Source organism: Podarcis filfolensis (assembly GCF_964270895.1).
Source record: "Podarcis filfolensis genome assembly, chromosome: 5".
Classification (NCBI taxonomy): Eukaryota; Metazoa; Chordata; class Lepidosauria; order Squamata; family Lacertidae; genus Podarcis; species Podarcis filfolensis.
In genome coordinates this window covers 9,348,782-9,420,870 of record NC_139608.1, presented here as the reverse complement: position 1 = coordinate 9,420,870, position 72,089 = coordinate 9,348,782, and the positions used below count along the sequence as shown (strand labels likewise).

The window sequence follows — 72,089 nt, the reverse complement described above, 5'->3', positions numbered from 1 at the left end:
TCAAAGTGCAAGTAGATAAATAGGTACCGCTCCGGCGGGAAGGTAAACGGTGTTTCCATGCACTGCTCTGGTTCGCCAGAAGCGGCTTAGTCATGCTGGCCACATGACCCGGAAGCTGTACGCTGGCTCCCTCGGCCAATAAAAGCGAGATGAGCACCGCAACCCCAGAGTCGGTCACGACTGGACCTAATGATCAGGGGTCCCTTTACCTTTACCTTTAAGGTGTTGCACTTTGCTCCATTGACCATTGCCGATGTAGCAGGAGACCATTACCGATGTAGCATATTTTGCAGCAGTGGCACAACTTCTCTTCTTGGTGCAGTTTATCATAGTACTGCACTTTATCATAAACTCTTAGGTTGCAACCCCCAGTGGTCAGACTGTGAGCTCAGAAGTCTCCAACTGGCATCATCCATCACAAAAGGACCAAGCATTCCTTAGGCTGCAATGCCAAACATAGCTACTTGGAAGTAAATTCCATTGGAATCAATAGAGCTTAGAAGGAAATTTGTTTAGCAGCTGGAATGCTGTTTGCTGGTGTGCTCACTCACCGGCTAAAAAACACCCTGCATATCTTTTAAATCTTCACCGCATCTCAAAAGGCATGGAGCCTAATTAAAAATACCTACAAGGAGCAGCTTTTATTTGTAAGAAACCAAATTTGTTCATGGTGAAATGGGTCAATTTTCTAATCAGTCAGGATGAAACTCACCCTCCATCAATTAAAATTTACTTGTAAAGCAGGGAGGGAGAAATGGGGTAGTGTCCTCCCTGGACGACTAGTCTTAATTTGTTGAGAGTTTAAAATTACAGTAATTGTCCTGAAATCACTGACATTATTTGACACTGTAACAACAGAGAAGTGGGAATGAGTGACAAATGCACAAAAGACTTTTGTTACCTTTGTTTGTCTGAATAAATCTCAACAAGCAGTGTGGAGATTCAAATTTTATAGCATATTTAAATTGTCATTAGATGGTCAAACCTATTGACTTTAAGCGACGTTTTGCTGACAATGGAAAACGGTGATATCAGATTCTAAGTGGCATGACTCATCAGCAATCCATATGTGAAATTATAACCTCCAGATATGAAATTGGAGTAAACAGATGGGATTAGCCTGAGTGATAAAGCAGGTTTTTTCCCTGTAAACATCGTGGCCTTTCCTGATCTTTCTTTTTATTTTATTTTATCTTTCTGAGATGATATGTGTATAATATTTCAAATGCTGCAGCCTCACCTAGCAATGTTAGGTTGCAACAATGGAATTAAACAAAATAATGTTGAAGATGTCGTTACATGAAGACTGGAATATTTGCAGCCAAGTTCGTGACTGTCAAGTGTGAGATGATTCGAGCAGTTTGCTCAGTTTGTTCACAGAGCAGAACGTAACATAAGGCTTGAAGGCCCCTCTGTGCATAGGCATCTGTCTTCGTGCAGGTACGCCAAGCGCAGAACTAAGCTCTCTGCTGCTTCATCTGCTTAGGAATGTGAGCATGCTTTATACCTGGGTCAGACTACTGAGGTGCAACCCTAATTGGCAGCCATTCTCTGAGAGCCTTTGCCAGACTTGCAGCCTACAACCTGTGGTTGAATCTGGACAGTTGAGCAGGTGTGGAGACCTTTGGCCCCTCCAGATGCAGAGACAGGCTTAGGGCAGCACAACCAGTTCCGTCACACTGAGCGCTGAGCCTAGGGGGTGCTGCAGCTATGACGTAGTGAATTGAGCGTAATGCAAGGCAAGAGGCGAAAGAGTGCCGCTGAAATCTGAAAGACCAAAGTCCACCTGTGCCAGGTTTGGCTGAGCTACAAAACTCCCAGCAACCCCAGTAAGCATGGCTAGAAGCCAGGGTGATGGAAGTTGTAGTTCAACAATATCTGGACGCATAAAGGTTCCCCACATGTTTCTCCTGAATCAGTTCCCACCACCCTTACATGATGTGGTCAGATTACCACTCAAAAAGGTAATGATAAATATTCCCATCTCGATATGCCTTTTGTACACTCTCCTCGCCTAAAAAAATACGTTTTATGCATTTTGCACTTCTTCTTTTTATGAAGCAAAAAAATAAATGCAAATAATGATGATTATAATGATGATGATAATAGCAAGTGATATATATACATGCCTCTTTTTGGTAAGTATTTTTGGAATGCATTTCTGTGCATGCTCTCTTTAACTGAAACTGCTTTGCAAAATTTGGAGAAGTGCAGAATCTGATGGATAGGTGCATTCTGACCCACCTACACATCTGGGACTGCTTGAAGAGGTGGTCCAAAAAAAAGTCTCTCCAACCTTGTCTGCATCACAACAATTCTTCCTTGATGATATAAAAAAAGAAACAATGTTGCCCAAGACAGGGAAGACATGTGTGTTACTTTTTAAATATCTTGTTGGACTTTTAAAAAGGTTTTTAAAAAACTTGTGTGTGTGTGTGCTGCAGGACACATTTCAGTGCTGGATGTATCCACTATAAGGAAGGACAGAAGATTCAAGCATAAGGGGCCTTTTCTTTTGAACGTAACTGTGTGCAGATCATTCTGATAGGATCAGTAAACTTCCGAAAGCCTACAGGGCAAATTGAGGTAATTCAAAGACTTGTTTGGTAAAACAAGGGCAGGAAAAGCTCACAGCCTTTCATGCAAGAGGGGAAAGAAAGGGGTGGGGGGTGGGGGGGCAGGCATCTCCAAAGGGATTATTCCCTTGTTGACTCCATTCAAAGGGAAGAAGAGAAACTGTGTCCTGACAATGTTTTTCCTTGTCTGCTCTTTATACCTATGTTTGCTCTACTCCGCTTCAGCCTGCGGAGAAAGCAAAGTTCACTGTGGCCAAAGGATACACTCAAGGCAGTCTGAAAAGTTTGCCAGGGATCTCTTTGAGCGAGAGCCAGTTCACACATGGCATCGAATGATGAGTTTTGCAGATACAGGAGAGTCACAAAGAGGAGGACATCCAAGGGAGCTTTAGCACACGGTCTTTCCTTCTGCCCAGTCCCAGTCACTGCCAGCTTTATGGATCATAGCAGTGATGTGTCTCCACTCCAGACATACACAATGCTTTGAAAAATGATGAGTAACAAAGTCCTGAAGATGACTGTAGATTCTGGCAGCTGGTACCCAGAAGAAGTACCGTACATAGCTAGTAGCCATTTGTAGCATTCTCCTCCATGAGTTGTCTAATCCTGTTCTTCCAACCTTGTGGCCATCACAGTGCCTTGTGGTAGCAAATCCCATAGCTCAAGTCTGCACAGTGAGAAGAAATACGTCCCTTTGTCCGTCCTGAATCTCCCAGCAGTTAGCTGAGCGACAGGAAAACGCACTGAGAAGTGTGGAATGAACAAGTGATTAATGGGGAGATGTATCAACACCTGGCAAGCAAAACGGGATCAATGCAGGATGAATAATCTCCCTGCCAACAAATCGGAACAGGTGCACAATAAAGACATGATATAATCTAACCTCCGCAAAAGCATTGTGCAAGCAAATCAGGATGAATGCTCACTAAATAGGTCATATTGGGGGTTGGGATCTTACTGTCATTATTGTATAAATGGAATATTATGTTTGTGAGTACAATCTAACACCATTTTATATGCACTGGGGTCTTGTGTTTAAGTTTGGTGTTGATCTGGTGTGAGCACTTTTGGAAGGAGAGTCAAAAGTGGTTTTAAATAAACAACACAGAGGTATTCAGATGCATCCATCCACAGAGTAAAGGTGTAAGCTACACTGTTTTACGTTAAGTTGACGGTAGATTTGAACTCTCTTCTTCCAGGTCCCAGTCCAACAACAGCACACTGGCCCTCATGTCTACAGTACCTGGTGTTCCTGAGAGGTCTCCCATCCAAACACTAACCACGCCTGACCCGGCTTAGCTTCCAAGAGCAGATGAAATCAGGCGTGTTCAGGGCACTGCTTGTCTCTGTTTAGCACAATGTAATGGAAGCAGCTCCAACATGGAGAATTATGTATCAAAATAATTGATGCTATTAGCTGGGCTTCCTCTGAATCTGCTGGATCATGCATGCAGGAAGAGCAGCTGGATTTCAAGCTATTATACTTGGAATACATTAATGGGGGGGGCTGAGAGGGGGACACCTTGCAACTTCTGCAATCTCTGCAGTATGTTAAACTGCAGGCCCTGTTTGTCAACATCCTATTTGGAGCTGCTTAGTAACTACCTCAAGGAACCCCAATCAATGCGCATAATGCTGATTCTGTATGGGACGACCTGCTGTTTGTTGAATCTCAAGTGTCCCATTTACATTTCTCAAGGATAACTGGGAAATTTGATGTTTGCCAAATATGACACTGAAGGACACTTGACTGGCATGGATTAGTTCACCGATATGTTTTCACCAAATGTTCGGATTGTCACTTGATCAAGTTCTGCATTTTGCAGACTTGCATAGTTTTCCTTTACATGCCTAGGAATGGACAAATTTGTCAATATCAGTTCTCTATGTTTCTCATTTCCCCCACACTTAAATTCAGTTCACCCCGTAACTGCAGGAATTTGCCATCACCCCCACTAACATATACTGTACATTGTTTTGCATATTTCCCCCCAATATATGCAATTTTGCACATATGGCCTGCTTTGCAATAATCAGAGTAGTGCATATTCCAAAAGATAGCTGCTGTCTTTTGCTTTGCATACTGATTCATAGAATCATAGAATTGTGGAGATGGAAGGGACCCTGAGGATCATCTAGTCCAACCCCCTGTGATGCAGGAACATGCAGCTGTTCCATATTGGGCTCGAACTTGCAACCCTGGCATTATCAGACCATGCTCTAACCATGCTCTAACCAGATGAGCTGTCCAGGCACATGAGTTGAATTTCTCCTCCATCCCAATCTGTGCCAGCCTAAATGCACAGATCTTCCTCTTTCTTTCTTTCTTTCTTTCTTTCTTTCTTTCTTTCTGTATCGGGTTTTATTACCTTACAAAAAAGGTAATAAAGAACAAATGTCAGCAGCAAATGATTCATAAATCAGATGGAACCAAGACAGGGCAAGAAGAGCGCTTAATTAGAACTGCGTCGTGCTATCTTGCAACAGTCACCACACAGAATGTTTTTGGGAGTTGTGTGGCAAGTGAAAAGTTGGCCAACCTGCCAATAATTATGTTAAGTTCAAAAGAGGTTTGTTAGAAAGCCATTAGCTGGTGGTCATCATTTACTGAACTGCTGCTCAAGGCCAGACTATTCGTATACATAATTCACTAAAGATCCTTAAAATCACATAATAAAGTCGGAGCAATTCACATTCAGCTAAGCACTCGATCTATTCAGCAAGCACTCCCCATCTAGCTGGTTCCATTAGGATAGCATGATAAGTAGGCATTGCGCTGCTGTTTAGATGGGATGGGAAAGGGAGGGAGAATCAAAAGCCCCCAATGTAAAACAAAATATGAGGTGGTCAGTAGCAGCAAGAACCGGCACAACTGGCGACACTTTAATTAATTCTAAATGGTGCTTTTCAGGGTGTTAAAAGCTCAGGCTACTGAAGTGGAAAAGGGGGGTTAGTTTGTGTCTTGATATACTGGTAACCTTACTAATCTGAACAAACTCATCTCAGAGGCTTACATCAGTGACTTGGAATGTGGAGGCAGAGTTTCCCTAGGAATGGGAGCACACTCAAACCATTTTACAGCCCAGCTTGCTGTGGGAGGGAGCACCTTGACCAAGGAGGTGGGAAGATTTTAAAATATCTGGGCTTGGATCCACATTACAGCCCTTTGCGTTTGTGAGGAAGTGCAGGGGTGGGATTTTAAAGCATTTAGAGCAGGATCACATCACTATAAATGCATAGCTCTGGCTTCCCCCAATAATCTTGGGAACTGTGGTTTGTTAAGGATGCTGAGAATTTTGTTGTTGTTTAGTCATTTAGTTGTGTCTGACTCTTCGTGACCCCATGGACCAGAGCACGCCAGGCACTCCTGTCTTCCACTGCCTCCTGCAGTTTGGTCAAACTCATGCTGGTAGCTTTGAGAACACTGTCCAACCATCTCGTTCTCTGTCGTCCCCTTCTCCTTGTGCCCTCCATCTTTCCCAACATCAGGGTCTTTTCCAAGGAGTCTTCTCTTCTCATGAGGTGGCCAAAGTATTGGAGTCTCAGCTTCACGATCTGTCCTTCCAATGAGCACTCAGGGCTGCTTTCCTTCAGAATGGAGAGGTTTGATCTTCTTGCAGTCCATGGGACTCTCAAGCGTCTCCTCCAGCACCATAATTCAGAAGCATCAATTCTTTGGCAATCAGCCTTCTTTATGGTCCAGCTCTCACTTCCATACATCACTACTGGGGAAAACATAGCTTTAACTATACGGACCTTTGTTGGCAAGCTGATGTCTCTGCTTTTTGAGATGCTGTCTAGGTTTGCCACCTGGAGGAGGAACCAGCAAGCCACTACAGTATCCCTGCCAAGAAAACTCCATGGACAAAGACAACAGGCTGAGAATTTAGGAGACCCCTATTCTGCCAGGCTTTCTTGACCCCTTGCAGGCTTTTTGGGTAGGATTTGAATGGTTTTAGGAGTTTTACTTACTGGATATCAATTATGCAGTAAACAGTCTGAGTTGTGGTAATGAGGGGGAGCAGGTAAATATATGGCATTTTTCGGACTACTGATGGAATTTGATGCTGGGTTTAGAGCAGTGTTTCCCAATCTTTGGTCTCCAGCTGTTTTGGGACTACAATTCCCATCATCGCTGACCACTTGTCTTGCTAGCTAGTGATGATGGGCATCGTAGTCCAAAAACAGCTGGATACCCAAGCTTGGGAAACACTGGTGAAGAGTGATTTGAACCAGGGACTTTTGTTCTCACAGTTCACCTTCTCAACTCCTGTTCTACCCTGGCATGTATATATTGGGATACAACAGTTCTGCACAACGTTACCACCTCTTAAGGAAGTCAGCCTGGCTTTTTAAATAAAGTAATAGATTCAGAAGTAGCTTTGAATCCCACATCTCAGCTGAAACAGGCTCTCAGAGTGACTTACAAGTATTGATGATAAGACAGCGTCTGCTCTGAAAGACATGGCATGAAAGGAAAATGGGTTTGAAGGGAGGAGAAAGAAATAGGAGGCACTAAGCTCTTCTTAGTTGTAGAGTTGTGAACCACCCTGAGATCTACAGGTGATGGGTTGTATACAAATTTTGATGATGATGATGAATAGAAAGATTTAAGATTTCAAGAAGAGAAGGAAACAAAAGTTGCTGGTCTCTAAGCTGAGTCAATGGAGAGGTCCTGCAGCCCCATCTCTCTCCATCTCCTGCAGCCTGATGCTGTTAAGAGTAGCTGCTGATAGCTAGTTTATAATTACGGACCTGCAATTGCTTCTGTTCAGCAAAGTCCTGCAAAGTTATGAGTGCAAAAGTCCCACTGATTTCACAGCTGTGTGCTGAACCACAGCCTTGAAGATTTATGAATGAACATCTTCTTCAGGGTCCATTGCCTTTTGTTTACTGAGGTTAAGCAAATGATTTCTTAAATGCCCTTTATGGAAGCATAAAGGGATGAATGTGTTCCTCTGGTCATATAAATACCAAACTGATCTTAAAAAAGAAAGAAAGCCTGTTTTACCTGTTATGCCATTTTACTGGAGAGGGAATAAGTACTAAATTGGAGAGGAGAAAAAGGAGCCCATTTTTCTTAAGTGTATGTCTGCTATTGGGGGAAAAAACATGTTGCATCATTGTTCATAAATGGAGGGGAAATTTCCCTCAGCATAGGAAGGGAAATTTTATTAGGAGGAGTGGAAGCGGGCATTTCCTTTTCAAAAAGGGGAAAGTCCTCAATAAGCAATAAATCAGTTAACACTCAGGTTTTCCTGGTTTCAAAATAGTTGCACTTCTAAAATCTTTAGGTTGCCTCCCCAGGCTGTATTTTCTGTAAAGGTAGTTCCTCAGTCTTCCTCTCCTAGAAAAGGAAGATGAGAAGCTGAAGAAAACACACACTCTCTTGTTATGAGTTGGGGGAGTGGGTCTGGATGATGCCCGGGTCCCTTCCAGTTCTTGCGATCCTGTTTTTGTGAGGCTAGGCTGTAGAGGAGGGAACCAATGTCAAGGAAAATGCTTTAAGCCTTTGTTGTTGTTGTTGCTGTTTAGTCGTGTCCGACTCTTTGTGACCCCGTGGACCAGAGCACGCCAGGCACTCCTGTCTTCCACTGCCTCCCGCAGTTTGGTCAAACTCATGTTCGTAGCTTCGAGAACACTGTCCAACCATCTCGTCCTCTGTTGTCCCCTTCTCCTTGTGCCCTCCATCTTTCCCAACACCAGGGTCTTTTCCAGGGAGTCTTCTCTTCTCATGAAGTGGCCAAAGTATTGGAGCCTCAGCTTCACGATCTGTCCTTTCCGGCCAGCACTCAGGGCTGATTTCCTTAAGAATGGATAGGTTTGATCTTCTTGCAGTCCATAGGACTCTCAAGAGTCTCCTCCAGCACCATAATTCAAAGCATCAATTCTTCGGCGATCAGCCTGCTTTATGGTCCGGCTCTGCTCTCACTTCCATACATCACTACTGGGAAAACCATAGCTTTAACTATACAGACCTTTTTTGGCAAGGTGATGTCTCTGCTTTTTAAGATGCTGTCTAGGTTTGTCATTGCTTTCCTCCCAAGAAGCCTTTAGCTGGCCAATTAAATGCTCATCAGCATCTCAGATAATGAGCTAAGTGATGGTGCTCTCCAGGAAGCAGGTAGGCTTATCCCCCACCCCACTCACCTGGCTGGTGGCCACATGACCCTAGGTAGAAGAGCAATAGCCAGGATTGTTGTGGATGTGAGCTGGAAGCAGGAGACACTAAAACGTGTCTTGCTCTGTGCTGGACCCCAAGCTGGACTTGATCCGTTGGGGTGTTAATGCTGTGGCCCTTCCACCCTCAGGTTGCTCAGGTTGTATATAAAAAGGTAAAGGATCTCTGACAGTTAAGTGCAGTTGCGAACGACTCTGGGGTTGCGCCGCTCATCTCGCTTTACTGGCCGAGGGAGCCGACATTTGCCCGCAGACAGTTTTTCCGGGTCACGTGGCCAGCATGACTAAGCCGCTTCTGGCGGAACCAGAGCAGTGCACAGAAATGCCCTTTACCTTCCCACTGGAGTGGTACCTATTTATCTACTTGCACTTTGATGCGTGTTCGAACTGCCAGGAGCTGGAACCGCGCAACAGGAGCTCACTCTGTCACGGGGATTTGAACCGCGACCTTCCGATCGGCAAGCCCTAGGCTCAGTGGTTTAGACCACAGCACCACCTGCGTCCCTAGGTTGCATATATGTGTAAATAAAACCATGCATCCTTACATCACCAGAGTCTACACCAGTGGCAGGGCGCAGAGGCGGCATTGCTGCCCACTTTCCGCTCTCTGCTGGAGCTGCCGGGCCGCATTCCTTGCTCACCACAGCCTCTCTCTGCCCCCAGGTCAGCCCAGGAAAAGAGGAGCCTTGGTCGGGCGTGCTACAGCCGCTCTCCTTCTCCAGGTCAGCCTTGACTCAGGGAAGGAGGAGTTGTGGCCAGGCACACTGGGCGCCACAGCCGCTCTCTGCCCCCGGGTCAGCATTGACCTGGGGAAGGAGGAGCTTCGGCTGGGCATGCCGTGCACCGCAGCCGCAGTCTGCCCCTGAGTCAGGCTAATAATAATAATAATAATTTATTATTTGTACCCCACCCACTCTGGGTGGCTTCCAACAAAGATTTAAAATATACTAAAATGTATTAGCTTGACCTGGGTCAGGAGCTGCAGATGGGCATGCCAGGCGTGGACAGGACACACAGAGGGTGTGATCTTCACCCTCTGTGCTCTCCAGCCCCCACCACTGGCAGGGGATCTCAGGGGGGAGGCCCAGTTCATGTCCCCCCAGATTGTGTGCCTGGGGCCACAACTGCTAGGGCCCCAATGCTACGCCACTGGTCTACACCAGTGTTTCCCAAAGTGGGTGATAACACCCCAGGGTGTGTGTGTGCTGGAACGACCCAAGGAGGTGCAATTGAGGGGTGCTGAATAAAAATAAGGGGGCAGTGAAAGAATGAAGAAAGAAGAGAATGGTTTTTTTGGAAAAACTGTCCGCACGTGTTTCATCTGTCTTGCAATGATGCTTACCACCATGTACTGTTGTGGGACTGTACCAATGCCTCCCCTGGATTTGGCCGTTGTGCTGCAGGCAAAGGGTTGAGGTTGGGTGAGCACTATTCAGCTTCACCCAGGCCCAGGAAGTGGATCGCAGCTTGCCTGCTTATTTGGCCAAGGGTAGGTGGAGAGTCCCATGGACTGCAAGAAGATCAAACCTATCCATTCTTAAGGAAATCAGCCCTGAGTGCTCACTGGAAGGACAGATCGTGAAGCTGAGGCTCCAATACTTTGGCCACCTCATGAGAAGAGAAGACTCCCTGGAAAAGACCCTGATGTTGGGAAAGATGGAGGGCACAAGGAGAAGGGGACGACAGAGGACGAGATGGTTGGATAGTGTCTTCGAAGCTACAAACATGAGTCTGACTAAACTGCGGGAGGCAGTGGAAGACAGAAGTGCCTGGCGTGCTCTGGTCCAGGGGGTCACGAAGAGTCCGACATGACTAAACGACTAAACAACAACAACAACAAGGTGGAGTATGGTGCTCCCCCCCCCCCCCGGGGGCGTGGATCAGACTATTACTTGGGGAAAACATGCATGGAATTGAGCTGTTTGTTATCTTATTTTTCAAGAAGTCATAGGTAGAAATATGGATACGTAAAAGAACGCAAGTTTGTCACTGCATCTTTCTCTCCAAGGTCTCAGGCAGAGGGCAATGATGGCTGGGGCCCATCGGAAGCGGTAAGGCATCCAAACTGTGGGTGGAGTCAGAGCCACTGGCCAGCAGGGTCAACTAATTCTAATTTTGTCCCCATCCTCTTCCCTGCTGAGTTCTACAAGGGTGACACTAAAGAGGAGGAAGCTGGCAAGCAGCGCCCCCCTCTGGACGGCAAGGGCTGGCTGGGAACGGACTGAAGTCGGTGGGGCAGTGTCCCATGAATCCCACAGGTAGAAGGTATTTCCCATCATTTGCTACCTGATCTATGTAACTGGAGATACTGGGGATCGAACCTGCAACCTTTTGTATGCAAATTGTTGGTTTGCCCCTGAACACTGGTCCCTCCGCATTATAATCAGACGCATCAAAGTTCCCAAGAAACAGCTGCAAGGAGTCTGGAGTTAGAGAGGAAACTCCGGGCACGTTTAGGATTCCACACATCATTTTTGGGCCTCCTTGTATTTTACTACATAAACCCTGTTTTGGTCACCTTAATTCTGGAGATAATTTTGGTGTGTGCGTTGTTCCTCCTCCCAAAAAACCCCAAGAAAATTCCCACACATGCAGAGTGAAATTTGAGGAAGGAGAATTCTGGCACTCTGTTCTGTATTAGGGGTGTGGGGAATATGGGTCAGTTCCGGGAAATTCAGCAAAGCAAATTCGAAGATTGCAGAACCCGAATGCATGAATTCCTCCGTCCTGTGAAGGCAACAAGGCATAAATAGGCGCTTATTAGATTATGTCAGGCCTTCTCAAGCTGCTTGCTTCCCCAATAGGCAACTTGCTGATAATAGGAAGTCTTCTGTGAGGAAGTGCCTGCAAAAACAAGGGGAACGGTCAGATTTAATAAAGTATCCGAGGAAAAAGTCTTAAAATGACACCCACCCTATGAAGGGAAGACTAAATTTGCTTTCCGCGAATTTATGTTTGTCAGGAAGGGCTCCCAGCGGCTTTGTTTGTGGTCCTTGATGTGTGACCAGCAATAGGCTCCTGGCTGCCCCCCACCCCTGGCCTTATTCTGCCACTGCTCTGCCCACCCATATTGACACCGCAGGGGGAAGGGGGTTTTCAGAGGAGGCAGAATCAAAAGCGGAGGGAGGGAGGGGAAGGGTAGGGGGGCTGGAAGGCTGCTTTTCAGAGTCTGATGTGTGGGAATCAAATGAGAGGCCTAGCTCAAATCCGGTCGCCAGGCAACCGGAGTGATATGCCGAGGGAATATCATTAAAGTTGGAAACTAGGCAGACTCTCTGAATTAGTAAACCTGACCACAGTGAGGACAACAAACTCCTGCAGAACTTCTCCGGAGCTAACCCCCCCAGCCCAAGCTAAATTTCGACACGTAGATATGGAAAGAGGATGGGGGGAGGGGAAAGCAGCTGATTTGTAAAGCTTTTCATGCCAAAAAAAAAAAAAAGACAATGCTTGTGTCCAGACACAGAGTTGGTGGTGAGATATGGTAACTGCCACAGTTGCAGCTGGCCCTCTGACAGAAGATTAATATCTTGCAGTTACCTAGCCGACCAGAACCTAGTGGGAACTATCCAGCGTTTCTCCCCCTGTGGATTGTGGGTAATGGCTTTACTGCAAGCTGGCCCAGCGGACGGTCCTGCTCCACCCTCCCACCCCACCCCCCGCTCTCCTAAAAGTGCAGCGAGCATCTGTGACTCTGGTGAGGTCATCTGGAGAGGGTGTCCGGCAACCACGGCTGGCAAAAGTTAGCATAACCTTTGCTGAACCCAAAGCACAGGCATTGTTTCCAAAAGGGTATGCGTGCAACTCGGAGGGCGAGAGGAGGCAGGGCCTTCTTCCCGTAAACACTGAAGAAAAACGCTCACAGCTATCATGGGGAAAGTAGGGGGAAGAGTTCAAGTTCCGAAGTGGAGATACCTTGCCAAAAAACTGCAGCAGAAAACATGTAGGATTCACATTTGAAAGTGCCCCATAAGAATGTTGATGAACAATTTCTTCCTCAGATTTCAAGGCTGACTTTAAGTCACAGATATATGTAATGTTTTCATCACTTTGGGGAGAAAATAATTTCTAGGAGAAGGTGTGCAAGATCACTGAAAGTGGAGATAGCATAAATCCAGCAGCTGAGCATACGGATGTGTTTGACAGCAACACCTCATACGTGGTGTGACGGGGTATACATTGATAGACAATTTGATTGCAGGGGCAATGTAATCCAAACCTTACTTCCCTAGGCGCCAGCATGTTCCGTTTTTAAGCTCACAAAACATCATCAATATATCTAATATAATTCTTTTATTTTCAAAGCAGATTTGAGATTGCTTTTGCTCACCCAAGGTACTTGGGGCCCCCTTAAAACTTCAAGTATGTCCCTTTTGAAAGGCTTTTCTGTGTGGGAAATCATGTGTTAATTGCACACTTTGTAATTAACATGCATGTTAATTTCCCTTTGCTGTGCATTCCTTCTGCACATCTCTGTTGGGTGACTTACAGCAGCTAAATAGATATGCAATGTGATTCTCACCAATGACTTCTTCTTCGGCGATTACTCGTAGCTGAGTAAGATTGTCTTCCATGAACACAGTCTTAACAGTGAGTCCGTAAGTGACTATGGAGGCCAATTCTGGATCCACACGTCCTTCCACAGTGGGGACATAGGTTTCTGGGTAGGAGTTGATCATAATGAGGGTTTGCCAAACGTGCCTTCCTCTTAGCACATTTCTCCCTTTTGTCCTGAGTTTGAGTGTCTTCAAAGTCCATGACAACTTTGGGAAAGACTGTTCTCCAATTGGAACGATCACAGGCCAGTGTTTCCCAGTTGCTGACATTGATGCCAAAATCCAGCATCGCTTGAGCTTGGCGAGTGCAGCTTTCTCCCGATGGAAGGGCAGAGTGTTTGAGGACCAACTGGTCATGTTGTTCGGATGCCTGATTATTGTCTTTCAAAGCAACTACTTTACTCCAAACTTAAATGCTGGTGGTCAACAAAAGAGGTTTAAAGACTCTCAAGGCAAATCACAAATGACAACCTGTAGGCAGGCTAGTGCTCTTTCCTCTCTGGAAATACTGTCTGGTTAGGAAATTCAACATGCTTGAAATAGCACTTGGAGAAGTGAAAAAGGATCTTGTATTCACCTCTGCTGTTTTTTGAAATTGAAATAATAAAAGTAGCAGCACTTCTTTTTGACAAGGTCAGAGGTTCCCTTGGGGCGCCACTCAGGGCTTTAGGGATTACATGTTAGTATGAGAAATAGCATAGGAAGTGGGGAAGAGCTGCTATTTAGTGAGCCACATTGCTTCCCATGCATAGATTGCATGCTCTCTGCACATCACAGGTAGGTTCTGTGTTGGTGCAGGTGTCAAATGGCTTGCAGAGAAACCAGGTGCACAGAAGGCACCCCCAAAAACCCCTCATTTGACCTCAGGGACACGGGTGGCGCTGTGGGTTAAACCACAGAGCCTAGGGCTTGCTGATCCGAAGGTCAGCGGTTCGAATCCCCGCAATGGGGTGAGCTCCTGTTGTTCAGTCCCTGCTCCTGCCCACCTAGCAGTTCGAAAGCACCTCAAAGTGCAAGTAGATAAATAGGTACTGCTCCGGCGGGAAGGTAAACGGCGTTTCCGTGTGCTGCTCTGGTTTGCCAGAAGCGGCTTAGTCATGCTGGCCACATGACCCGGAAGCTGTACGCCGGCTCCCTCGGCCAATAAAAGCGAGATGAGCGCCGCAACCCCAGAGTCAGTCACAACTGGACCTAATGGTCAGGGGTCCCTTTACGTTTACCTTTACTAGCTATTCTGCCACAAGCAGTCTGCTACTGTAGAATCCCCTCTAAACGTTCATATGGAAAAGGGAAGGAAACATCCAGCTCTGAGCTCTGGGACCAAGTGGGAGGAATTCAATGCAGCCCTATGGCCATTGTTCCACCAGTGCAAGCATTTCAGCCCTCCCCACACCACCCCACACCACCCCTATGCACTGTTCGCCTAACTCCTACAAGCGAGTGGGAAGGAGATAGGGGGCATGTGGTAGGAGGGGGGAAGCCCTGTTGCACTTGCAGAGGTCCTTGCATTAGTGGGCTTCCTCTGGCCCACACATAAAACAGTTGCAAGTATAGAACAATAAAGGTATAAAAACAATAAGGAACAGTTCCATATATAAAAACCCCTTAAAACAACTCCATATGTTGTTGGACTACGACTCCCATCATCCATGGGAACTATACATGGGGCTACCCCTGGGGTTGGTTGGGAGTCTGCAACTGGTGCAGAACATGGTGGCAAGGCTGCTTTTTGGGGGGCAAACTACTGCCAGTATCTAAGAGCTTGATTGCAGATTTTGAGCTAGCTGCCAATCTGATGCCAGGTCAGGTTCAAAGGGTTGCTGCTAACTGTGTGTAACATACAAGGCTGTATGCAGGTGAGGACTAAGTTACTTGAGATGCTGCCTTATACCTTCTATAGCCAGTACACCTCTGCAGTCTCCAGGGCAGTTTCTCCTGCAACTTCCAAAGATCGCAGAAACTTGCTTCGCAGTGACTTGGAGCAGGGTTTTTGGTGTAGTGCTTTCTGTACTGCCCATTTACACATTATTTTATTTATTTGTAAAAATATTCATATACCACTATACATAAAGAACACCACAGCAATTTACAACGGTTATACGTAAAACCATACAATAAAAACTGTATGAAAATCTTATAATCAGGTATCAGCTAACTATTGTTAAACTACATCTAATCCAGAATGCGGCAGCTAGACTGGTGACTGGGAGCGGCCGCCGAGACCACATAACACCAGTCCTGAAAGACCTAAATTGGCTCCCAGTATGTTTCCAAGCACAATTCAAAGTGTTGGTGCTGACCTTTAAAGCCCTAACGGCCTTGGCCCAGTATACCTGAAGGAGCATCTCCATCCCCATCGTTCTGCCCGGACACTGAGGTCCAGCTCCAAGGGGCTTCTGGTGGTTCCCTCCCTGCGAGAAGCCAAGTTACAGGGAACCAGGCAGAGGGCCTTCTCAGTAGTGGCGCCCACCCTGTGGAACACACTCCCATTTGATGTCAAGGAAATAAACAACTACCAGACTTTCAGAAGACATCTGAAGGCAGTCCTGTTCAGGGAGGTTTTTAATGTTTAATGTCTTATTGTGCTTTTAATTGTGTGGATAAAATGGGATAACACTGACCCAAAGTGTTGGATTGATTTAGATGAAGATATTTTATTTATTTATTATCCTTCCTCTTACTCGTGTAAGAACGCAGATACATTTTTCAGCAGAATAGATCCACCATCAGTGTGCAGCTTATCTTGAGATGCTTTTAGAGACGAGGTTGCTAACCTTCTAGAACAATTATGATATCCAAGAATGCTTAGGCAGAGTTGGACCACTTTTCTCCCTTCTAAGTTTCCCTCTTAACAAAGAAATCACTCTCAGGCTGTTTAAGTAAACAAGAAAAATGTAAAGTTTACTCACATCAAAAGACTTGCCAGGATTCAACAGGTACAGTGATGAAAATCAGGCAGGCAATAATTAAAAGTTACAAAAGTCCATAGTCCATAGTCCAAAATGGAGTGTGCCCTACCTCATTGCAGGTAAGAATAAGAGTGTGCTGCGACAGGAAGAAGATTAAGTTTTCTATTGTTCCCTCTCCTGCCACAAAGGTTTAGAGGATATGACATCAATGTCCCCTGTTTGTGACTCTCTAGGAAGCTTGCATTTGTGATTTGGCTACAGACTCTCCCGCACAAAGATTCTGCGTTGAGCAGCAAGGTATAAATGTGACATGTCAGTAAATGACATCATGCACCTGATAAAGGTGGTTCTCACACACAAAACCTTATGCGGTAATGATAGCACCAAGGTGAAGCCCTTTCAAGTTCTGTTGACTTTGATGGGTCTCCAGCTGAAGCCATTCAAACTTAGAAGTGCCTGACACCGGTCGGTTTTGTAGCCATCAGCTCCAGAGCAAGGAACGCAGGATGTGTTGAGGTCTCTGTTTCTCATCTTCACAGCCCTTTGGAATCCAGTCAAGGTGTCAACATCCCTCCTTGTCTTGCTGCGCCTCAACTTAATGCAGTACTTCAAATAAGAACCCTCCTTTCTGTCCTCTCTACATGAGTGGTAAAAACGGTCCCTGAATTCCACAGTGTCGGATGATGGCAGTGGAGTAGTGCAATGTTATTATTCGTTGTATAATAACGTGGCACTCATTTTCCTTCCACATCTTTTAAGATCTTTCTCCTGGCATGGGAAAGATACCATATTTCTAAAGTTTAAAGTAACCCAGATTCACACACCTCAGCCTTCTTCCACAATTATTCCTCTACACAACCTCGTCTTGGCACTGGTTTTTCCTGTAAGCCAGTGTGGTGTAGTGGTTAGACTGTTGGACTAGGACCTGGTAGTCTTGGGTTCAAATCCCCACTCAGCCAGGAAGCTCCCTGAGTGACCTTGGGCCGGTCATTATCTCCACATCAATTTGCAAACAAACAAAATTTAAATATAAGTCTTCATGAACATTTATCTGCCTTCTTGGCTAATATGCACATTTATCCAAAGCAGTTTCCCCTGAGATATGACATTTTAAAAATATTATTTTTCACTAATGTATTTTACCCTAGCATGTGCATTTTTGTACACATTGCTTGACCAGAGAACTGCACTGCAAAATTCAAAGTGCAAATTTTGAAGAATGGTTGGGTTTTGCTTTGCACATTGTTTCAGAAAGTGTGGTCCAAAACAGCATCATTCCAGGTCAGCGTGGGTGAGAGAGTGGCAGCTGACATCCCTCTTAAGGTCCCCAAATGATGCTGCACCAGGGCATTGTGGGAAAAACAACACAGCAGCTTTCCAGAGCAGTTCTTCACGTCTGCTCGATGACTGCCATAGAGAGCCAGGGAAGCGGGATAGGGGAAAGAAAAAGAGAAGAAAATACCAATGATGGACATGAGAATCAAAATAAAACAAAATGCAGTTTAAGAAAATGTGAATCACCTGCCAGCAACGCCATGCACTCCTTTCTTCATAGAACAAACTGGTCCAGTCTCTGTGCAAAAGTATAGATGGAGACAAATTTGACATCAGAAAACTGAGCATTCCAAAATCATTAAGGGATCATCACAAATTCCGTCTGATGCTAACTTTTTCTGCATTAGATGAATTCAGAGGGAAATTCCAGCATAAACTATTTGAACTGGAACTACAAGTTTGTTATTTTGTTTTGGGGGGTCTGAATAGAGGCAACAGTTTCATGTCTCATTGCATTAATAAATTAATAGAGGTTTTGGCATATTCATGCAAGGTATAACTATCAGAAGGGGAAATAGAATATATAAATACAAACAGAAGGGGAAGAAATGGAGGCAGTGAGAGATTTTACTTTCTTGGGCTCCATGATGACTGCAGATGGTGACAGCAGCCATGAAATTAAAAGACGCCTGCTTCTTGGGAGAAAAGCAATGACAAACCTAGACAGCATCTTAAAAAGCAGAGACATCACCTTGCCAACAAAGGTCCGTATAGTTAAAGCTATGGTTTTCCCAGTAGTGATGTATGGAAGTGAGAGCTGGACCATAAAGAAGGCTGAATAATTGATGCTTTTGAATTATGGTGCGGGAGGAGACTCTTGAGAGTCCCATGGACTGCAAGAAGATCAAACCTATCCATTCTGAAGGAAATCAGTCCTGAGTGCTCACTAGAAGGACAGATGCTGAAGCCGAGGCTCCAATACTTTGGCCACCTCATGAGAAGAGAAAACTCCCTGGAAAAGACCCTGATGTTGGGAAAGATGGAGGGCACAAGGAGAAGGGGACGACAGAGGAGGAGATGGTTGGACAGTGTTCTTGAAGCTACCAGCATGAGTTTGACCAAACTGCAGGAGGCAGTGGAAGACAGGAGTGCCTGGCGTGCTCTGGTCCATGGGGTCACGAAGAGTCAGACACGACTAAACGACTAAACAACAACAACAACATAACTATCAGAGGTTGCTGGCAGTTTTATCTCTTGCACATCCCTGCATGGCAGTCGCCATTCCCCATGGAAGGACCACAGGAAGGCAGACCAGGGGATTATAATTGTTTTTGTTATTAAATTTTAAAAAGTTGAGTGGAAAATAAGGTGATATTCTAAAAGGAATGTTAAGAGATTAGGATTTGCTGAATTAACAAATTGAACTAGAGAACAAGAAGGGGAGGTATGAGGAAGTCAAAGAAACATGTGACTGAAAAACTTATTGAAACTGAATTGTTTTTAATATTTTTCTTTTTCTTTTTCTTTTTGTGTTTATATAAAATTGGAAAACTTAATAAATATTCATTAAAAAAAAAAAAGGAAGGCAGACCAGTGGTTCACCTAGTTCAGTATTGTCTACACTCACTGGCAGCAGTTCTCCAGAACTCCAGACACGAGTCTTTCCTAGCACTTCCTAGAGATGCTCAGGGTTGGACCTGGGACCCTTTGCCTACAAAGCTGACATTCTACCACTGAGACACAGCACTTCTGCTAGAGTTCTCTTTAGCTCATTTATATCCCAAACTTCCTCCAAAGCAATGGGTCCATCTTTACAAACTGCCCACTGCAATAGTTTAGGGCTGAAGATTCTGACTTGCTCATGGGGAGCTTTTGAGCGCAGCCCTTCCCTGCTCAAGTCCCAACACAGATCACCAACCTCTCAGTCTGCCATTTAAATCCTTTCAAAATAGGATCTGTGTATGCTGAACCACAGAGCCTAGGGCTTGCCGATCAGAAGGTCGGCGGTTCGAATCCCCGTGATGGGCTGAGCTCCCATTGCTCGGTCCCTGCTCCTGCCAACCTAGCAGTTCGAAAGCACATCAAAGTGCAAGTAGATAAATAGGTACCACTCCGGCGGGAAGGTAAACGGTGTTTCCGTGTGCTGCTATGGTTTGCCAGAAGCATAGTCATGCTGGCCACATGACCCAGAAGCTGTACGCTGGCTCCCTCGGCCAATAAAGCAAGATGATTGCTGCAACCCCAGGGTCGTCCGTGACTGGACCTAACAGTCAGGGGTCCCTTTACCTTTATGCTCTCAGGACATTGACTGCATGAGGCATATTTTATTGCATTGCGGAGAATATGATCAAGCTAGGGAACTATTGATTAAACCACTATTGGCAAATCCGGGTCAATCTGAAGCCTACTATACCAAATATCTTCTGGACGACAAGTCCAATGATATCACAGTGGCCGTGGCAAAGTTTCTTTCAGTAGTCGTATGAATCAAAGATCAACATACCCATGACTAAACAAATAATGCTTTGGTCTCCCTTCCCTGGGGGGTTGCCTGTATGAATCTATACAGTGGTACCTCAGGTTACATACGCTTCAGGTTACATACGCTTCAGGTTACAGACTCCGCTAACCCAGAAATAGTGCTTCAGGTTAAGGACTTTGCTTCAGGATAAGAACAGAAATTGGGCTCCGGCGGCATGGTGGCAGCGGGAGGCCCCATTAGCTAAAGTGGTGCTTCAGGTTAAGAACAGTTTCAGGTTCAGAACGGACCTCTGGAAGGAATTAAGTACTTAACCTGAGGTACCACTGTATTTTATTCTGAATCCATGTTATGGGTCATTGGACCGCAATAAAGATTAAAATAAAAAGATCACCACCCATCAGCTTTCTTCAACCTTCTGGGTCTTGAGATGTTGTTGGACTACAACTCCCATCATCCCTGACTGCAGTCCAAGCTAGGTGGGGATGATGGGAGTTGTAGTCCAGCAACTTCTGACTGCAGCAATGTTGCACTATGCTACATGGATCTCTTGTGATCCCATGTTACAGCTTCTCTAAAGAGATTAATTCCCACCAGAATCCTCCTCTTCTTCTTTGTGTGCCGGGGGGCAATAGAGGCTTTGAACGAAATATTGCTGAAGTCCAGAGTCTGCGGAGGGATCAGAATCCAAGAGCTTTGGGTCGTAGTTTGCTGAAGCCCTGAACTTGGCTGCTTAATATTGTGAGTCATTACTCAAAGTCCCACGATGCCAACGTGATTAAATTTGTTTCTGAAACCAGTGTGTGCAAGTTAAACAACCAGGTCAGTCTTGTCCTTTGTCCTTTGTACAAGTTGGTGATGAAGTGGTAGCGCCCTCTGGTGGCACAAATCTTGACTAACTGCCCGCAAAGCTGTTTTGCAAACATACTGTAATTCCCTCTTTACAAAGCTCACATTAGGGGCAAACCTTCTTCTTCATCATATCTGAATTGGGGTGGTGGTGGTGGAATCTTCCAAAGGCCAACATATGTTCTTCTTTCTCCGTTTTTCTTTCTTTCAACCCAAGTAGTCGTAACATTGTCCTTGGTTAAGTATTTTGGAAAGCTGGGAATTTTGCTTACTGCTGTTATGTAAAAGTTAATCCCAGGGTTCTCCTGTAGAATAGACCTTGTTAGATCATTACAGCACCCTTTTCTGGTAGGTTAAGAACTGGTCGGTTAAGAGAAATTACCTCACTTTTGTTCAGTTAGTTGATCAGACTCAGTCAAGAGAGAGACACACCACCCACATCCCTCAGATCTAACTTGTGAAACCGCAGAGCAGCTCGGCTGCAAGTCCTGAAAGATTTGCTCCCTGCCTGGGAGGCCTTTTCTTACCTGGCTTGGGAGAGAAGGGCCCTGACTGACTCCAACTACAAAAGCCAAGAGTGCTGAGCAGATTCTTGGGACAGGGGGCGTTGCTGGGGGCGGGGGCGGGTTGTTGCTGCGGTTTTTTCTACCTGTATTTTATATCTTGCGATTTATGTGTAAATTGTTCAGTTTGGCTGTGTCTTCGTAATGTTTTATTTACTGTTTATGACTACTTTTCTTGCAGTTATGCATTTTTTCCCATGTTGTAAGCTGCCTTCACCGTGGCTTGAAGTGTGGAAAGGCGGCATTCAAATAAAATTATGTATGTACATATGAACGAATGAATTCAAAATTTAGTTCAGAAAAAGTTTGTAGCCTTCAATATTGCGACAACAGTAACGAATGTATACAATTCCCTATAGCCCATAAATATACAAACCATAATACAACTCAGAGCAGAGTTATGTTGAAGCCCTGTTGGTCTTAATGCCTCATGTGTTTTTATATGATGTTGGGAGCCAGCCAGAGTAGCTGGGGCAACCCAGTCAGATGAGTAGAGTATAATTTCTTCTTCTTCTTCTTCTTCTTCTTCTTCTTCTTCTTCTTCTTCTTCTTCTCCTCCTCCTCCTCCTCCTCCTCCTCCTCCTCCTCCTCCTCCTTCTTCTTCTTCCTCCTCCTCCTCTTCTTCTTCTTCAGAGCAATGTTCTAAACTCTAATTCACAAGTAAGTCCTACTGAGTTCAATGTGCATTCCAATGAATTGTGCTGTTAGAATTACGCTCTTAGTTGCTTTTTGTCATGTTACATTGTAGGAAATGATTGCTAGCATGACATCTATAGATATATATTTATTATTTGTTATTTATTAGATTTATTAGTCCTTTCTCTTGCCCAGGGCAACCCAAAGTGAATCACAGTCGTACCTCCGTTTACGTAACCCTCTGGTTATGTAAACTTCGGGATGCACGTGTGGCATCCTGGAAGTCTGCGCATGCAATCTGCGCAGTCTGCCCATGCAAAGAAGCGGTCCTCAGGTTGCGGAAACCTCGGGATCTGACCGGACCTCCGGAACAGAACCTGACCTGTCCGCAACCGGAGGTACCACTGTTCATTATTATATTCTCTCACTCTCTCTCTCTCTTTCTTTCTCACACACACACACACACACGTTAAACAAAGATGTATATCAGCATTAGATAATGTATTTCCTTTTATCTACAATAGCTATTGTACTATCTTATACTATCTTATTGGGCTATCTTATATTTATAATATAAAAAATAAACTTTGAACTGGATACATCTGACAAGGTTTGCAAATTTAGTTGAAAGCTGAGCTTTTTGAAGCACTAGCTAGAAAACTGATGCCAAGAAAAGCACACCAGCAGTCATAAAGACATACAATGAAGCAGGATTTAAAGTTACAGAAATAGTTCATGTATATTATACCACAAATTTCTCCTGAGCAATAAAACCCATTAAAATTAATGGGTTCACCATGCTATGTTCTTCTGCAGCTCCCAGCAATATCCATGGACATGAAACTTCCTCATGAGTAGTGTACATAATAATGAAAGAAAATGATCTTTAAAACTAGCATTATGTAGTGGAAATTCAAATGTTGTTGCCAATGGATGAGATACAATGGTCTTCTTTCTTCTTCTTTGGCGACCACTCGTAGCCGAGTAAGATTGTCTGGTCTTAATGGTGTCTCCATAAGATACAATGGTAGTCCTACTCAGACCCATTGAAGTAAATGGATCTAAGTAGGCTCCAGTGGGTCTACTCAAACTTAGAAGAAGAAGAAGAAGAAGAAGAAGAAGAAGAAGAAGAAGAAGAAGAAGAAGAAGAGTAGTTTGGACTTGATATCCTGCCTTTCACTCCCCTTAAGGAGTCTCAAAGCAGCTAACAATCTCCTTTCCCTTCCTCCCCCACAACAAACACTCTGTGAGGTGAGTGGGGCTGAGAAACTTCAGAGAAGTGTGACTAGCCCAAGGTCACCCAGCAGCTGCATGTGGAGGAGCAGGGAAGTGAACCCGGTTCACCAGATTACAAGTCCACCGCTCTTAACCACTACACCACACTGGCTCTTAAGAAATAACACTGACCCCGAAATTCTTTGGGGTGGCGACGAAGGGACCTTGGTCCCTAGGAGCTGGCTTTAATGACCCACTATTAGTCTCATCCGCTCGATCCACTCAGGTATGGAGTAAGTGAGCAAAAGAGAACAAAAAATAATTCCTACTCAGCCCCCCAAAGACAACCATCTAATCTCACATTGTGTAAATGAATGGGAGGGCAGAGTGATGCTATAGCCAATCAAGAGTTCTGAGCATGGGCAGAACTGACTGATAATAGACACTGCCATGTCAATGCAGAAATGTTCTTCTCATGGGAACTTGTAGCTCTCACATTCTTCACTCCAGCAAACAGGTGAGGGAAAACAGCCCGTGGCGAAGCTGCAGACGTCACTTGCAGCAAGTGGGTTTGCTAATTATCATCGATGATGGCTTACCATCATGACAGCGACTGCTTCTTTGGAATCAATAAGTGATTAATAAAGGATGATCAGAATAATAATCCTCTGCATGACAATTACTGGGAATCACAAGTAGAAGGAGGGCTACTGTAGTCATGTCCCGCTTATGGATTTATTCATTCATAAAAATATTTATATACCACAAATTCATATAGAAAATATCAAAGTGGTTCACAACAAAACCGTATAGTGAAACTCATATTAAAAAGTCAAAATCAGAAATAAGATAACGACCGTGGAAAGATGTATTCTTAATTGTCTGCATAACCCTGACAGAACAGAAAAGTTTTCAGCAGGTCTTTAAAAGTTGGAACAGAAGAAGGTCAATGAATATCCGTTGACACGAGTGTCCCACAGGACTGAGGTGGTGACACAAAAGGTTCAGTTCCTTCTGGTTGTCAAATGAGCCTCATCTACTTGGGGAACAACCAACGACCACTCTGGCAGATGATCTCAGTGATCGGTCTGGAATATAAGAGCCCAGGTGATCCCTGAGCCCTGTTTGTGGGCTTCCCCACTGTGAGAACAGGATGTTGGGCTGAATGGGCGTTCAGCCTGATTCAGCAGATTCTCCTTGCTTTCTGAAGTGATATTCAGCCTTCTATTTTCTCTCTTCTTTAGCAATTGGATTTCAAAGCCTCATTAGCATTAATATTATGTTCATGTTCAAAGAGTGAAATATTATGCAGCAATAATAAGCTGACCAGTGAGACACAAAAATTTGAGAAGAAATGCCATGGTGCATCTGCAGTAGCACAACTGGACGCCTTCTTCAGCTGCCCCAGCTGCAACAAAACATGTCTCTCCTGTATGGGTCTCTACAGCCACAGCAGGCGCTGCAACCTTCCAACCGTTTGACCTCACCGCCAAAGGCGCACTCCTCCATTTTCTCCCGAGACAGATGGGAGATAATAATAAGTATTTATGGGTGGCCTCTAAATGTGAAACATCAAGATCCAAGGAAGCAAAATGTATGCTCAAGGGGGGAAAAATCCCCATGGAGCCAGGGATTTATTTGTGGATATTGCTGATGATGTTCCTGCTGCCAAGGAGGCAAATTGGTTTTTTAAAGGCTTCTCTCTTTGGCAGAGGACTTGTTGGGATTGAAACAACAAAGGAAGCTCAAGACATATTTTATTTCACAGTTTCACAATTTGCATACAGGTGTTCAGGTAAGAACATAAAAAGATGGGTCGTGATCTGTGTACCCCATTGCCATAAGATGTGGGACTACTAGAATATTCTTACAAAAGCCCGATGCCTGCCCCTCTCTCTGCCAAGCAGTGGCAAGAGCGCATAGGGTCCCAGGCACCCACACAAGGTCTGTGTCCCTTTGGAGGATGGAAGACACGGTGGAGATTGTCATGATTTGAGAAAGATGGTTCATTCACCCATTTACACCTTCGGTTTGCACAGAGGGGTCCAGATCTTATGGCACAGTCATTCCAAGAGGCGGCAGCATAAGCAGCCTGCAGTCAGGACACTCCAAAGATGGATCTCTCCCCTTCCTCCTCCCAGAAACCCCCTCACCTTCCCCCAGAGAAGTTACCCTGGCAACCTTCCCTGTTCCCAGTCTCTGGTCACACCTGGGGCAAGAAGTTCTCTTGTCTTGTTAACAACCCTCAGTGGCAATCTACCGTTCCCTTAATGGCCCTAGCTTGGCCAGGCTGCCCAAGAATTCTCTGGCAGCTTACATTTCTCCCTTCATACCACAAATAATTTATTCGTTTTACCCACATCTATAACACGTTTCCGAGCACCATTCAAAGTGTTGGTGTTGACCTTTAAAGCCCTAAACGGCCTCGGTCCAGTATACCTGAAGGAGTGTCTCCACCCCCATCGTTCTGCCCGGACGCTGAGGTCCAGCTCTGAGGGCCTTCTGGCAGTTCCCTTGCTGCGAGAAGCCAAGTTACAGGGAACCAGGCAGAGGGCCTTCTCGGTAGTGGCGCCCACCCTGTGGAATGCCCTCCCATCAGATGTCAAAGAGATAAACAACTACCTAACATTTAGAAGACATCTGAAGGCAGCCCTGTTCAGTGAAGTTTTTAATGTGTGACATTTTAATGTATTTTTAATCTGGAAGCCGCCCAGAGTGGGCGGGGTACAAATTATTATTATTATTATTATTATTATTATTATTATTATTATTATACCATCAAGAACTCTCAGCTGAAATGGAACTGGCCTGCCATGTTCCTAGCAGCAACTGATGCTCATGTATAGTTTAGGGTGTCCAATTATGCATCACAAACAACGGCGACATGAGTGGACACTGACTTTGGTAAAACAAAATTTAAAAAATCCTTCCAGTAGCACCTTAGAGACCAACTAAGTTTGTTATTGGTATGAGCTTTCGTGTGCATGCACACTTCTTCAGATACACTGAAACAGAAGTCACCATACCTTTATATATAGTGAGAGGGTGAGGTGGGGTATTACTCAGAAGGGTGGTGGGAATGGGTGATTGGCTGATAGGTGTGGTAAACCTGTTGACGACTGCAATTGGCCTTACAGGAAAAAGCCAGAGGTGAGATGGCTAAAAATAGCTTTATCATGTATAATGAGATAAGAATCCAATGTGTCTATTCAGACCAGGTCTCTCCATGGTTTTAAGTTTGGTAATAAGTTGCAATTCAGCAACTTCTCTTTCCAGTCTATTTTTGAAATTCTTTTCTAATAAGACAGCTACTTTGAGATCTTGTATAGAATGTCCTGGGAGACTGAAGTGTTCTCCTACTGGTTTCTCTGTCTTGTGATTCCTGATGTTGGGTAAAGTTTGCATTAGCTAATACATATTTATAGCTGCAATTTTATAAATAATTGCTCTGATTTAAATAGGAATGCAATATATTTCCCCATAAGCTATTTCCCCATAAGCGGAAGACCTGATGTTCTGCGTGCTTCCTCAGTCAGTCCCTTCTTAGCCCCTTCAAACAGAGGACTGGCCTTGGTGAAATAGCATATGCATGGCAAGCCTAATACATTTCTCTGAATCCACATATTTTATTTTATTCGTTTATTTAATTGCTAAAGTGCCCTTCACCCAAGGATCACAGGGCAGTTTACAATATAAAACAAAAACAAAAACGCATAGCGTAGTAACAAACAAAATAATAACCCCCCCCAGTTTAAAAGGCCATTAAAAAAAATTAGACCAAGTCCTGGGAGAAGAGGACTGTTTTTGCCTGGTGCCTAAATATATGTAAAGTTGCAAGGCAAGCCTCCCTGGGGAGAGCATTCGACAAATGGGAAGCCACCGCAGAAAAGCCCTGTTGTCATGTTGCCACCCTCTGGACCTCTCAAGGACACATGAAGAAGAGCTTCAGATGATGATCACAGGGCTCAGGGCGGTTCATTTAAGGCTTTATAGGTCAAAACCAGCACTTTGATTTGGGCCAAGAAACCAATGAGCAACCAGTGCAGTTGGGCCAGGATTGGTGGCATTCTGTGCTCAGGCCATCTTGCCCCAGTGAGCAACTTGGCTGCTGAATTCTGCACCAACTGAAGTTTCCAAACCCCCTTCAGAGGCAGCCCCATGTATAACACGTTGCAGTAATCTATCCTAGAGGTTACCAGAGCCCAGACAACAGAAGATAGGCTATCTCTGCCCAGCCAAAGTTGGTGGCAGGCACTTCATGCCACCGAGGCCACCTTCCGGCTCCTCGGATCACGGAGAAAATGTGCTTTGTGTATAGAGAATGGCATTATTTAAAACCTGTCGTTCAAAACGTGCTACCTCCAGAGCCCATGGAAACGAAATGATCTGTTGTCTGCCTTGTTCACAGCCACAACTTGTTCTCTTTAAAGTACAAGGGGCTTGACCTATATTTTCTGCTGCCAAATGTTGGAGGGCAAGACCTGAGCAAACCACCACTTAAACTTTATACATTGAAGTTGGAAATGTTCGCGCTAAGGCGAATGATGGGCGAAGAATGATCTGTGCAGCTGTATTTATAGAACGAAGTGAAAAGAAGTTGACCTTTCCCCATGCTATTTGCCATTTTGAAAAAGTCTTCTGTAGGTACCGCTGATATGATTGCATCTTTCCAATTCAGTTCACATTGGGAAGATTGTTCCACTGTCCAATGAGTCTCAGTCTAGGTATGTTGGAGCTGGGGGTGGCAGCACAGTTTGCCCTGAAAGAATGAAATCCAAAATGATTGTGGAAGCTTCCCTTCAGGCAAGATGTCTGAGAACTTTCGAGAGAAGCCCAAGCGGTTGTGTGAATCGTCTTGCAGGCGCCACTTCATCTTAATGTCTGGCTTCCCAATCTTACCGATGAATGCCTTATCCTACAGAGTTTGTAAACTGTACATTTAATACAATGTGAAATAAGAGGGTGATGTTTCTAACCTGAAAGTGGCTTTCTAGGCAACCAACAGCCAAGAAGATTCCCAAGGGGGAGATCTGGTGACCAACACTTTAAAATATAAACAGCGAGTAAGGGAAGGAGTGAAATGCGTAAGGAACTGATAGATAAGGGGGAAAGGGGGGGATGCAGAAACTCAGCAAAAGGGGCATATGACTCAGTTTTCAGAAGACAAGAGAAGGCTGTTTGGAGAAGGAATTTCATATCAGCCCTGCGCCACCCACACCTGGTAACAAACTACGTTGATAAGCATCATGAGAACACCAAATAAAATGGAGCAATTTAAGAAACAATGGCCAGTTGGAAGTTATATCTGAAGAAATGGCAGCAGATCAAAGGAAGAGAAGAAACCCAACACAAGAACTAGTAAGCTGGGAGGAAAATAACGATTAGCAACTAGAAAATTTGTATTTAAGGGTACATTTACACAAACCTGCTTTCATCAGCTGCAGGGAATGGTTTGAGAAACATAAGCGCACACCATTGTCCTTCGCTTCCCTTTTCTCTGTCCCAAGGTAAATGTTGCCCCAATATAAACATTTTCTGAGCCCAGGTCCCCTGTGCTTTGCCTCTGGGCACTGCCAAGACCAGCTTCCCATAGCGGGAAAGAGATCTCAAGTAGTCAGCACTGATGGCAAACACACGGTCGTGAAGTATATGGGGCATGCAAAATACCACAACTGCAATACTTGGGGCATAGGACACTGGGGGCCTTCTAGTGGTTCCCTCATTGCAAGAAGTGAAGTTACAGGGAGCCAAGCACAGGGTCTTCTCGGTAGTGGTGCCGTCCCTGTGGAACAGCCTCTCATCAGGTGTCAAGGAGATAAAAAACTATACAACTTTTAGAAGACAGCCCTGTATTGGAAAGTTTTTAGTGTTTGGTGTTTTGTTATGGTTTTTATATGTGTTGGAAGCCAACCAGATGGGTGGGGTATAGGAGGAGGAGGAGGAGGAATGACAAAGACGTATACATAAGAACATACCCTCCAGCATTTCTCTGATGAAAATAGGAACGTCCCATTCCATAATGATAATTTTACTATTTATGCCCCACACATCTAACTGGGTTGCCCCAGCCACTCTGGACAGCTTCCAATATATATAAAAACTTTAAAAAAACAATTAAAACCCCTTTCCTATACAGGATTGCTTTCACGCGATTCAGGGGGTCGGATAACTCCATTTATCTGATGAATATAGGGACATCTGAAGGAAAACTTGGACATTCCGGGATCAAATCAGAAACCAGGACTGCTTCTCTAAATCAGGGACGTCCCTGGAAAATAGGGACACTTGGGGGGTCTGTAAGAACAGTCCTGCTGGATTAGGAGAGTGGCCATTTTAGTCCAGCATTCTGTTCTCACAGTGGCTAAGCAGATTCCAAGAGAATCCTGCAACAGCACTCATTTCCCCAGCAACTAGCATTCAGAAGCATCTTGTGGAGGTAGACTGTAGCCGTCAACAGCCTTGTGATTCATGAATTTGCCTCATCCTCTCCTAAAGCCATCCAAGTCGATGGCTGTCACTATACCCTGCAGGAGCAAATTCCAGGGTTTAATTAAGCGCTGTGTGAAGAAGCGTTTCTTTTTCTCTCTGCTGAACTTTCCAACGCTCATCTTCATTGGACTGGCCCCCCGATTCTACTGGTGTATAATTTCACAGACAAACAAGAAAGCAGAGGAGAAGGCAGTGGTGCTTCACAGCAACAAGCTGCTCACATCAACTGAAGTTGCACAAAAAGGAAGTGAGAAGTGATTGGTTCCCTGTGCTCACCTGAACCTAGGTAGTTCAGCTCATCCCAGGGATTAGCTGGCCTTCAGTGTCTACTGCAGTGTTTGCAACTCTTTTTGGACTACAACTCCCATCATCCCCAGCTAGCAGGGCCAGTGGTCAGGGATTATGGGAAATGTAGTCCAAAAAAAAAACCAGCGGGCGACCCATGTTTGGGGAACAATGTTTCTTCACAGTGACTCAAACTGGCTGCCTCGTGTTCACATGGCCCCGATAAGCAACTGGTGGAACATGGCAAAGTGAGAGTGAAAATAAAGGGAGGCAAATGGAAAAGCTGTTAGAATTAGGCCTCATCTGCACTATACCATCAAAGCAGTATCTTACCACTTGAAACAGTCATGGCTTCCCCCCAAAGCATTCTGGGAACTGTAGTTCGTTATGAGTTGTTAGTCGACCCACATGCCCCTCACAGAGCTACCGTTTCCAGATTGTCTGTCAAGCCGCTCTGATAACCTGTAGCTTTGTGGTGGAGATAAGGTTCTCCAAACAACTCTCATCCCCTTAACAAACTATACTTCCCAATATTGACTAAAGGGCTGCAGTGGCTCCCCTTCCCCGGGGAAGTTTCCTGGTGCCTGCATTATACACCTTTAGGCGCCAGGCAAAAACGTTCCTTTTTCACCAGGTTGATCCAATTTACATACTATGCCCTTTTGAAATGTGTTATTTTGGGAGGGTTGGGCTATTGGGTTGCTGTTGATATTTTTATTAGGTATTTTGTGGTTTTATATCTTGATTTTATTCTGGGAACCGCCCTGAGACCCCCAGGTATAGGGTGGTATATCAAACAAACAAACATTCTTGGGGGGAGGCCATGACAGTTTCAAGTGGTAGGATACTGCCTTGAAGGTATTGTGCAGACTCCATAGTCCTGGAGATGAGCCAGAGTAAAGAGAGCCCATGAAACAACAGACTAAATCAGGACCCATGGGGCTAAGTGATGTGACCACCTAAGGCAGCAAGATCCCCATGTAGATCTCTAGCCTGCCCTTGTTTCTGAAGTAGATCTTCGCTCACCCCTTCTTCCCTGGTGGGGGGGGGGAGTGCCACTTGCTCGTTCGTCTCAGGTACCCAAATGTCTTGGGCCACCCCTGGACTTAATGCTCAGAGGTCATTACATGGAAGTAAATGTTAGCCTTGGATTATCCCTAACTAAAAACACTGCAAGGTCCTGTTCTCTTGTAGCAAGCCACAGGTTCCAGAGTGCGCAGCTGTGCTCTGGCTTTCTTTGAGGAGAATGTGGCTCCTATTTACCCAGCATGCCGCACGCCTTAGAAAGACCTGGCCATAAACGAGGGGAAGGGGAAGCTTCCGGGTGCTTTGGGTTTTCCAAAATCCAGGTTCCCAGAACGGAAACGAGGCGTATGTGTGTTTTGGGGGACTGCTGTGGTTTGACTGCTGAGCGCCTGCCTTGTGGACCCAGCAAATCACGCAGCCCTTGGGAACATTTGTCCCATGCGCCAAATGTCAGAGTCAGCACATTCCAAAATAAAAGGGGAAATGCAATGAATAAGAAGAAGGTGGTGATAATAATAATAATAATAAAGACAAGAGTAAGATATTCAGTAAAAAAAAAAAGGACAGCAATCGTTCTTCCTGATCGGTGCGATTTCTTCCCTACCTGCACCCCCCCTCCCCTCTTTCTTCTTTCAGCCAGACGACAGGCAATCATTTACATGAGGCTCTCCATTATACGCCGAAATAACAGTGCAGTTTTCATTAACAAAAGAGACTGCCTCTCTCCTCTTGGTTTGTGTTGTCAAGATACTTTAGCTGAAATATACAGCGATTTCCAACACTTACCCTGCTTGTCACACTGAGAGTGAAATAATGGCTGACATTAGGAAGATTATTTCTCTGCAATAAAATTACCTTTCACAACATATTTCTATCTAAGTGGAAATGATAGAAATCATAGATTCTATTTTCAAATGGAGGGACGGGGTGGAGTAAAGGGAGAAGAGAATGAAAGCAACAGGATTTCTCCCTCCACCCCACCTCCCCAGAGCCAGTCAGGAAGGCAGCGCAGGGAAACGCAGGCCTAAATGGAACAACAGAGGCCTAAATGGAAGGCCGTGGATTTGCCAAAAAATAAAGAGGAAGACCAAAAATGCTTTAATAACAGGTACAATAGATTCAAACGAGTGGCTCCCCTTTCACACACAGGGCAGGTTAAAGTTTTGTGGGGCGCAAAGTGGGATTGGGGAGAGGGGGGGATCTGCCTTAATGGGCAATCCGTTGCAAAACTGACCTTATCAGCAGCTAGGAAAGTCTGTTGCAGGACTCTGCAGGTGTCCAAGCAATTTGCACCAGGAAGGTGACATCTGAAATTATATCTGCATAGCTTTTGCTGCTTAAGGCCTGGGATAGGGATGGGAGGGTGGGGGTGGGCAGCAAATTTGATTCAGTTCACATTTAAAAGCGAACCTATCTCATCTGCACTTTTTGAAACAACGCCTGAAACAAAACATAGTCACCCTTGGAAATTTCCCCCATTTTTTCCCATGCAGCCAAGTACAAAAACACACATGCTAAGGTAAAGTGTGCCTAAAAATACATACTTCTACTTCTAACTGGATCGCTGTGATGACTCTACCCATGAAAATTATGACATGCTCTGGAAAAAGAGGATATCTAGCAAGTATGACGCCTTGTCCTGTTAGACCCTGCCCCCGCCCCCTTTCACCCTTTTTGTGACATATTTTGTGACATTTTCGGTGATTTCTGGGCTCAGCGCTGTGCATGTGTGCACAATCACACATCTTTAGGACGCATGTCAATCGGTCATGGCCTGTACGTTAGTGATGACCACCAGTCTTCTAAAATGTGAGTTGAGCTTGCTTTAGGGTTTTCCTGAATAACAGAGGTATGTTTGTCAAGGAATCCCTGTTGGCAGCAGCTCTCTGTCCAAAGAGCCTGGCACTACTCATTTATGAAATGGACCTCATTTCGAAACTAATCTTTAGTCAGACCAATGTCTGGATCAGAACAAGCACACATCTTGCCCAGCATTCAGTTCCCCAAATGCCTCTTGGGAAGCCCATGAACAAGGCACAAAGGGAGCAGTCTATTCCTTCCCAGAAACAGGTGCCCAGAGATCCACCTGATCCTAGATCAGCCATCTTGGTTAGTAACCATTGGTGGACCTCTTTTTCTCCACGAAATCTGTCTGATCCTCCTTTAAAGGACCAGTTCCAGTATTATGAGAGGCAGAGAGAAAGGTTTGTTTCCATTTTCTCCTTATCATGCATAATTCTAGGAACTATCAAAATGCCTCCCTTTAGTCATCTTTTTTCTAAAACCAAGAAAACCACAACTCCCCATATTTTTGCTTTTCCGGTATCTTTGGTCATGGGACACCGAATCTCAGGTCGCCTCTCACCCCCTATGGTGAGATGTACAGTGGTACCTCGGGTTAACTTAATTCGTTCCAGAGGTCCGTTTCTAACCTGAAACTATTCTTAACCTGAAGCACCACTTTAGCTAATGGGGCCTCCTGCTGCCGCCACACCGCCGGAGCCCGATTTCTGTTCTTATCCTGAAGCAAAGTTCTTAACCTGAAGCACTATTTCTGGGTTAACGGAGTGTGTAACCTGAAGCGTATGTAACCTGAAGCATATGTAACCCGAGTTACTACTGTATTTCTATTTAAGCTGCGCAACTATTTCTAACTTGCATCTATAAAGATTAATTCGCGTATGCACATTTCATTCATCCTTTCCCTTCCCCCTCATTCTTAAAAATGGCGCAAGTGGCTGCCGTAAATCACTTGCGCACGCACCTCCAGACTAGCATTCTGGAGAGCAGAATCTCTTCTGTCCCCCTCCAAGAGTGTTTTTTGCATAAACGAAGAGCAAATAGTCTTGGAAAAGCACCTCTCCGCACACATCCACACCAGCCAGTCCCCAGGCATCCTTTTGTAGTTTAACCTGCATGAGGGGGAAATGGTTCTTTGCTCTGTTCAAATCTGACAACATTGCTGGCATTTTTCTGCAGTGTAAGAAGGCACAGTGTGTTAAAACTGCACAACCCCGCACCTCGGGGAACAGATAGGGAGCCTACCTGCTCCTTCCCCAGCCACTGTTCCAAGTTCTCATAGTGTTAACTGTCTTCTCTTTAAATCCCTTCAGTTCTGCCTGCCACCGAGGGCGACCCAGATCACATTAGATTCCCAAAGCAAAGGGAACGGTTCTCATCTATCCGTCACCAAGGAGGCAGACAGGACCGGGGAACAACAAGGCATTTGTACCTGAGGAGGAGGACACTCCTGGGAAACAAACAGATGAGCCACCCCACGAATCCGAGCTATTCTCCAGAGGTAAACAGAACTGCATGAGAAACACACAAATTATCAGGGACATCTCGGTAATTCTCCCTTGCTTCAAGCTGCTGGTGAGGTGGGCTCGGGGTCTGAAACACTACATTGTCCCAGGGGTCGAGCGTGTGAGAATGTTAACCCTTGGAAAATAATGAGGATGTTGGGGGAAGGCAGGGGGAGAGCGGGGGGGGGGGGAGAGAGGAGGCAGTCCCAGCCTCGCAAAGACCTGCCGTTCATTTCACAACCACCACAACATGCTGAGCAAGACCTTCCCAAACCACATGGCATTATGCCCAAAGGCAGAGGCATGCTACACACACACACACACACACACACACACACACACACACGAGTTCCCCTGCTACATCTCTGTGAGAATCACGGGCCTGCATGTATCACAATCCTGTTGTATCAGTGGAAATTGGTGGGTTGCTTTGAGTATTATGTCCCAAACAGACATGTTTTCCAACGTAACAGGGATAACACCAAGGCTGCAGGTTTGATCCTTGTATGGGACAACCGCATATTCCTGCATTGCAAGGGGGGGTTGGACTAGATGACCCTCGTGGTCCTTTCCAAATCTACAATTCTATGATTCTAAGTGTGCCTCCAACTGCCCCATTTTAATTAAAAGAGAACAACAACTACCAAACTTTTAGAAGACATCTGAAGGCAGCCCTGTTTGGTGAAGCTTTTAATGTTTGATGTATTACAGTATTTAAATATTTTTTGGGAAGCCGCCCAGAGTGCCTGGGGAAGCCCAGCCAGATGGGCGGGGTATAAATAATAAATTATTATTATTATTAAAATTTAAAAATGCTGAATGGTCTCATTCCAAGGGCAACTCAGGCTGCGTTCACATGACAGATTGATGCATTTTCACAGTGTTTTCCTAACTTCTTATTTGCACGTTATAGTCGTATCTCCGCTTCTGTATCCCCCCAGTTATGTAAACTTCGGTATACGTAAACGGCAAACCCGGAAGTATATTACTGGGCTTTTGCCGTGCGTACATGCGCAGAAGTGGTGTCTCCGGTTGCAAAAACCTCGGGATCTGGCTGGACCTCCAGAACGGATCCTGTCCGCAACCAGAGATACCACAGTATTTGAGCTTTCACACAATGTAAAAGCCACTTCTGGAACAATGGTGGAACTATAGTGCATGTTTAGCAATCATTTCCATCTTACTTGCAAATGGATTTTTTCTGGAAGCAAAATGCATACTATTTTTATTTTTAAATTTGCATACTGCCCTTCATCCGTAGATCCCAGGACAGTTCACAACATAAAAATACAAGGTAAAAACACAAAATGCATAATAAAAACAAGAACGAACAAACAAGTAAACGAACTAAAAAACAACAACCAAAACCCCTCCACTCCTACCCTCTACCACAAACACATTTTAAACCTTGCACTATATTCCACTATAGTTTCAGAAGCGGCTTTTACATCATGTGAAAGCTCAAATACAATGAGGAATGTAACAAAAGTAATGACAATTGAATAAATTGCTGTGTGAATGCAGCCTTAGCACGTCAAAGCAACACTGTGTCCTGAGGGCCCTTACAGAAGGCACTGCCAGGCATAATGTGGGAAATAAATGGGGGTGGGCAAAAATAAACAGATAAAATGACATTTTAGAAAAAATAAATGCACTTTAATTTTAGGAATGCCTCATTTTAGTGCTAACTATAGTGAGCACTAAAATGATGCATTCCTAAAATTAAACAAAATTAGCAAAATGGTATAATTGTGTCCTTTGGTATGAAGTTCTTCGTTCTGATCTGTGAGTGAAACAACTATACACAATATACTTATGTCAAGACCGAACCCCAGCACAAAGTATGCATTCCACCTGTTGCTTTCATTGCTAAATGAGCTGCCTGAGCCATGGTACATGTGGGACTGCAGATCTTCCACAGGCAAACCTTTGAAAAACATATGTTATAATTGTTGGCATCCCTCAAGGGACACTGAAGTGCTTCTTCAGAGATGAAGTCAAACGCTGGAGAAGCACAGCGCCTGCTGTGGCTACAGAGACCAGTAACTCATAATGGCTGCCTCCCACATTGCTTTTGCTGCATTAGCCGCACCAAAGGGACCTCTCCAGGGCACAATCCTGGGCAGTGTGTGTGGAAGTCCTGGGTTGCCCAGAGGACAAGACCTGCCCCCCCCCAGCCTTGCCAGACTGGTCCAAATAAAAGCAGAGCAATGTGTTTGACACCAGCTTGGCTGCAGGAGTTGCCAGAAAGAGGCATACAAGATACCACTCAACTGTCTTAGGGACTCCACTATGGATTTGTGTAGCATTTTCTTCTCCTGCATCCCGCAAGGCAGCAGAGGTTTAGGATCAGAGTTTTCCTTCTCCTAGATGGGCTACCTTCCCAGGTGGATGAGCCCCAGTTGCCCCTCACTTCCCTCTACAGCACATGCAGAAACCACCTTCTTGACTGTTGGACCACCAAGCCAAACTCAACCCACCAGCTGTGAACTTTGGGGTGAAGACTCTAAGAGCTTTCTGGACAAGAGCTTTTAAGACAAGGTGCCTGAGTGGCTTCATTCTTTTCTGAAGCAAGGGGTGGGGGAAACCGCTCGTCATTGCTTTAGCAGTGTCTTGGCTTCCCGCAGCAGGTAGCTTTCTAAGTGGGAATATAATGCCTCATTGAGAAAAATGCTACATCACAAAACAGTGTTCCAGGCTGGAATAGAATGCACAGTAGGAGTGGCTCTACATCATGTAACACCATTCCCAGAGGGTATTGGTTCCAAATGCTGTGAGCCTCCTCCAGGAAGCCAAAAAAGCCAAGCCAATGAAACCCTCAGCTACCTATCTAGAATTGCTCCAGTGTTTTTATCCTGGCGATATGTTGACTGTTAACTGTTTACACGGTACAAATTTAAGATTATGAAGCCTGTGATGCAGTGCAAACGTGGAGGGAAATATTCGTGCACACAGAACCATGAGCTCATACTTGAAACAAATGGTTGGTTGTTGTGAAGAAATGGAATGGTCAGCCCAGTTTCCCCTAGATGTCCAATGCTTAGTTTGAAATATGGATTACAAGGTAGAGTTCGTTCAGCTGGTTTTGGTGACAGCCATGGAGTAAATCCAAGGAAATCAATGGACTTTCCCCCTATGAATTCCAATGGATATGTTCTATGTCTCAGTTGGTGATATGGTACTATATAATAAAATTAAGAGGCTGTCGTCATGCTGTAGTTCCTGTGGCAACCAACAGGTAGCCACAGAAACTCCAGCATGAAGACAGATTCACAGGTGAGCACACAAGCTGTATGGGTGACAGCCAGCCAGGTCAGCTGTTTAAAAGTGAGAGCCACTTCAGAGTGTGGTTTGACAAACCACTCTCTGAAGTGCCTCTCCCCCACCCAATAAACATTGCTGTCATGGCAATTAACAGCGTGGGGAGGTGCTTCAGAGAGCGGTTTGCCAAACCAATCTATGAAGGGCCTCCCACCCTCCTTTGAAAAGGGGTGGAATGGGGTAAATTGTGAATGGAGGTGGGCTTGGGGCAAGTAGGGAGGGTTTGGGTGAGCTGGGAAGGGATGGGGTGCAGCAAATCTGCATTCAATTTCCTGTAACTTTCACTAGCTCCCTCACATTTTGCTTGCCTTTTTGTAAGGCCTCGTGGGACAGCCACTTGGCTTTCTTGCATTTCCTTTTCATTGGGATGGTTTTCGTTGCTGCCTCCTGTATAATGTTACGAGCCTCCCTCCATAGTTCTTCAGGCACTCTGTCCACCAAATCGAAATCCACCAAATCGAAATCTGAGATATTTTGTTCAAGTTACCGGGATGAAACTTGATCTTGAAAATATGAAGAATTTTATTAAAATTTTATGCAATAAATATCATGTTACTGGTTTCACATCTTCATCTCTTTTTCCTTTTTCATTTTGCTATATGAATCTCTAAATAGTTTACACTGATGATTCTAGCTTGCTAACCTATCATATCATTCAATTAATGAGTTCAGTTTCCATGACTTGTGAAGCAATTTGCAACATCGAATTGCTGAATGTTCCCCTGGTGAAAATAACCTCCCACCACCTTGCAATTAACAGAATGTTCAGGTCAGTTCCATAATTCCATTTTGTACTCCCATTACCGTTTATAAAAGAAGAGCAGTTTCTGCAGGAGTAGAAACGAGCACATTTCCTGCCACTGCTCTCAAGAATGGTGGTGACTTCTGTGCTTGTTAGAAATCATTTCGATAGACCATAATCCAGGGAGACCAGGTGGCACTTTAGCTTTTTGTTTTCCGAAGGTTAAAAAGGAAAACTATTTCATAGGTTGTAGGTTAAGGCTGCAGCCTTCGAACCTTTCTTTTGAGGAATATTCCATTGACATTCCATTCCAGGATCAGAGCGAACAATACAGTTTGGCTTGGCCTCATTTTCACTGAGTTTTTGGAAATATGTAGAATCGTAGCACTGATAGGGATCTCGAAAGCTCCGCAAGTCCAACCACCATCCAAAACAGGAAATCCACTACTACAAGTTTTGCCCAGTCTTTTGGAACGTATTCCTTGCAGCCCCACCCAAATCATATGTAATCAGAAGTGATTCCTGTTGAGACTTTCTAAGTAGGATTAGAGACTTTCACTTAGAGTGGCCGTGTGTCCTATTTTACAGAGCACGGTCCTCTCTTTCAGCAGTGGCTAGCTTGCGGCCCTCTGGTTGTTGTTGGACATGGTGACCAAATCTTAGCTCCCCCCGTTCTCTGTCTGAAAGGTTGTCCTGCTCAAATCTGGTTTAATGCTAAAGATCTATACGAGCAAGAGTGGTCCTTGCAGTTGCCCACCCACAGTTAGCAGCACAGGCACAGCAGACTGAGAAGGCCCACAGGTCGCAGTCTTCCCCATTAGGGCACTATGTATTGCATCTCTATTTAAACTATAGTAATTAAATATTTCAAATTTTTGCATCGATACAGATCCATTGGCACATGGTAATCATATGCAGACCTGTGTCCTCTTTTTTCAGAGACGCCAGGAACTGAGCCAGAGGCCCTTTGAGTGCAGATCATGCCACTGAGTTGCTAAGCTAAATAGTACAACAATAAAATAATATTTGGAACAAATTACTCCATTATAATTAGGCACAGATAAGTCCTGATAGCTTCATTTGAAACCAAGACCTTGGGCTTACCAGAGTATCAGTTCAAACACTTCCCCTAATGCTTTTGATTCTATCTCTTCAGGGGAACAGGGAAATAGCTTTGCTACAGGAGAACGGACATTGACCAAGCACATGGCAAAGTGTGATAACTCTTCGCTTGGGCAGGTGTAAGAAGGGACGTCTGCACACTCTGCCAGTAAAATGTGGGCTTCTACTGCCATGTAGATACTATGAGGAGCATCGCAATAAAGCACGAATCTCTCTCTGTGTGTGTTTCAGTCACTGGACACAATCCGATGGAGATTGACATTCATGCCACCTGCATTTGAGTGTCACTGCCCTACCGACTATCTAATCAAGGCTTGTTTGCACCTCTTAAGGTTACGTTTCCCCACCACCATTTTGCAAGGGGGGCATCTCTGTGATTCAAATCCAAATCTGATATAGACTTTGGACATTCCGAGGTCCAAATTCACTTCCCACCACTACCACCACACCACCTTTGCCTCGTAAGACTGCTCAAGAATACTACGTCAGTATCCTTTTTGAGGTGAGGGAAGCAGAACTGTTCACAGTATTTCAAATGTGGTAGCTTGTGGACACAAAGAGTGTGATCCATTTCAGAGGCACACACCCCACACCAAGATCTTCCATTCTTGCATGCCTGATATGAGAGCCTGCCCAGCCCATCTTCCAGTTCCTTGACCCCATCTCTTTTCTTCCTCTTCAGTAGTCTGTGCCTCTTCCTGTGCCTTTGTTACATGGCTCCCAGCAGAATTATCTTCATAAAAACTGTTTGATTAAACAGGCTCTCTCAACAAACAGGAGGTGTGTACAGCAAAACAGGACAAGAGTATTAATCAGAGGGTAAATGTATGGAAACGGTGCACAAAAGCCAAGCAGGTTGGTTTGTTTAGTCTTCTTTCACTGTTGCGCATCTTCCTAAATCTGCCTTTCCTGTCTGAGTCAAGGTATTGTGCCCGACGGTATTGTTACCTTCAAAAGCCAAGGTCAGGTTGAGGTAAAGCTCAGAAAAGATGCAAGGGCAGGCAGCTCTATTCTGCGACGGGAACTTTTGCTGCAAGGTATCATCCTGAGGTCACCGGTTTACACCCTCTACGATTTTCGTAAGTTCCTTCATTAAAAATTGAGGGTCGACCACAGTACAAAACAGACTGGCAAGCTGGCTTGAAATTTCTATCAATAATGGATCAGTTCCTCTATACTGATTTCTTTCCAATATGACCCTTCGTTATTTTTAGCACAAAAGAGAGTGTATCTAAATACACAACTCTGCTGAAGAGAGAGGGCAGAAAGAGAAGCCATCACTCAGCTAGTCTCAGCTGAACCACCATCTTCCTGAGCTGCAGACTGTCACTGTCAAAGATGGTGCAGCTGAACTCCAAGTACAGGCGAGACATTTCCATTTAAGAAAAAAATAATTCAGATGCTAAGTTACCCTGGGTTGGCTAAGTACCGCCTTCTCCCTCCAGTTGTATTGGACCACAACTCCCACCAGCCTTTGCAGCACACCCTATGGTTGGGGATGATGGGAGTCTGAGTCTAGCAACACGCACAGGACAATGGGTCCCTAATCCCTGCCTATCCGCTGAAATATCCACTGAGACAAACAGTAGAGGAGAATTTGTGCAATAAATTCATAAAACAGCCATGCATGATCAAAGGGGATTGGCTGAACTTTCACATCCTCCCACAAATCCCTCAGACTTGGACTACACCAAATATCATCCAGTTTCACTTTTCAAATGAGAATTTATTTATCTCAATGTGTTTGAAATATTCCCTGAAGGACTTTTTCCCTGTCCTGTAATGTGATATTGTTTCCTACCCCAACTGCTACTTCTGTTGTTCTGTTCACTTTCTTGTGTTAGTCACATGGGTGAGCTCAACCAATCAGGGATTGTGCACTGAATGAGGTGGCATCACGATGCCATGCAACCAACAAGATTTAGCCATGTGACGGAATAAATAATGGTAAGTCAAGTCAATGGTTAGTGACATCAGTCAAAGGAAATGTAAATGAATCATCTACCATTTTCACATGGAACTGGGGGTCGGGGGCTAACCATAAAGGGAGGCATTGTTTGAAACTGCCACAATAAATTGTAAGTAGTGTTATAATGATGGTAGCTTAAACACTGAACTGTAGCGAATGGAATCAAGGAAGTATCCGGACAATGCTCTTCCTGCTCACATGCTCAATTAGATAATATTTTATCTATTTTATTTTATTTCAATTTTTCAACAGAGCCCAGGGTGACCATGCAACATCTCAGCAAGCTGTTCCAAATCTGCTGAAACCAACAACCTTTCAACTACTAAACAATGTTTACATGGGCAAATACAACGTGTGATCTGAGTTACCATAGAATTGCCTGGCAACCACTTTGCAAACCCTTCCACAATTATCCTCTGGCCTTCATGCAAGTGAAGCCCCCCCACCCAACCAGTAAATGCACCAATTGATTTTTTTTTTTCCTGTTGGCATCTTGTCTCTTTACCGCACCTGCTACAAAGATTTCTATAAATATTTACACCCACAGTGAGAAAATGCCCATACGTTGTATGCTAGAGGAACTTCAGCTGACCTCGAAATCTCCACTTATGCCATTGAATTGAGTTTGCAACGAGGTGATCTATTGAGGCTTGGAATCATTCAGAAACCTGGCAGGTGGATCACAGGTAAATGCTAATAGCGAGGGCAGGGCTGCCTCTTGTTTTCTTTATATAATCCTTTGTTGCTTCTCTCTTGTTGCTTGGTTTCTCCCCCCCCCCCCCAGTCAATCTCTTCTTCCTCGTTTGTTCTGCTTCTCATGTTTGTTTCGGCCCATTGCCTGACCTTTAGGCATGCGCCTTGTTCCAACTTGATGTTACTCTCCCAGGGAAATGTTCTGCTCGTTCCAGATGGGATTTGTGTACCTGAAAAGGGACACTAGGTGAAAGAGTCATTTTCAAGGGTGTAGAAACTCGGGGTTTAGAATTTCTCAGCATGCAAAGTGAGGGTGGGGAGGAGGACATTGATAGTCTTGTTTTGCTACAATTGCCTTCGGAAATCAAAGCGTGTGCAATAAAACAGCCCTGCGATGAAGCATATCCCGGTGCAAATCCTGGGCCTTCTGCTGAGTCAAGAGAACGGTACCTACGTCATGGTTCTTGTTTAAAAACCAATTTTAAAAAGTTGTAAAAAATGTGCATTGAATGTGCTTTAAATGTACAGTGTGGATGTCACCTATGGATCACATCCTGCCTCTTCTGTTGCTGTGCCCTCTCTGACAGCCCATTTCTTCCCCAAGCGAAAAGGACTTAACTTTGGGAAGAGAGGCAGCAGGAACTAAAGCGCTCCCATTGACGCAAGATTGGCCCTGCAGGTGGGCCAAAACTCACTGCAGTCCCCCCCTTCTGGGTTGGCAACTGCCCCTTTAATTTCCCAGAATGCCCCGGAATAAGGCTAAATAATGATGCGACGTTGTGCCCATGGCATTCTGTGGCAACCAAAATGGCAGCCCTCAGGTGAGCAGCCGCTGTGAGCTTTGTGTCCCTTGACATTCGCTACATGCACATGCGTTGAAACATGATCTGCATGTACCAAGGTCATATATTAGTAGTAGTAGTAGTAATAATAATAATAATAATAATAATAATAATAATAATAATACAGTGGTACCTCGGGCTACATACGCTTTAGGTTACATACGCTTCAGGTTACAGACTCCGTTAACCCAGAAATATTGCTTCAGGTTAAGAACTTTGCTTCAGGATGAGAACAGAAATTGTGCTCCGGCGGCATGGCAGCACCAGGAGGCCTCATTAGCTAAAGTGGTGCTTCAGGTTAAGAACAGTTTCAGGTTAAGTAGGGACCTCTGGAACGAATTAAGTACTTAACCCGAGGTACCACTGTAATAATATTTTATTTATACCCCGCCCATCTGGCTGGGTTTCCCCAGCCACTCTGGGCAGCTCCCAACAGAATTAATGATAATAATAACAATAATAATAACAATAAAACACCAGACATTAAAAGCTTCTCTAAACAGGGCTGCCTTCAGATGTCTTCTAAAAGACAGATAGTTGTTTATTTCTTTGACATCTGATGGGATGGCATTCCACAGGGCGGGAGCCACTACTGAGAAGGCCCTCTTCTTGGTTCCCTGTAACCTCACTTCTCCCAGTGAGGGAACTGCCAGAAGGCCATCGAAGCTGGACCTCAGGGTCCGGGCAGAACGATGGGGGTGTAGACACTCCTTCAGGTATACTGGGGCGAGGCTCTATAGCTATGCTCTATAGCTCATAATCTCAAGCATGAAGATACGGTCAAAAAGAACACAGGGTCACATGGGAGAGCAGGTGAAGGCAAATATGTTTTACGCACCAAAAGCCAGAACTGGACCAAGATGGAGGAAGGCAAGCTGTGGCACAGAAAGATTTTCCCATTGCATTGGAAAGACACCTTGCCGGCCATCTGGGTCTCTCCCTCTCTCTTTCTCTCTCTTTCTCTCTCTGTCTCTCTCTCTCCCTTTTCTGCCTCTCGCTAGCTCATGCAGTGAGGAGCATTCAAAAGCAAAAAAGCAGATGCAAATGCAGATGTTGCAGTTAAGACATAATATATGACATGCTGGTTTTCTGCCAGGGATTTAATGAGGAGTTAAAACGCCGTAGGCACCATTTAGTGTGTGTGTATAATGCACTTCACAACAGAACAGTTTCCCTTTACTTGTCCTTAGGAGAAAAAGCCAGTTAAAGATTTTCTTTGCTTTCTTCTTTCTTTCTCCCACCCCCCCTTTTTTTTAAGAGAGAGGCATTAGAGTTGGGTTGTTGTTGTTTTTTTAAAAAAATTGAAGCATTTGCCTTTCTTCCTCTTTCTTCTTAATTGGAAAAAGGGATGCACATCTGTTTCATTTAGTGCTGAGATAAAACAGGATGGGGCACATTTCGGGAACATTTCAGCCCTCTGCAAACAAAATAAAAAGCCACTCGTGTCAGTGATTTTGAACCCCACCCTTGTTAATTGTTGGGGGGAGGGGTTGAGTGCATCTAAATGTACGCCCCCACCCACACTCTTCCCCAACTAGGGAGGGAGGTCAATCTTATTCACATCCTAAAGTGAACCAACCTAATTCATCAGCAGTCAGAACACAGTTGAGAAATGGATTGCACCCAGGTCCAAATTTTGTGGTGCATACAGTAAAGTGTGTTTTATAGGGGAAATGGGGACAAAGGTGCATATTTTTTGAGGAAGGGTGCATAGAAAAAAATGCACTCAGTTTAAATATGTCCCTTTCATATATGTGTTTATTTTTAATCCACAGTAAAAGGGATAGGGGGACACGGGTAGCGCTGTGGGTTAAACCACAGAGCCTAGGACTTGCCAATCAGAAGGTCAGTGGTTTGAATCCCCACGATGGGGTGAGCTCCCGTTGTTTGGTCCCTGCTCCTGCCAACCTAGCAGTTCGAAAGCACGTCAAAGTGCAAGTAGATAAATAGGTACCGCTCCGGTGGGAAGGTAAACAGCGTTTCCGTGCACTGCTCTGGTTTGCCAGAAGGGGCTTAGTCATGCTGGCCGCATGACCCGGAAGCTGTACGCCAGCTCCCTCGGCCAATAAAGAGAGATGAGCACCGCAACCCCAGAGTCGGTCACGACTGGACCTAATGGTCAGGGGTCCCTTTACCTTTAAAAGTGATAGGACAGACTCCTTATTGAATGCTTGGTATGGAGGTTTGGGACTAGGAACTGGGAGATCAGGGTTCAAATCCACACTCAGCCAGTGACCAACTCCTACCCTACCCTACCCACCCAGGATTGTTGTGAGGATAATATGGAGAGGGAGAGAACTTTATAGGCCAGCATGAGCCCTTTGTAGGAAAGACAGGACATCAATGTAATTAAACAAAAACAAAACTGACGTGGAATGGAAATAAGCTGATAACCCCAACCTATTGGTTGGCATCAATCTGTCTTGGGAGATGATGGAAGAGTGCAACTTTGAGGGTCAAATAATATCCACAGTGCCTGCTGTGGATACAGGAGAGTCATGCTTTGTTGCAGCTGGGGCAGATGAAGGCGTCCGCTTGTGCTGCTGCAGATGCATTGTGGCGTTTATTCTCTCTGTGTTCTTCCCAGCGGTCATTCCTCTTCTGGTTACTGCTAGAGATGCACGACCTGACTGTCTCTCTCCAGGCTCCGCGGTCATCTGCAAGGGGTTCCCACATGGCAGTGCTAATGTTGCCAGCCTTCATGTTGCATGCTGTTTGTAGGAGAACCATGATTTTGTCCCTCCTACAAAGAATCAGAGATTTGGAAGGCAACCCTCTGCTGGTTCTGGAAACCCACTGCTGCCAATGAGTTTCAGTGGATATGGATGGTTTGAAAGCTGCAGCGAGGGTGGAACACTAGACTGCTTACAGGTGCAACAGGCAGGGCTCACCTAATACGAATTCTGAGGGAACTGCAGGTGCTGCCAATTAGCTCCTGGGCCAAATTCAAGGTCTGATCTTTATTATATAAAGCCATAAAAGGCTTGGGGAAGATGCAGGGGGAAATATGCGAAAAAGAGGAAGGAGAGTGGGGTGTCCTACACACACACCCTGTCCCTGGCAACTATCATTCTAAAAACCAAACTTTGCAAATATCCAGTGTGGTGCTACCTCCTTTTTACAACTAGAGCATCTAGAGAACATCTAAGGTGTCGCATTGAGAGTAATGAAGGATATAGAGAAACACCCATCACAGGTTGTTGTGAAACAATACAGTGGACGCTCGGGTTGCGAATGTGATCTGTGCGGGATGCACTTTTGCAACCTACAGCATTCGCAACCCGCAGCGGCCATAGCTGTCAACTTTTCCCTTTTCTTACGAGGAATCCTATTCAGAATAAGGGAATTTCCCTTAAAAAAAAGGAAACGTTGACAGCTATGGCAGCGGCGCGTCTGCCCACACGTGGGTTGCGATTCAGCCCTTCTAAGCATGCGCAAAGCATGATTTAGCGCTTCTGTGCTTGCGCAACTGCCGAAACCCGGAAGTAACCCATTCCAGTACTTCCAGGTTTCGGCAGTCCGTAACCCAAAAAAATGCAACCTGAAGCGTCTGTAACCCGAGGTATGACTATATAGGTAATTTAGTATGTCTTAAAGTTATCTGTCTAGCATCTCATCTGTTGGTCACCTTTCCTTGTTCCAAATGAGGTACAGATACCCCAACTGATCTTGGTAATGGGGATAATTCTGACCTGTAAAAAGTCCTTGGGGATACCAGCCCCTGCAGTGGCTACGTCCGGCAAGTCATGCGGCTACGTGGCTCCAAAGAAGGGATGGAATGCTCTCCATTGCAACTCCCACAGTTTCTCATTTTCCCAAACTTATATTGGTTTCTCCACATTTCCACAGTCATTTGCACTTTTTTTAAAAAAAATCCTTGTGGAAAACGGCCAGCATTTTATACTGAATGTCGCCTAATAAACACATTGGTGTACGCAGTATGTACACATTTTTGCAAATATTTTTGCCCAAGATTGACTGCCTTTGAAGGAGCGAGTACATAGCTTGGGGGCACTTCTAGTTGCATTGCTGTCACCTGAGGCTCTAAGAGCCTTGGTGGCCTGGAGTGCCTCCCACCAGCTCCGCCCCTGTCAGAACAGAGGTAGCCTAACTTCTGTAAAATCTAGGTTAGATTACTGCAATGCTGCCTCTGAAGACGGTTCAGAAACTTAAGCTGGTGCAGAACTCAGCAGCCAGATTGCTACCAGGGCAAGATGGTCTGAGCACATCACACCAATCCTGGCCTGACTGCACTGGCTACCAAATAGTTCCTGGGCCCTATTCAAAGTGCTGGTTTAGACCTATAAAGCACTTTGTGGCTCAGGACCTCAAAGACCACCTCCCCTCCCCGCATATGAACTGGCCTGGACTCTGCAATCATGATCGGAAGCCCTTCTTCATGTGTCCCCCTCCATGGACACACTAGAGCAGGCCTTTTTGGTGGTGGCTCCTCGTTTTTAGAATGTTCTCTCTGGGGAGGCTCGCCTGGCACCTTCATTGCCAGCTTTGATTTATTTATTTTCATTTATTTAAACAGCTTGTATACCACTTTACTACAATAATCTAGAAACAGTTGTACATACAGGCATGGGGCTAAGATGTATCTGTTTACCTTTTGGTCATTAACTTGGATCATACCATGGTATGATTTCTTGCCCACTTTGTGATGTCCATCTTTCATTAGGGTAGGGTAGAATTTGTTCTTTTTATAGTTATTGTTGGATGAGAGCACTTTTGAGAGCATTATTCCACTGTAATGTGATTTTTCCCCCATGTGAATTTTCGTTTTAAAATTATTGTCAGGCTGTTTTGTATTTCATGGATTTGTATAGGGGACGCGGGTGGCACTGTGGTCTAAACCACAGAGCCTAGGGCTTGCCGATTGGAAGGTTGGCAGTTCGAATCCCCGCGATGGGGTGAGCTCCCGTTGCTCGGTCCCTGCTCCTGCCTACCTAGCAGTTTGAAAGCACGTCAAAGTGCAAGTAGATAAATAGGTACCACTCCAGCACGAAGGTAAACGGCATTTCTGTGCACTGCTCTGGTTCACCAGAAGTGGCATAGTCATGTTGGCCACATGACCCGGAATAACTGTCTGCAGACAAACGCCGGCCCCCTTGGCCAGTAAAGCGAGATGAGCGCCACAACCCCAGAGTCGTTCACAACTGGACTTAACAGTCAGGGGTCCTTTAACTTTTACCTTTGAGACATCTTGTGAAAAACGATGAGTGAATGTAAAACAATAATAATACTTAATAACTTATAGATAATTGCATCAGAAAGTTGCCTCTCTTCCAGATTCTAAACCTATAGGAGGACCTTATAGTCAAGTGGGCAAATTGCCATTCTCTCAATGAATCAATCAGTGGTTCCAAGACATGCCGTTCAGCAGACATCTTCCTTCGATACCCTCTGCAGAAGATGAACAAATGACTAAGTGGCGCGATTAAACAACTAAACTGTTAACATTTTGCCTCTGAAGGAGACTCGAGTAAATCCAGAGGCTTTAATAACAAATCTTTGATAACCAAACAAACCATTTCTTTTGGGGGATGCCATCTGCTTTATCACTTACATGGTGTTAACGTCCTTTCCAAATAGGCAGATGGACCTCATTCAAGTTCTGACAGTAACCCTTTGTTATTGGTACAAATGGCTTCAGAGGTATTTAATTACCATTAGTAATCATCGGTTTGCTGCTAGCTGGTGACATTCAGAATAGTAAGCAGGTTGCATTCTTTGTGTCCAGCGAGTTCATAGAAAGTTAAACCTACTTTTGACAACAGCCTCAAGCTTAGCCACCATTAACCCCTCTTCAGTTACAGGATGATGTGTTTGAACAGTATGAATGATTAATGGAAGCTAAATAGGCCCATTTCTAGCTTAAAAACCTTTTGTTGTTGGCAGGGCACGGGCGACTGGCAAGGTGAACAGGAATTCAAGTGTTGGGGTCCTCACTCACAAAAGGGATGTTAATTTAATTTTATTTTACTAGGTGGTTGACGGCAAACAATGCCAGGCTGCAGCATGCCACTTCCGCCTCCTCCGTGTCCAGCGCTGTCTCTCTCAGCCCCCTTTCCAAGGGATCAGCTTTCCTTGGCAAGGTGGGTGTGGTGCAGCGCAGGCCGGCAGAGATGGGCAACCTACAAAACAAGGAAGCAGCTCATCAGTAAATGTGTTATTTAATGGTTTGTTCTTGCTGAGGAAGTGAGCGGTGTCCTCAAGTTCCACACCCAGTTTGGGATTTCTGTTCAGGCAACTTCCAGAATGTTGGCCTATGCAATTCGCTACAGCTGATCTTTTTGCTTATTTTCTCAATGGACAAGTGGGCGCTTTTTAATAGAAGGAGGAGAAATATGCCTCTCCTGGTCCTAGGAGACCAGCAGCGAGGGGAGCTTGTCACAGCAGGAGGGGGAGACACTTGCGCCTCTTCACCAACTTATCTCCCTCCTCTCCTGCTTCTGCTTCTAGACTTCTCTCTGTCACAGACTCCCCCCACTCACTAAGCCCTGTTGCCTCTTCAGCTTCTGAAAGCTCCTCTTTCCACTCTGTTCCCTCTTCTTCCTCTGACCTCTCATCATCATCCCACCACCAATCCCCAGGCTCTGATGGTTGCTCCCACCATTCCTCTGCATCCACAACCAGGCCGAGACATCACCTTTCCCAGAACATGTATTTAAGAACAGTAGAAGCAGCTGGGAAGAAAGGAGTTTTATTTTAAAAATGACAATTTTATAAGTTGCTTGTCTTTGTTTGAGCCTTCCGCATGGTTCTGTATGTACTGTGGTACTTTATGCATTGCGACCTGCTGTTATTTTCATTGACTATAGTTTAGTAATTAAGATTGTTAAGAGTGAATTTCTGTTTAATCATCATCTGCTGAAATTTGATGTTATTGGGTACTATTATATGTTAATGGATTATTAACTATCACTTTATTTGATATTAGTTGTTTATTTTAAAGCTGTGTTTTTATTATAACTTTTTTGTATTGGATCACATTGTTATAAGGGCTATGATCTTTGTTGTTTCTTCAGATGTCAGAGAAATAAGCAACTATCTGACTTTTAGAAGACATCTGGAGGCAGCCCTGTTTAGGGAAGATTTTAATATTTGATGAATTATTGTATTTTAATATTTTGCTGGAAGTTCCCAGCTGGGAAACCCAGTCAGATGTGTGGGGTATAAATTATAAAGTATTATTATTATTATTATTATTATTATTATTATTATTATTATTAAGCTTGTAAACGGCCTTGTGTACAAAGAAAAGTGGTGTACAAATTAAAAGTGAAATGAAATGGGGGGAGGTGAAGAATAGTGTTGCTTTTCTCAACAACAGATGTGCATGTAGGACTGTCATTTTTCTGTTTCCCCCCAAAAAGTTGTTGCACAAACTAATGTACTGTACATTATAGGATTGGGCTGGTACATGTTTATTCACCACATGAGCTCACTGTGGATAGGGATGCACATCCCACAGACATCAATGTGGTGCTGACAGACATCTGCACCTGAATTCCCCTTCAATTTCTCTGTCACCTTTCCATGCCTATCTCTCCCACAAGTTTGTGTATCCAGCTGCTGATTACTTTCTTTGGCCCATGCTATACATAACACTAACTCAGTGCTTATATATCATGTATTTATTGCTGTTCTGTTTACATACCTGTTGTTTCATCTATCAGTCAATAACATCAGCGATTAAATTAATACTTATTAACAACAGTTATTAATAGTAGCCAGAGGGAGGTGGCCTGGGTAGATATGCCTCAGAACTATGATACGCAGGAATATGGGCGTGTCGTTTCATTTTTTAATATTTCATGCCGCTTTTCACGCACGCGAGTCACAAAGCGGCTCAGCAACAATAAATAACAGTAACCTAACAGAACATCGCAATTATAGAATAGTTGACAAATCATCAGCGAAACAGCCACCTTCTATAAACAACTATTAACAAAGCAACTAACAAAATAAGCTGAACACTGCCAGTCAGTGTAGACCAGGGGTGGCCAACTCCCAAGAGACTGCGATCTACCCACAGAATTAAAAACTGGCAGTGATCTACGCCCTTTTGGGGGGTTCAGGTCAAAGTTGAGCTTTTTTTTAGGAAGGAGGAAGTCTGATTTTTTAGGGGTTCAGGTCAAAGTTATTTAGCTTTTTTGGGGGGAGCCAAAGCTGTTGAGCTTCTTTGTGGGGAGCCAGTGATCTACCACAGACGTGCAGTGATCTACCGGTAGATCACGACCTATCTGTTGGATATGCCTGGTGTAGACCATGGGTAGGCAAACTAAGGCCCAGGGGCCAGATCCGGCCCAATCACCTTCTAAATCCAGCCCACAGACAGTCTGGGAATCAGTGTGTTTTTACATGAGTAGAATGTGTGCTTTTATTTAAAATGCATCTCTGGGTTATTTGTGGGGCATGCTGTAGGAATTCGTTGGTTTTTTCCCCAAAATATAGTCCGGCCCCGCACAAGGTCTGAGGGACAGTGGACCGGACCCCTGCTGGAAAAGTTTGCTGACCGCTGGTGTAGACAATATTGACTTAGATGGACTTATGCTTTGTGTCAGTATAAGGCAGCTTCCTTCTGGAAGAAATATCAACAACCTCAGATATGCAGAGGACACAACCTTGATGGCAGAAAGTGAGGAGGAATTAAAGAACCTTTTATTGAGGGTGAAAGAGGAGAGCGCAAAATATGGTCTGAAGCTCAACATAAAAAACCCGAAGATCATGGCCACTGGTCCCATCACCTCCTGGCAAACAGAAGGGGAAGAAATGGAGGCAGTGAGAGATTTTACTTTCTTGGGCTCCATGATCACTGCAGATGGTGACAGCAGCCACAAAATTAAAAGACACCTGCTTCTTGGGAGAAAGGCGATGGCAAACCTAAACAGCATCTTTAAAAGCAGAGACATCACCTTGCCAACAAAGGTCCGTATAGTAAAAGCTATGGTTTTCCCAGTAGTGATGTATGGAAGTGAGAGCTGGACCATAAAGAAGGCTGATCGCCGAGGAATTGATGCTTTCGAATTATGGTGCTGGAGGAGACTATTGAGAGTCCCATGGACTGCAAGAAGATCAAACACATCCATTCTTAAGGAAATTAGCCCTGAGTGCTCACTGGAAGGACAGATTGTGAAGCTGAGGCTCCAATACTTTGGCCACCTCATGATGATAATAATAATAATAATAATTTATTATTTGTACCCCGCCCATCTGGCTGGGTTTCCCCAGCCACTCTGGGCGGCTTCCAACAAAGATGAAAGATACACTAAAATGTCACATATTAAAAACTTCCCTGAACAGGGCTGCCTTCAGATGTCTTCTGAATGTCAGGTAGATGTTTATCGCTTTGACATCTGATGGGAGGGTGTTCCACAGGGCGGGTGCCACTACCGAGAAGGCCTTCTGCCTGGTTTCCTGTAACTTGGCCTCTCGCAGTGAGGGAACTGCCAGAAGGCCCTCGGAGCTGGACCTCAGTGTCCGGGCAGAACGATGGGGGAGGAGACGCTCCTTCAGATATACTGGACCGAGGCCATTTAGGGCTTTAAAGGTCAGCACCAACACTTTGAATTGTGCTCGGAAACGTACTGGAAGCCAATGTAGGTCTTTCAAGAGCGGTGTTATGTAGTCTCAGCGGCCGCTCCCAGTCACCAGTCTAGCTGCCACATTCTGGATTAGTTGTAGTTTCCGGGTCACCTTCAAAGGTAGCCCCAGGCGCTGCAACTTTCCAATGATTGCACTTCACCCCCCAAAGATACACTCCTCCATTGTCTCCCAAGACAGACAGATGCCAGCCACCCTAGCGAAGACACTCTCTCCCAGCTTCAGTCTTCCCATCTGAAAAATGGGAGATAAGAACACCGGCTTTGCTGACGGGGCTGTTTTAAGGACTGCAGCTACATAAAGTGGGCCTTGAAACCACTGTACAAATGCTAGCACTGACAGAAACTGCAAAACACCATCTTTGTCAAGGATCTTCAGATTCCTCTGACAACCCTCCTCCTCAAAGCTCTCTGAAAGGGCTGGTGATTTTTACAAAACTGCACCCCCCTCACTGGCGGGGCCATCTCCTCCTTTCACCCTAAAGCACTTTCCCCATTTTCCACCATGTTCAATGTATACATGCGGGGGGGCGGCAGAATTTAAAGATATACTTCAATATTTGAATTTTTGATGAGGGTGACTCATCTCAGCTCCGTACCAACTTTTCATTTAGTTGTGTGGTGTGTTTTTTTTCAAATCCCCAAGGGAGGCAGCAGGATATTAATTAGCCTCGTGCCCATTACTCAACAAATACACAGGCTTTAATTGCACCTTTGGTGTATTTTGCTCTCTGTCACAGGATCTTGCTTTTATTAACTACAGTCATTTAAGGCTCTGCGTCGCTTTTGCGGCAACGCATGAATACTGCAGGGCCCCAATGAATCATTCACCCGTACAGAGCTGTCAAGACAATTTGCCAGCCCAGGTGCAAAGCAACTCACCCGTCATGATAAAGATGAGGAGATTTTTATTTTTATTTAAAAGATATTTGTCAACAGAAATAAGGAGAATTATTTGCTTCAGACAAATGAGGCGGCCAGAGAAATGGCTACAGTAATTTTCAACTGAAGGGGGGAAAACCAGGAATTTCTTTTTCTGCTCCTCTCATTCTCCCTCTCTCTCTCTTCATTTCCTACCCTGGGATTTTTTGCTTTAATTGCAATTTGCTCCAGGAATGTAACAGTCTTTTTCTTTCCTTGTTGTCTCTCTTCGCTTGTACAGCCTCCAACTGTTTTTTGTCGTAGGTTTGTAATACTTGCCACCCAGTACTCCGGGTTACTCACAGCAGCAAGGATTTGCCATGCTCAGCTTGTGACCTACCAAACCAAACAGAGCCCATCTGCCATGCATGGCAGCTTGTTAGAGGCTGAATGAGACCCCTGTTTTGCGCTGTCTGCTGCGATTGCAAAAAAAACAGGGGTGGGAGATGAATGGTTCAAGCTCTTGGCAGGCCATAATAGATAGCTGCTGGACTGGGCTCAGTGAATCACAAGTTCTTCAGAGCTGGGGGGGGGTAGGGTTGGGGGGTGTTCATCCCCCTGCACAATTGGTAATTGTTTTCGAAAATCTTCACCTAACCTCAGGGTCCCTTCCAACTCTGTAAGTCTACGATTCTGCGATTCAGGAATCATGGCCCTCAGTCTGCACTGACTTTGTTTGCTTTCAATACAGTCATATCTCGGGTTATAGACGCTTCAGGTTGTGTGTTTTTGGGTTGCGTACCTCGCCGAACCCGGAAGTACCGGAACAGGTTACTTCCAGGTTTTTGCGCAGAAGCGCCAAATCGCAACCCATCTGTGTGCAGACGCGGTGCTGCAGGTTGCGAACACTGCGGGTTGTGAACGTGCCTCCCGCACGCATCACATTCGCAACCCGAGTGTCCACTGTAATGGTAGCATGTAGCCAAAACTGATTGGCTGTGTAGGCTTGTGATATCAGAACAGTCACTAGATGACCCGTTTGATTAACTTGGATCACCCACAATGTGACTTTGCCTTTAATAATAATAATAATGATGATAATTTATTATTTGTACCTTGCCCATCTGGCTGGGTTTCCCCAGCCACTCTGGGCGGCTTCCAGCAAAGATTAAAAATACATTAAAATGTCACATGTTAAAAACTTCCCTAAACAGGGCTGCCTTCAGATGTCTTCTAAATGTCAGGTAGTTGTTTATCTCTTTGACATCTGGTGGGAGGGCGTTCCACAGGGCGGGTGCCACTACCGAGAAGACCCTCTGCCTGGTTCCCTGTAGCTTGGCTTCTCGCAGTGAGGGAACCGCCAGAAGGCCCTCAGCGCTGGACCTCAGTGTCTGGGCAGAACGATGGGGGTGGAAGGGCTCCTTCAGGTATACTGGGCCGAGGCTGTTTAGGGCTTTAAAGGTCAACACCAACACCTTGAATTGTGTTCTTTGCCTTTACTCTTAACTGACTTTTTTGGCCTTCAGTGACATACGAGCATCTTGGCACATCTGATCGACTATGTGTCATTGGGAAATTTCCACATTCACTGCCACCTCAGAGTTAGGAATGCCTGAGGAAACAGCTCAGCAAGAAATTCATTCCAAAGTTTGCGCAAACTGATATGCTGCACCCAAAGCTTATGCTTTGATGCTCCTCCTCAGGTGAACAATTCAACGCCACCTGCACTGCCCCACTGGTCTCTACTGCTCATCACTTCGCCTCTTCTTCGCCACATCATGTTTTTGCTCCTAATCCCATTCCTTGGGGTGTGTGTGTGACTGATTTCACAGAAAGTTTATTTGATGATTATTCCATCTTCCCAAGGAATTCAGCAACTGCAGGTCTGTTAGGAGAACCTAGAAATTCTACCTAAAATTTTCTGTGGAAGCAATGTGCAGATCTGTCGGGAGAAAGATGCTACTTCTGAGGGGGTTTTAAAAGCAATATTTGCGGTTGGAGAGAAAGGAAAAGTTTGGAAACTGAAGAGCTCATAGAGGATGAAGCTGCAAGACTTGGTCAGCAAGCGAAATGGTATCTCCCCCCCCCCTTGTTTAAACTGAGCTGTAGATAGTTATTTATTTATTTTACACACCTCTTTTTACCATAAATGGCCACAAAGTGGTTTCCGTGACAATCAACTAAACAACACATCGATCAAAACAATACAATATTTAAAAATAAATGAGAACCATAGGTAAACAAGAAAACTTCCAATTTGTAGCTCCCAGGCTCTTATTCCAAAACTGCAGTTCCCTGGAATTCCCCAATGCAGACAAAAAAAAGCAATTATGAAAGGGAAAGTCTGCAACAACAAAAAGGCAGTTTATACTGGTGGAAATAATGTACTGAAATGCATCCTTCTTTGGAAGAATCCCTTGCAAAAATGTGTACATCAGGCAAAACTGCATACAGGAACATATATGTTAGGTGCAATGCAATTGAAAACACATTAAAGGGTTTAAAAACTTATTCACAAACTCCTGTAGAAATGGGGAGAACCGAAGTGAAGGTGGGGGGAAATGAGACGTTGACATTAACCAAAGTGGACAGGATTTGTCCATTCCTAGCGTGGCCGGCCATAATGAGAGAAGGGGTGTGTTGGTGTATACAGTGGTACCTCAGGTTGCATACGCTTCAGGTTACATACGCTTCAGGTTACAGACTCCGCTAACCCAGAAATAGAGCTTCAGGTTAAGAACTTTGCTTCAGGATAAGAACAGAAATTGTGCTCCGGCGGTGCAGCGGCAGCAGGAGGCCCCATTAGCTAAGGTGGTGCTTCAGGTTGAGAACAGTTTCAGGTTAAGAACGGACCTCCGGAATGAATTAAGTACTTAACCTGAGGTACCACTGTATGTGTATTTATAATCGACTCCTTTATGAAGTTCTGAAATGTCAAGCGTCCAAAACCCCCTTGACTGCGCTATTTATAAGTGATAGAAATGTGATGGCTGCCTGCTCAAATGATAAAGAATAATTACTGCGGGCACCTCCCGGCACCGGCGAAGTGCACAGATGCATGCGGATATCGAATCCAGGCAGAGGGGAAAATGCCCCCTTGTTGTGCAAGAGGAATGGCTGATCATATGTTCAGGAACTCACAGAGACCCTCATTCAGCCAAGCACAGCGGCAGCCGCCACCTGCAGATTCGGCTGGTGGCACACAAGAGGACGGGTATGTCTCTTACATAGCAGCTGTCCTCAGCCAAAAGCAAATTACAGCGTCTTCCTCTTCGGAAGGCAACCCAGCAGTCGGCTTTTCTTACACCCTGATCCTGGGCGTAATTACTTGGAAGGAAATCTCATTCATTTCAATGTAACTTAGGTGTGATGAGGAAGCTTAGGATCTCAGCCCATAATCTCACAAGCAGGTTAATGCGCGTGCGCGCACACACACACAAACGGGCTAGCTTAAGAAATCTCCAAAAAATGTGACAACTGCTTGCTTTTCTTTCTTTGCTTTTCTTTCTTTTTTTGCATAAACTATCTGTTAACTCAAGCGTGCTGCACATATGACAGCACAATATACAATCCCATTAAAGCTGTTAAAAAAAAAACCTGAAGCACTTTAACTTTAGTGCAAATAAAATATGCACATGAAACGCAGAGACTTTTGGACATTAAAAAAAAAAAGTAATGGAAAAAGCACAAACTGTCTAACAGGAATCCTGAAACAAAATCAGTTTTTATCAAATGATCACCTACACAGGCAAGAGCAATTTTACATCTCGGTGAATTTATGTCATAATTTGCAAGCCGCAACAGAAAATACAGAAATTCTGTAGGTTATATATGATTACGGTATGATTGCGGGGGGCTGATCTTTTAAAAAAATATCTCCAAAAAAGAAACTCCTGAAATGAAATTTAGTCCTTGGGTTACTGCAAAATGAACAGTATAATAAATAGCATTATTTACCACATTAGGGCTGTGCCCAAACTTGCCCTCCAATTTATACAAGCTTCCTACCTCTACAAAAGAGGCTTCTACAGTAGTACCTCAGGTTAAGTACTTAATTCGTTCCAGAGGTCCGTTCTTAACCTGAAACTGTCCTTAACTGAAGCACCACTTTAGCTAATGGGGCCTCCTGTTGCCGCCGTGCCGCCAGAGCACGATTTCGGTTCTCATCCTGAAGCAAAGTTCTTAACCTGAAGCATTATTTCTGGGTTAGCGGAGTCTGTAACTGGAAGCGTATGTAACCTGAAGCGTATGTAACCTGAGGTACCACTGTACTGTTCTGTTTAAAGCACTATGATGCGGTTTCAAATATACATGGCTTCCCCCAGAGAAATACCCCTGTCCCCCCAGAGAGTGACAATTCCCAGAATTCCCTGGGAAGAGAGATTGATTCTTCAACCACTCCTAGACACCCCCTGCCTGAAACCCTGCAGATCAGCTGCCAGCCAGTGCAGACAGTACTGGCCTTGATGGACCAACAGTCTGACTTAGTATAATGCAGCTTCCAATGCTCCAATTGCAACAGAGCATGGCTAAATTTCCGCGGATAATGCCATGAGGGAAACTAAAACCCATTAAAAATGTTGGCACTCAGCTAAACCTGGTTTAGGGAACGTGGTCTCGGTTTAATCGTTCGTGGTTCATAGGCAGTCCTTTGTGTATACCGTGGTACCTCAGGTTACATACGCTTCAGGTTACAGACTCCGCTAACCCAGAAATACTGCTTCAGGTTAAGAACTTTGCTTCAGGATGAGAACAGAAAATGTGCTCTGGCGGTACGGCAGCCGCGGGAGGCCCCATTATCTAAAGTGGTGCTTCAGGTTAAGAACAGTTTCAGGTTACGAATGGACCTCCGGAACGAATTAAGTACTTAACCTGAGATACCACTGTATTACTGGCCTTAAGAGAAGGGAGGCCAGCTTTGGCATCAATCATTGGAGTGGTGGGTACCCCAAGAAAGGGGTACTAATGTGAACACATAGAAACTAATGTGTTTTCAAGATCCAGTTTTGAATAACTTCCATGGAATTCACTTCAGCTCTGTCTTAGCACCACATAAAATGTGGGCAAGCGCTTTGAATCATAGAATTGTGGAATACTTCTTTCACAAAGGACTTAAAATGCTTAGGATAAACTAGATAATCACCCTTTTCTTGGGGAAAAAATATCGGGAGCCTGATGTCAGAATATTAAAGGCCATAAGCAGGGAGGCTGGTCCCTCACCTGCCTGCTTTGTTGTTGTTGTTGTTGTTGTTGTTGTTGCTGCTGCTGCTGCTGCTGCTGTTGCTGTTGTTGTTGCTGTTGTTGCTGTTTAGTCGTGTCCGACTCTTTGTGACCCCCAGGACCAGAGCACACCAGGCACTCCTGTCTTCCACTGCCTCCTGCAGTTTGGTCAAACTCATGCTGGTAGCTTTGAGAACACTGTCAAACCATCTCGTCCTCTGTCATCCCCTTCTCCTTGTGCCCTCAATCTTTCCCAGCATCCGGGTCTTTTCCAGGGAGTCTTCTCTTCTCATGAGGTGGCCAAAGTATTGGAGCCTCAGCTTCAGGATCTGTCCTTCCAGTGAGCACTCAGGGCTGATTTCCTTCAGAATGGAGAGGTTTGTTCTTCTTGCAGTCCATGGGACTCTCAAGAGTCTCCTCCAGCGCCATAATTTAAAAGCATCAATTCTTCAGTGATCAGCCTTCTTTATGGTCCAGCTCTCACTTCCATACATCACTACTGGGAAAACCATAGCTTTAACTATACGGACCTTTGTTGGCAAGGTGATGTCTCTGCTTTTTAAGATGCTGTCTAGGTTTGTTACTTAGAAGCAATGCCTATCAGCCTCCTCCTTCCTCTTCCTGCACTAGAATTCATTGGCTATGCCTATCAGCGCCTCTGCCTCCACCTAGTGTCAGCCTCCTGCCTTACACCCCACAAGTCCCATTGGACACTAATCACCGCTGGTCGTATGGTGACTTTCCCACAACAAGTTCCCAAATATTTTGAGTTTGGCACTTGGTCAGTATCATGGCTATGCAAATACAGTTTGCATCTAATAGGATGCTTGCCAAAAAGGACCACTTTAGTCTTCTCATACTTTACAACTCAGAATTCTTTTGATATGAGTTCCAAGTTCTATAAGCAGCTCTTTAAGTTGTTTCTGAGGAATAATGGATAGCTGAGCCATGTCATCTGTGTATTGTAACAGCAGCAGCAAAGTGGCTGAAATATCAGATGAACAGAAACTTGGAAGCCTCAGTTGCTCAACAATCTGATGGATATAAGCATTAAAAAGAAATGAAGCCATCACAAAACGGCCTTGGCAGATGATCTTCCCTCTGGCTCCAGGGGGCCAAGGCTCTGTGGGCTGCCTCAATTTTTTACTTTATTTTTTGGAGGGAGCCACCTCCCCCATTTTTCACGTCACGTCGGCCCCCTCAATGTTCCTCGGAAGATAGCGCCTCTGATTCTGATAACGTCTCTTGTTTGCCTGGATGGAGGATACAGAAGGATATACCACTATGTGCAAAACTAACCAACTGCCCAAATAAAAAATTTGAATTCATTGCTCCACCAATTTTTGCCTCTGGCCCCTGGAAGGTTGCCCAGGTGAAAATGTGGCCCTTGGTCACACCAGGGTCTCCCAACCTTGATATAAAGAAAGACATTGATCAGGCATATTCTTGTCTTTTGGAAGACCAAAAAGCCCAACAGATTTGGGCAGGTAACAGTAAGTTTATGAACTACAACCTTTATCTCACAACCTTCATAGAAGGCAGCAGGGGTCTTGAATCGGCAAGTGCAGCAGCGAGAACCAGGCAACTTGCTTTCTAAATAATCTTGCTAGGAGAAGGTGCTGCTCGACTGCTCCTATCTTTGCACCAGTGCCACCCAGATAACCAAAGGGGGGTGTTGCAGTGTCCAGTTCAGCAGGGATCATGTGACACAACAGGCCAATAGGGTTCCACTGGGTCCTATAAAGCTATCTGAAGGAGTGTCTCCACCCCCATCGTTCTGTCCGGACACTGAGGTCCAGTGCCGAGGGCCATCTGGTGGTTCCCTCACTGGAAGAAGCCAAGTTGCAGGGAGCCAGGCAGAGGGCCTTCTCGGTAGTGGCACCCGCCCTGTGGAACACACTCCCACCAGATGTCAAAGAGAACAACAACTACCAGACTTTTAGAAGACATCTGAAGGCAGCCCTGTTTAGGGAAGCTTTTAATGTTTGATGGATTACTGTATTTTAATATTTTGTTGGAAGCCGCCCAGAGTGGCTGGGGAAGCTCAGCCAGATGGGCAGGGTATTAATAATAATAATAATAATAATAATAATAATAATAATAATAATTGCATAGCTTCCAACATTTTTTCTGATGAAAATAAACCCCACATGGCAGACATGGCAGTCTGTGTAGCAGGGACTGAGGAGCTGGATTGGTCGGGCCGAGGCCCCTGGTTTTTGGGATGGACGCAGGGCCATCTTAAGCATAACCGGTGCTGTGGTGCAAAGATCCCTCCGCCCGCCCCCCCCTGTTTCCCAGAGTTGTCGACCTTTTCCAAAGCCTCTGAGGGAACGCTCTCCTCCTGCGGAGGCTTAGGAGGCAAGCTGCACACCTGCCAGCCATATGCTTGATGGGGCGCAGCTGGTGGGCATGCAGGAAAAGTGGAGCCCACCGCCAAAGCTGCGCAGCTCCCCCACTCGCTGGGGCGCCCCTGAGAGGCCGGCGCCCTGGTGCCCCATTGGCACCACTAAGCCCAATGGGGAAGACGGCTCTGGATGGACGAGGATATTTTGACCATCCTGAAGATCCTCATCATCGGCGAAAGTGGCTGATGGCAAGTCTAGGTGTCAACTTGCAAGTGAAAACAGTATCTGTTGATAGAAAGAAGGTTCAACTAGCAATCTGGGACATTGCCGGTCAGGAACGGTTCAGAACGTTAACACCCAGCTATTACAGAGGATCACAGCGTGTTCTGTTAGTTTATAATGTCACAAGAAGAGACAGTTTTGCAAAACCAGACAACTGGCTAACTAGAATTAGAAACACACTGCACAAGAAATGATATAGTTTAAATCAGGGGTCAGCAAACTTTTCAGCAGGGGGCCAGTCCGCTGTCCCTCAGACCTTGTGAGTGGTGGACTTTATTTTGAAGGGGAAAAAGTAAATGAATTCCTATGCCCCACAAATAACCCAGAGATGCATTTTAAATCAAAGGACACATTCTACTCATGCAAAAACACACTGATTCCCGGACCGTCCATGGGCTGCATTTAGAAGGCAATTGGGACGGATTTGGCCCCCAGGCCTTAGTTTGCCTACCCATGTTTTAAATGTTAGTAGAAAACAACATTGATAAGGAAAACAGGGAAGTTGAGAGAAATGAGGGTCACAAGCTTGCCCGAAAACATTCCATGTTGTTCACAGAGGCAAGTGCAAAAACATGTGATGGTGTACAGTGTGCCTTTGAGGAGCTTGTTGAGAAAATCATAGTCTCCAGGACTGGGGAAACAAAAGCCAAAACAGAGGTGTAAGGTTGTCAAACAATGAAGAGAGCTATAGCAGCAGCTGCGGTGACTACCATTCCGTGTTATAAACCCCGGAAAACTTGTTCTTTTGCGTATTTAAGAGGATAGTGGTGCCCTCTGGACATAAACATACACCTGCTATTTTAGGGACCTTGCAGTTTGCTCATATTTGTGTATCATGGCAAGTGAACATTTTTTTTTTATAATTTTTATTCATTTTCCAAACATTTTTATACAATCAACACATTTTTTATCACTCATTCATCAGTTTTTGACTTCCCTCAGTTTCTCTGCCAATCTTTCGTTAAAGTTTCTATTATTGACGCATTTCTGAACTTAATATTGCCTTTAGAAACTCCTTTCCCCTCTTACACTCTTTTTTACAATATTTCTTAATTTTTCACAGAGTCTCTTCAAAACCAACAAGCGTTGTCTGTACATCACATATGCTTTTCAGATATTCTGTAAATCTCCCCCAGTCCTCGATAAATTTTTGGTCTTTCTGGTATCGAATCTTCCCTGTCAATTTGTCCAATTCTGCATATTCAGTCAATTTCCTTCTCCATTCTTCCACTGTTGGAATTTCTTCCTGCTTCCATCTTTGGGCCAGAAGTATCCTTGCTGCTGTCACTGCATATTGAAAAAGTTTACAGTCTTTCTTGTTAATTTCATTTCCTACCAAACCTAATAGGAAGGCCTCTGGTTTTTTAACAAATGTATATTTCAACATCTTTTTCAGTTCGTTATATATCATTTCCCAGAAGCCTTTCACCCTTTCGCACTCCCACCACATATGATAGAAAGTTCCTTCTTTTTCTTTACATTTCCAACACTTATTACATGTTTTATACATTTTAGCCAGTTTAACTGGCGTTATATACCATCTGTAAACCATTTTCATTACATGCAAGTGAACATTTTTCTAGGGAAATGTACTTTGCAGCTTTTCCAGTTGAAAAGTGTTATGGTTAGCATGCCTAATTTGAAACTTATCAGTTCTTTTTATACATAGCACAAGAACTTGTTGCAGGAACAAAGGCACTCAAATTTCATAATTATCATAGAATTTCTTGGGAAAATATTTCAAACACATGTTTAACTCAACCATGGCACTGTTTGAGGCACACAAATCTCAAATGGTACAAGCGGATGCATGTAAAATTTGCACAATTTTATTGTCAAAAGCCATTTCTGACCATTTTAACAGCATGCATATACAATCCCTTTCTGGCTTCAAGCAACACTTTTTCTAGCTTGTAACTAATCCCAGTTAAAATCTGTGATCTTGAAAGAGGTGCAAATTACTTCTGGTGGGGGTTGGGTGAGAAGGGGAGATTTTAAAAATTGTCACTTCAGTGAATACTATGATTGTCTAATTTGATTTTTTTTTAACCCTGAGTGAGTGAGTGTGTGTGTGTGTGTGTGTAGCACTCTTGCACCATGGCATTTATGATGTAATATGCTATGGACCTGCAGGAGAATTGAAAAAAGACAATGCACATTTTTGGTGAACCAAGAAAATATTTAATAAAAATTATATTTTAAAAAAGGAAATAGGGATGCCCTATTTAATAACAATATTAATAATAATACCCTGCCCATCTGACTGGGTTGCCCCAGCAAGTCTGGGCGGCTTCCAGCATATATAAAAACATAATAAAACATTAAAAAAACTTCCCTCCATACCCTCCAGCATTTCTCAGATGAACATAGAGACGCCCTAAGAAAAAGCAGGGCATTTAAGGATCAAATCAGAAATCAGGTTGGCTTCTGTAAATCCAGGACTGTCCCTGGAAAATAGGGACATTGGAGGGACTGATATTGACTCTGGCCTAGCTCCTCAATTTCAGCAACTTCCAACTCATGATGGACCCAGCAGTTCTTCAACTGGACATTATCAACTGAATGCCTGCCTGCTGACATTGGTGCCCAAGACTGCCCACCGGACACCATACTTGGTCTCTTCCACCAGCTCATTTCTGGGCTGTTTTCCTCAACAGATAATTTGTGCGTTCACTGCAGCTCCTTCGAAAATGGCTCCAGCTATTTTGCAGGCTTGGGATCACCTCCAGAGGAAAGCCTACTTGAAACTAGAGCCACTAACCTCTATTTCCAGGAGCAAGGATATTATGTTGGGGAGTGCAGGTGCTGGGCTCAGTCAACTCCCTCCATCCCTCCCTGCAGTTTCCATATCTGCTATCCAACTGGCTGAGTTACTGTGATTGAGAATGAGCAGGCATAGTCTACCCGACGACACAGTCTGCAATGTGTGTTCATAGAATCATAGAACTGTTGAGTTGGAATGGACCCTGTGGACCATCTAGTTCCTGCAATGCAGGAATGTGCAGATGTCCCATATGGGGATCAAACTTGCAATATCCTTGGCATTATCAACAGCATGCTCTAACCAACTGAGCCATGATGGCATGTCAGGGTTGTGTTTGTGTGTGAGAGACCACCTCTGTCTGCGTGCACTTTCCCCCTGCCTTCTGATTATGGGGCAGTCAGTGCTTTTTTTTCCTGGGGGGATGCAGGGGTACGCATACCCCTAAACATTTTGTGAATCTTTGTACTTTTGTCCATTTACTGTATTCATTTCCCCCGATTTGAACTATAAAATGGTGATTTTCTTGAGTCAAAATGAGAGTACCCCTAAACATTTTTATTTTTATTTTTAGAAAAAAAGCACTGGGGACAGTTATAGTCTGAATTGGGTGTGCACATTTCATGAAGCGAGGACAAATATGTCAATTTCAATTTCTCTCAGTTCCTCCTTTTTCCACCCTTAAATTCAACCTACCACATCGATTTCTGAATTTGCCTTTGAGAAGTCCACGTGGAAATTAGCATGTCTTGTCATGCACATTTCCCCTAATATATGCACATTTGTCTTAAGATGGGCATTGTTGCGAGACATTTCCCCTAATATAATGTCGTTTGGTGTGTCATTTTCACGAATATGTGCACTGATTTGGCTGGACAACTGCACCACAAAATTCAGAGAAGTGTGAATCTTGAATGATAGCTGGGCTTCGATTCATTTATAAGTTTAGGAGGAACAAATTAGGAAGATTTGCATTAAAATGCAAACGGAATGAATTTCTCCCTATTGCTAGGGAATCATGTGAAGGGGTAGCTGTACCTTTATAGTCTGGATTAACACAATGCGTACTATGCAGCTGTTAGGTGAAATAATATATTATTATTTTTTGTTTGTTACATTTGTATCCCACCCATCCATCCCCCCAAAAGGACTGTATATATGATTTCGCCTCCCCAGTTTTAGCCTTACAGCAGCCCTGTGACGTAGGTTAGACTGAAAGATAATGACCATGTTATCATCTGAGCCTGCATTCAGACAGCACTTAATTTCATTTTCCCAACGTCTCCTTACCTGCTAATTTCTACATTTTATGTGACGTTTCAAACAATGTAAATGCCGCTTCTGGAAAATGTAGAAGTTTAATACTTGTGTTAAAAATCTATTGCAACCCCATTAACCTGGAAGATTGCTGGAGTTTTGCGTTGTAATTTCATGTGGCAAACTTTGATGCATGCAGTATTCCAGCATTCAGTTCTTTCCCACCATTTAAAATTAAGCATAAAACGGCAGTATTTGGACAAAAAAGCCACTGTTCCATAATGCAACAGGTTGTTGTTGTTTAGTCGTTTAGTCATGTCCGACTCTTCGTGACCCCATGGACCAGAGCACACCAGGCACTCCTGTCTTCCACTTCCTTCCGCAGTTGGGTCAAACTCATGCTGGTAGCTTCGAGAACACTGTCCAACCATCTTGTCCTCTGTCGTCCCCTTCTCCTTGTGCCCTCAATGTTTCCCAGCATCAGGGTGTTTTCCAGGGAGTATTCTATTCTAATGAGGTGGCCAAAGTATTGGAGTCTCAGCTTCAGGATCTGTCCTTCCAGTGAGCACTCAGGCCTGATTTCCTTCAGAATGGATAGGTTTGATCTTCTTGCAGTCCATGCTACTGCAGTGTAAAAGGAATGTTAGACTCCACAATGGCAACATTGGTATTAAAATCAGTAACACTAATGCAGTAATTCCCACATTTGAATGCACTCTAAGTCAGTCATTTTAGTTGAGAATATCTAAGATTTACATTTTTAAATCAACAAATTAGCATGAATTTACATTGGGTCAGTAGAACTAGTGAACTTTACGCTCACTGTTCACCCTAAAATGTCCCAATTGCTGCATGAATTCACACTGGCACAAGTTTGACTGCATTTTACTAATACCTTCACAGAAGCAGTTTCAGTTCTATTCTGACTATCATCCTGCTCTCCTGGCACAGCAAATCTCCTAACCAACATGTACGATAACATCAGAACAGTGCAAGATTGACTGCCTGGGCTATAAGGTTCAACTAAGAAAAGGGTTTAGCTGGATCTGGCAGCTGATGCCAGATCATAGCTGTCAAGTTTTCCCTTTTCTTGCGAGGAATCCTATTCGGAATAAGGGAATTTCCCTTTAAAAAAGGAAACGTTGACAGCTAGCTATGTGCCAGATTATGGGGCTGTTCAGATATCAGAAACAGGACATTGGCAACAACAGAGTGTTAACTTACTGGATTTTTCTCTGAAAAGATAAATCTAGAAATAAATGGGAGGAAAATAGAGACTGCCATATTGATGCCAATGTTGTTGTGTGAATTCTGCAAAAAAGAAAAAAGAAAAGCACAAATAAGGGCTACCCACAACAAACACTTGTTTGTGCCCAATGCCAACTTAGAAGTGCACAGAATGTATTTAGGTATTTTTAAGCATTCAGAAAAACAGCCACTAGTATAGGGGCAATCCTCTGACAAGATCCACCATAAGGAGCCGCTTTGGATGTAGCAGATCTCCAGCTCAGTTGGCTGATTCCTGACTCGGTTGGGCTCAGGTGACGTTTAAGTCCCCAACCCCAGCTCAGCTAAAGATATGCCAGCATAACTTGCTCATCTTTTTTTTTAATGTATTTTTATTAAAGATTTTGTTGATTTACAAAGGTATGTGCAATGTGTCTCTCTCGTATTTTTTTCCCATGTAACATTTTTTTTACAAATCGGTTTCATTTGTTGAGACATTAGGAAGAATAGGGGGAAAGAGGGGAGGGGGGAAAGATGGGGGGGTCGAGTGGTGATGTTTCTATTTTGCTTAATATATATAACTTGTTCATTGTGCTGGTCCTGTGGTTTAACCGTGAGGTGAGGTCTGAGTCCAGTCCGAGGTCGAGGGTGCAGTATGGAGGCTGTCCGTCAAAGCTGAAGCTGGGTCCAAGGCAGGGAGTCAGGCAAGGTCAGGAACTCTGGCAGAAAAGCAGGACAGGGTGCTGGCAGGAACAGGCTACCAACAATGTTGCTCCCGCAACCTGTGACTGGGGCTGGCTGGCTTTTATCTGCCCCAAGGCATAGGGCAGCCCCAACTTGCATCTCCTGGCCTGGAGGCGAGCCCTCCTCCTGCAGGAACTTAGTTCCCTCCGCCTCTCTGCCCTGAGCCTCTGCAGCTCAGGAGAGGCTGGAGGGTTACCAGACCCAGAGGCAACCTCAGCTTCCTCTGACGGGGCTGAGAGTGGAGAACCTGCAGGCAATGGGTCCTCCATCACCTCAGGAGCCAGAGCAGACTCAACTGGTGCCTGCACCTGAGGATCCAGCACAGGTGAGGACCCTTCAGGCTCATGCCCCAGCCCCAGCTCAGCTGGTTCTGGAGGTGGGGAATCCTGTGCAGGCTGGGATTCCTCAGGTTCAGCCTCCGAGTCCGAATCCCAAGCCATCACACTCATCTTGACTCAGCCGGACCGCAGCCATTTAAGTCAAAGCTAGCAGAACTGAGACCAGTGTAAGTCCCCCCCCCAAAAAAAACTGAGGCCAGTGTAAGTCCCCCCCAAAAGGAGGATTCCAGGAACATGCTGTGGCGGAGCCAGAGAGCTCCCTTCAGCTCAGCCAAGTGACCTGGCAACCCAGTGCAGAATACATTTCGAAGGCTTCCCTCTGCCAGCTGTAGGTAGAGCAGCAGCAGCAGAAGCCTCACTGCAGGCCAGGGTTGGGATCCAGCGCAACTTTATGCCAGCTTCACTTCCACAGGCTTGCAATACCTCCTTGGGCATAGGATTGCTCCCTAGGATAATCGGGTTGCTCTTTCTTCTCATTCTCCTCCTTTATTGTCAAAAGCTTACAAAAACCTTAGCACTGCAAAGAAGAAAAATGCATCATGCTTAGTCCTCCGTACCTGAGCAGGTTGAGGGCAGCAAAGGCCTTGCACCTGCTGAAACATTCTGAAGCATCAAATAAACCTTCCACGTGCAATCTGCATCTAAAGGAAGACAAACCCTGTTTTGGGGAAGAAGAGATATTCTCTTGCTGCTCCTTTTTTTTTAAAAAAACAACCAACCAACCAATCCATCTGACTTTCTCTGAGCTCAGAACTGTGTCCCAGATTTCCCAAATTGCAGAGAACTCGGAAGAGGTTAATTGGAGAAGGCCTGGCTGCAGACTAGGGATGCTTAGCGGGGCAGCTGCTTCCTCTGGTCTGCTTGTTAACGTGTTGTGCTTTTTTGCCGTGCCTCGGGGCCCCAGCAGCCTGTGTCATTGCTGTCGCCAGCACCCTGGCTGTGAGTCCACTCCCCAGCCTTACTGGCTCCTCATTTTTGCACGCTTCACTTTCCTGGGCCACTCTGAGTTGGCGTCATCCATCCAGTCACAGCTCTCTAAGTTTGCCATGTGCACTGACCCGGCGCTGACCCCGAACCATGATACAAACTATGGGATTGTAATTAATCTCTAATTACCCACAATACATCACTGTGTCCTCACCAGCCTGCTGTTCGGGTATTTTCCTGACCACTTCCAGTCACTAATGGAGCGTTCAAAGCTCGGTGCAATTTGGGGCTGGGAAGACAGAGGGAGAGGCACAAGGACTGAGCCGTGACTCTGGATGAATTCACACGGCCTCTTTTTATCCCCGTGATCATTGCAGGCACAGAGTGACTGTTCAGCACATAGGCAGACCTCTCACTTCTGGGCAATTTTGTCTTCACTTCATTTTGTGCCCATGTTCTGCATCTGTCTTGTGGGGGGTAAGGGGTAGGATTTAGCTCAAGGGTGCAGCAGTGGCGAAGGAGGTTACAAACGCTGCCCCAGCGCTGGAGCCCACATCCAGATCAGAACACACAGACAACTACAGACATGGCCATTTGAAGCCAAAGCAAAAGACTTTAAGAGATCAGGTCATGATTCTACTGTTGTCAGTTTATTTTGGCCAACATATTAATTAAATGATAAAATAAATGCTGAAGCTGAATGTTGGAATATTCAGGACAGAAGTGTAACTGAAAGACTTACTTCCTTGCGTCCTGTTTATGCACCAATAATCAACTGGAAATGATGGATGATGATGATGATGATGTAAGATTTCCTGGACTTAAGGCCTGTGTGAGAGTTAAAATGTTCATTCCCAGTGATACAGTCAGGTAAGTTTGGGCTCTGAAATTAATGGTCTCTGCCTTTAGATGGTCATGTGCATTATCTCACTTATTTTAACACGTATTTGGTAGATTTGGGGCACCCTTCTGCTGATTCTGCTGAGTGGAGCTCTGGGCACCTGCAGAAGTATTCCTAGCATCAAGTAAGCAAGCATGCTAAAGAAAAGGGACAAGGAATGAAATTCCAATTCAGTTCTCATTTAAAGGCAAACTGACCTAATCCGCACTTTCCCAAACAAGATGTGAAAGTGTTTCCAAAACACAGCCATCCTTTGGGTCTCTGCACTTCTCCAAATTTTGCAATGGGCTTCTCCAGCCAAGTAATTTGTACATAAATGGATATACCAGTGTAAAGGATGTATATAAAAATGCACACGTTAGCGAAAGTGCATTCTGTTAAGGGAAAATGCTTTGCAAAAGTGTGTAAATTAGGCAAAAATGCATGCAAAAATGTGTGTATTTAGGGCAAAATGTGCCCTAAAATGCTGTCAGATTATCAGGAGAACTTTTTAAAATCATCGTCATTGTCGTGGTCCCAGATTGATGTAGAAATGTGGATTTAAGGTGGGTGGGGGGGGGGATGCAAAATTGCGAGAAACCAAACCAACATATTTGCCCATCTCTAGTCTTTAATCTGGGATGCGGGTGGAGCTGTGGGTTAAACCACAGAGCCTAGGACTTGCCGATCAGGTTGGTGGTTCGAATCCCTGCGACGGGGTGAGCTCCCGTTGCTCGGTCCCTGCTCCTGCCAACCTAGCAGTTCAAAAGCACATCAAAGTGCAAGCAGATAAATAGGTACCACTCCAGTGGGAAGTTAAACGGTGTTTCCGTGCGCTGCTCTGGTTTGCCAGAAGTGGCTTAGTCATGCTGGCCACAGGACCCGGAAGCTGTACGCCGGCTCCCTCGGCCAACAAAGCGATGATGTAAGATTTCCTGGACTTAAGGCTACGGGTACCCTGTGTGAGAGTTAAAATGTTCGTTCCCAGTGATACAGTCAGGTAAGTTTGGGCTCTGAAATTAATGGTCTCTGCCTTTAGATGGTCATGTGCATTATCTCACTTATTTTAACACGTATTTGGTAGATTTGGGGCACCCTTCTGCTGATTCTGCTGAGTGGTTGGCCAGAAGTGGCTTAGTCATGCTGGCCACATGACCCGGAAGCTGTACGCCAGCTCCCTCAGCCAACAAAGTGATGATGTAAGATTTCCTGAACAAAGCGAGATGAGCGCCGCAACCCCAGAGTCGTCCACGACTGGACCTAATGGTCAGGGGTCCCCTTTACCCTTTACCTTTTAGTCTTTATTCTGGTGTGCAGCCTGAACCACCCAGGTAATACGTAAAGCTTCGCTGTATGATTTTAATGGGCATATAAACCGGCATGCAGACACCATCCTCTGTAGCGAGAGAACTGCTTCTGCACGATCACCATGAGGACCTCTAAGTGCAGCAAGGGAATGTGACTTGTCCTATTTGTGGATTAGGGTCGGGATTTTCACATTTGTTTAGCTCCGTCTTGGAAGTGGTATCAGTAGGGAAGAGGTTAAAGTGGTGCAGCTACGGAAGCCGGAATTGCTGCTGTTAACAAAGAAGAAGAAGAAGAAGAAGAAGAAAAAAAGCAGCCATCATGGAGAAGACAGGTGTGCTAGTTAGGGGTTGATGCTGAGAGTGCAAACAGCAGGCCTCAATCTGCTCCAAACCAAAGGAACCTACAAAGGTTTGCCAGGAGGCTGCACATGGAGCAAGGAACTCTGATGAAGGATGAAGGCAAATAGCTGCTGCAGGCAAGTAGGGGGTACCTGCTACAATCTGAGTTATTGTTGAACTGCCATCAAAAGATATCTATATTTATACCTATATCGGTATCTCCTTTGAGGGTTTGTTTCGTTACTTCAGGCCTGGAGTGCAGCAGACATACCATATCTACGCACCACTTTTGGACAGGTCCCACTCAAGAATGCAGTCCTCATTCATTCTGAAGGCTGGTCGGTTACCGTCATTTTAAAAGCAAAATGCTCTTTCCTTGTAGGAAATGGGGGGTGGGGGTAGGCATGCTTGTGGAAGTCCAGAGCTTCCTCTCCACCCCGCTCTGGCCCAGATTCAAAGACCCAGGGCTGGACCAAGATATTTTGGTGGAGCAGCAAGTTGACACCCCCCCACCACCCCCACCACCCCAAGCCAACGTGCATCATTCAGACCTGAGACCGGTCATGTTATTTTTGTCACATCGTTCTGGCACTTCTTACTCCGTAGGAGCAGAAATGCAGCAATAGCTCCTTAAATACTATTTGCTGCCCTAAATGACACCTGAAATATGCTCTCTGGGGTGGCCACATCACGCTGCCTAATAGTCTTGCAAAAACCTATTATTATTATTATTATTATTATTATTATTATTATTACCTCACCTATTTTACAGGGTGGCTCACATCATATCTAAAAATATAATAAAAGCATCAAACATTAAAAACTTCCCGATACAGGGCTGCCTTCAGATGTCTTCTAAAAGTTGTGCGATTCTTTATCTCCTTGACATCTGAAGGGAGGATGTTCCACAGGGAATTCACATTTTAACTCACACACAGGGTACCCATAGCCTTAA

General features: G+C 44.8%; 1 long non-coding RNA gene and 1 pseudogene across 2 annotated transcripts; both read left to right on the top strand.

Moving 5' to 3' along the window:
* The first annotated feature begins 32,081 nt into the window (after positions 1 to 32,081).
* LOC310762491 lies at positions 32,082 to 46,225 on the top strand. Its single transcript, XR_014548022.1, has 4 exons — positions 32,082 to 32,146; positions 34,152 to 34,339; positions 42,045 to 42,183; positions 45,620 to 46,225. It is a non-coding gene; the product is annotated as an uncharacterized lncRNA (long non-coding RNA).
* A 15,036-nt stretch (positions 46,226 to 61,261) lies between these two features.
* LOC310763248 (ras-related protein Rab-18-like) lies at positions 61,262 to 62,079 on the top strand (annotated as a pseudogene). Its single transcript, XR_014552301.1, has 2 exons — positions 61,262 to 61,565; positions 61,824 to 62,079. The product of XR_014552301.1 is annotated as a ras-related protein Rab-18-like (transcript).
* Positions 62,080 to 72,089: the final 10,010 nt, after the last annotated feature.